We start from the raw sequence: 72,089 nt of genomic DNA on the forward strand, positions 1-72,089 counted from the left end.
TTTGGCCCCTAAATTATCTCAACCAACAGATGTATAGGTTTCAGCAATAATTTTTGCTAACTCTCGCTCTTGGTCTATTAATGGAACCTGCGTGAAGCATTACCAACTGCCATTGCTGCTGCTTCCCCTTTAATATTTCCTCAATATATTGAAGATACTGTGGCAAAGTTGCCAATTAATTTCATCCCCAAGTCTAGGGCTGTGGCCACCCCATATTCATTTGGTATCTGTTACCATCTGGTAAAACAGCAAGAGACGGTGTACAATGGGTATGGTATAAATTGAGGAAAAAACGGTATCCCATGTGGCACAGTGGTCAATAGAGGGCACGATCCCAAGTGGCAAGCTCGTTGTGAGAATTCTATATATTCATCATGGGGTCCTTTATGGGAAAACACTGCTTCAAGCTGAAATTTTCTGAGCAATCCAGAATGGAATTTTCTCCTGTCTGGTGGTACTTTACCTATAATAGCATTATTGGCCACTGGGTTAATGCCATGCATAGCTAATTGTGGTTAGATAGCCTGAGCAGCCCTCGCTGGAGCAGTAGTTCCGGTGCACATAACAAACTGGGTTGAACACCTGTACAATTTAGCTAAATTATTGCATAAGGAGAGTAAATCACACATGGGTAAATTTTGTATTTTGATTATGGTGTGTAGACAGCTAAAACTGGTCATGTGGCCCCATCATTGCTGAGGGGACCCAATCTAACGTTGTCTACAACATGTGGTAGGGTGCCTCAGAAAAAATGTTGATGTTCCTTATATGTTAAGGGTATTTCTAGGCGTTGGTACAGTAGGTATGTATGGCATGTATTTGTATTTGCATTGTGTGCAGGAAAAGTGGCCCAGGAGTAAAATACTTCAGTTTTGTACAGAATGGACCTCATCATGACCCTGGCGGTCTTCTGACCACCAGGGTTAATGTGGCACTATTACCACCAACAGGCTGACGGTACATACCTCAACATTATGAGTGTGGTGGGTTGGCTGCAACCAACCCGCCACTTCTCCACTCAAACTGCCATGGTGGTATGAGCCGCTGGGCCAGAGATGTCAATCTCCGACCCGGCGGCCCACAGAATACCGCTGGCAGCATTATGAGCCAGCCTACCACCATGGTTTCTGTGGCGTTAATAACACCACGAAAACCCTGTAACTGGTAAGGTGATCCCCCACGCCGCCAACACTCACCTGACACCCCCAACCCCTCCATCCAAACTCCCCCCAGATTCAAATGCCCCCTCTGATACACGCATTCACCTCCCACAAACGCACACACTCGCAGACATACACACAGACATCCACACGCACCACGCACCACGCATATACCGATTCATGTACACTGGCATACAAGCATTCACCCATTCACTGGCACACATGCATTCATTCACATATGCATTTGTCCAGACATACTCACATACATTCTTACACACAGACACACTGACATGCAGACATGCACTCACTTCACCATTCTTATACACATTCACTCACACACATACAACCACGCATACAACACAGAGACGCATTCACACATGCACTCACACGCACTCACACACTCAGACACACACACACTACACCCCCCACCCTCCCCTGTCGGGCACCCATCTTACCTTGTCAGGCCAGGAGGTCGTCTGGCAGGGAACGGGAAGGGGCACCGCTACCGCCAGCAGCACCAAGCCAGCAGAACATCGCCAGGCTGTATTTCTGCTTAAAATACGGCTGGCAGCATTCTACTGGCGGGGCGGTGCTGGTGTTGGCGGTGCCAGGTCACCACGTCCGCCTGTATGAACACTGCCGGATTTCCACCCTTATTGTAGCGGAAGTCAAGCAGTGCTCATAATCTGGCGGATGGATGGTCGCCGCCGTGGTGGCATGTTGGAGGCCGTCACTGTGGCGGTAGGCGGTTATTACCGCCAAAGTTATAATTAGGCCCAATATGTGCCCTGGCCACAAAGGTAACATCTCCACCCCTATCAGATAGCCCATTTTGGAGTAAATGTTGTGTAACAGCATGTCTGCAGTTAGCAACAATATTAAATGGATTCGCCATTTTAGTAATGGAGTTCAGAAAAAAGGTTCAAGCTTGAACAACCTACAAACAAATGCAGGTGCTTCCTTTACTGCTGTGAAGGATTTGGGGCCAGATGTAGCAAAATGCAAAATTGCGACTTGCAATTTGCGAGTCCATCCGACTCGCAAATTGCAAGTCGCAATTTGCTATGCAGTACGGTGTCTCAGACACCGACTGCGACTTGCAATGGGGTCGCAATGACCCACCTCATCAATATTCATGAGGTGGGTCGCAAATTGCGGCCCCATTGCGAGTATAGGCACTCGCAAACATGGAGGCCTGCTGTAGTCAGCAGACCTCCGTGTTCGTGACTGCTTTAAATAAAGCAGTTTTTTTTTTTTTTAAGTGTAGCCCGTTTTCCTTAAAGGAAAACGAGCTGCACTTAAAAAAAAAAACGAAACCTTTAGTTTCGGTATTTTTTCAGGGCAGGGAGTGGTCCCTTGGACCACTCCCTGCCCTGAAAAAATATTTTTGGGTCCATTCACAAAGTGGAAGGGGTCCCATGGGGACCACTTCCAATTTGCGAGTGGGTTACCATCCACTTGAAGTGGATGGTAACTGCGAGTCCATTTACGACCGCGTACGCGGTCGCAAATGGAATTGCATCCCACTGCGAGTCGCAAATAGGAAGGGAACACCCGTTCCTATTTGCGAGTCGGAAATGCATTTTGCGAGTCGGAGCCGACTCGCAAAATGCATTTCTGAATAGCAAAGTGGCTTTTGCGCCTCGCAAACGGCGATTTTCGCCGTTTGCGAGGCGCAAACACTTTGCTACATCTGGCCCCTGAGCCCTAAAACCACAGACATCTCCTATTAAGGTGAGTAGGGCACCTTGAGCATACAAGAGAAAACTACTCAGGAGACCTGTTAAATAAGTACCTGACCTATAAACATTGGGTGCCATGTTATACAGTTCCTACTAAGACAATAGGACTGTGTATTAGGACATCAGAAATTCCGAATATGGGGGACTACATCTGTCCACACCATCAGCAACTGGTGGCCCAATTCCTGGCTAGCTCACAGTGCCTCAGCGGGTACCTGAACCTTGCTGGGTTGGAAGGTGAATATGGTAACCTGCACATGACACTCTGACTCCCAAGGAAGTCATGGAAACAGATCTCACCCTTTTGCTGTATTACTCATGCATGCCCAGGCGAAAACACAAGAGAGATTTGAGATAAGTTTTCAAAGCATTATTTGAAACAATCACAATCTTGTATAGAGAGAATGAGCTGGGACAATTCGGCAGCTGAAACAAAGCAAAGCTATCCTCATTATGCACATTGTAAGGATAATGAACAGTCCAATCAAGGTGAATACATTCTAGGAGTTCTAGAGGTCGTAGTGGTTCCTACCTAACCCTAAAACTACACTGAGAACATAGTGGGTGCACTCTTCTGTCTTTGCCTGATCTAAAGGATTAGCCTTAGCCCCCATACCTGTAAACTGCATCTGGAGTCATCCTGTAGTGTAGAAGGCAATCCTTTCTGGAAGCTGGGAGATTAACACCAGCAGAGCTGCATGTCGAACACAGCATTCGTCCCAGGATGGTCGGACCTGGAATGCCCCTCTACTCCTTTCAGATCAGTGCATTTTTTAAATAATAAAAACACACTGTGTTACAAGCACAGCTTTCATGCAATGCTATGTCTAGATGTTAGAAGCTGTCTCCTGATTGGGAACCGAAGCACTAGGATATCATGTACTGTGTTCCTAGCCTTAATCAGGATGTACGGATTACATGGCGAAAAAAGGTTGAGTAAAACAAGCAACTCGTACATTATTTTCCTAGAATAAAATCATGGGAAGCAGAGTTTGTAAGATGTCACTGCTAAAGGGGCAAACTAAAAGCAATGTAGATAAAATGTCTAAATGTAAAATGAAGCTAAAACTGAGAACAAATATAGGTTCAAAATGGTATCACTAAACTGGTAGACCTCAGAACTGGACCTGCTCCTTTCCCTACTGACCACGCTAGGAACCTAGGCATTCTGGACAACAAGCTTACCATGATGACTTAGGGCAACTCCGTCATCTCCTCCTGCTTCGTAAAATATTCAAACGACTACCCCAAAGCTCAAGATGCACCATCACCCAGGCCCTCATCTCCAGCTGACAGAATTGCAGCAACGCTCTCAACCCAGGGATCGCATCTCACCTCTTCCAGTGACTACAAACCATACAGAACGCCGCAGCCAGACTCGTCCTGGATCGCCCTAGACAAACCCACATCATCCTCTACCACAGGGAACTCCACTGGCTCCCGGTACAGAAAAGATGCCAGTTCAAGCTCCTGATCCACACATACAATGCCCTACACAACTGCGGACCCACCTGCTTGAGCCACCGCTTGCAATTCTATCAGCCCACGAGGCACCTCCGCTATGCTCCCCTTTCCCTAAACCTCACCCATGCATCCGTAGAAGATGTGGAAGTTGCTCCTACTACATAGCAGTGAAGTGAGACGGGTGTGCCTAGACATAGTTCCTGTGCTCCCCATGCCACAGGAGTCAAGCTTGCCTGGCAGATGAGGGGTGATACCCTGAAACCTGTCCCAGGAAGCTTGTTTTCAAACCAGGGAAGGCCTGGCTTTGCAGTCCAGGCTGGACTGTTCCCATGGGGAATAGGGTCAAGACTGATTTGCATATGGCTGGGTCCAAACTGGAATGGCATGGGTAGCCAAAAAATGATGGATTTAGGCCCAGATCTCTGTACTGGGGGTGAATGTTTGACATTGTTCCGCATTCTGTCCGTCATTTGTTCTTTTTACATTAGTAATCTAGGCATCATTCTGGACAACAAGCGTACCATGATGACTCAGGGCAACTCCGTCTCTTTCTACTGCTTCTTCTTTCTCCGCATACTTCATGAGATACTCAAATGGCTACGCCAAAGCTCAAGATCCACCATCACCCAGGCCCTCAACTCCAGCCGACTGTACTACAGCAATGCTCTCAATACAGGGATCACAGCTCACCTCCTCTGACGACTACAGATCATACAGAACACCGCAGCCAAACTCGTCCTGGATCTCCCTAGATGCAAGAAAAATGCAAGAAATGCAAGAAAAAAACCTGCATATGTGCCCCCCGTTTGTTCAGCTACCATAAATAGAGTCTTGGTCCCAAGAGTAGTGCCAGCTTAGCAAGATACTAGTGCCTGCGTTCGCAACTGTAAGCAATTTTAATAACTAAGAATAAGGTGGTTGTAAGAAGAAAGGCTTATGCCTGCTCTTAGAGGATCAAATCACTGGCCTGGTATATAACTTTCTACTGAATATTCTTTCAATTAAACATTCTCTGCAAAATCAAAGCTAAACTGTTCTAAGAATTAAAGCTGGAAATCATGGGTATAATGGGAGATTCAGTAAACTTTTCTGAAGAAATAGTAATTTTCATGCTTAATATTTTGGAAGCCTGGATAAAACTTTGTAAGTCTAAATACATGATTGTAATTTGTGAAATAAAGATGTTCCAATGCCAAAAAATGTGATCTGAGTAGTTAAGCGAGTTGCTATTTTGATTCCTTCTGCTTTTTTTGCTTGTAACAAAACCAAATGCTGAGGGCCGAACAGGATTTGAAGGAAGCACAATATCCGTTTCAGAAAGTGGGCAAAATATTAATATCTCTCCCTCTCTCCCTCTCTCTGAGAGTTTCTTACTTCCACACTCCTACTTTTGTCTATTTTGGACATGTTTTGCACCACAAAATTTCACAATTGGACCTACCAGAGAAGTTGGTTATGATTGTGGCAACTGTAATGTTCATATCACCTCCTCACACACAACACTGTGGGGTTCCTCAGGGGTCCGTCATATCTCCTCTATTATGTAACAACTATCTAACCCCCTAAACAAATCTGATTAAATCATACAACCTCACCTGTTACAACTTCACAGAAAATGGAATAGCCACAAAGACCTGTACTTTTAAGAACTCAATGACTGCTTTCATGCCACAAACACATGGATGATGAATATCCATCTAAAGATCAATGCCGCAAAGGTATTGATTCTGACATGCAGAAAGTAGCAAAACTACCAGCCTACCAATGTATGGCATAAGGAACTTCAAGCCCCTCCAAGAACATCAAGAGAAGTTAGAAACCTAGGAATAACCATGGATTCAGACCTATCATTGATACTGCATGTTAGCAACGTCATGAAGAGTGCCTTCTACACAAAGAAAACACAATGTTACATCTTCCCATACCCTGCATGAGAACGTAAAATGAAAGCCATCCTCATACCTGTCATCTCCAAACTTGACTAGTGCAAACAGTCTATATATTGGTACATTTGCATTCATTATACATTATGCATTCATTATACACAAAATGCACTCATCCAAAATAATTCTGCAACGCTGGAGGATTTTATTATAGTCCATTCACTGTTGGTACCATATGTCTATATTATCCAATTGTTTCTTTACATTCCACTGAGACACCACATATGCAATGATAATAAAATGTCCATACCGTCAGATCACTTCACTTCTCTCTCTCTCCATCTATGCTAGCTCAGAACCACAACTGTACACAAAATCTCAGATTGGACAACCCAGTGCAGTAACCTACTAAACAACCTATATCATATGAAATACCATAAAGGGACCTTCAGATAAGTTCATAGCTACCACCATACTGAAACCATAAAGCTGTGCATCTGCCTCTTACACTTTAAATCCAACACACTGCTACACACTGCTTCCCATAATACTGTGACTGCACCTTGTTGGTCATTATACCTGACATGAAAACACTTCCCACATAGAATCAAAACACAGAAAACATCCTTCCAACCACACACCCTACATGGTGAAGGGTAGTAAGCACTATAAAAATGCTGCAATACAACACAATAGAATGTTGTCCCGAGCTCATGCCCTAGTCTACTGACAGTGGGCAGCAATAATGCACAGACTCCGGAACTATGACTCACCGTTTCCGTGAAGACAAAGCATATCCCTGGGTCAGCCCATTTATTGAGTAACATTACCAGACATCATCTATATGTATTTATTAATGAGGGCGACCAAATGTGACGAACTTGACTACTCGTGTCATGCAAGCGCGACAGCTCAGTAATAAAGGGTACAGCTGGAGCATTTCTGCAATGTGCTTTATAATGAATTTTGAAAAGTAAAGAACTATACTACTTTGTTTTCAATGTGATGATTCGCTTCATAGTTTCGCTTTATTTAAGGGAAATCCATGATATTGGTGCCATCTAGTGGTGAAAGTGTAGAATCAACCCGTGCAATCGAAAGAGTTCTTCAGCTAAAAGTGTTCTTCACCACATCCGTGATAGAATCCCGGCAGGTCCTTCCAATCTCTCATCCCCGCCAGCTTGTAAAAACAAGCATTTGCAATGCAATAGGGTCTCGCATTCCTCCGAGTGAGAGCTATTAGCAGTTGTTAACTCCTAACCGGATTTTTCTTGCCGCATTAAATGGAAAAAAAACGCGCGATCGAGTTGCTTACAGTTCACTCGTAGTGAAACCTATATCGGCAAAAGTGCAATTATCTAGGTAACCATCAAAAGTGCAATTAACTATGTAACAGGGTCGATGTTATGCAAAGTGCTGGACTTATGCCAAGCGAGATCACGCTGCGAAAAAAAGGTAAAAAGTAGTCCATAAACCTGACGGGAAACAGCAAGCCTCGCATGTTTTCAGTACTTGGTTGCTGCGCTCTAGGAGGGCTAACCACCAGAAAAGGCATGACATATGCGTGCCTTCCACTAATGAAAGCAAGCAGATTTTAACAGGCAAGCCCACGAACCAATGAAAGACACTGACGTGACAAGGACGGGGCTCTGAGCCCTTTTCTAACTCCTAAATCGTCTCACAAGCGAAACGCATGCGTAAGCGCATGCGATGCAGGCTCGACCGTAACCAGGACACACGTCCTGAAACAAGCATTGATAAATGCAATAGGTTTCTCCTATGTCAATAATGATAAACTGTTGTATGCAGACAAGCAGTAGAGATGCGAAAATACAGACTTGTACATGAAATGCGCTTATGCATGCCAGTGCAAGAGACATCCTTATGCATGACAGTGCAGGAGATGTCAATTTGAGAGCAGGTGCAGCAGCTGTGCACATTGGAGCATGATGTTTGGGATTATTATACTGTAGATTCCCAACATAAAAAGTATGCAGATTTACTCCTACCATGGACATGAGTGAGTACTTGGGATTAAAGAGGAAATACCCCAAAATTGGTGTGTTTTTTGGAAAAGAAGTGTGTCAACGAGAAAATATATTTTCTATTGTCTGAACAAACAAAACAAAATGTTGCATTCCTGTTACATTTCCATATGGGTAAATGCTTACTCACGGTCATATTGGGAATCTGTGACAGCTAAAGAATCTGAGGAATGATCCTGCAATTGTTTAGAAATTCCTACAAAGTCTGAATTGTATTTCAAACAAAAGGCAAACCTATTAGGGTAAACTTTTTCAGTTGTTTCATTCAACTTTTCCAAATTTAGCACAGAGTTGTTAAACACCATATTGCATAAAAGAGCAATTGTACAATGCTGTCAATTCAGGCACACAACATCCACAACAAAACGCAAGTAAATGCGCTTGCACTCTGTGTGCAAATAATTGCTGGGACAGGATACTAAAGTGAATTGCCCTGAATTTACACAATGATCGTCTCCGTCATCATCGTCGACCAAACGCACTTGTTTTACACTACCAACCTGCAATCAATCCATTAGGGACCTGCAGGACATCCATACGGTTCTCTCCCTTGACAACACTTCCTCGCCCTCACTCAGCTTTAATGAATTACTGACTGAACTTAACATCGCACCTAACTTAGAAGTGGACAGTGGGCTCAAACCCAGTTCCACGTTTGTCCCCATTTTACCACCGGACAATCACATTGATGTCTTTTACAAAGCCATCAGTACAGAACTATACAACTTAGAGGACAAGACTAACACCTGTACCTACAGACCTAAAAGGAATCTCAACCCCAATGAACTCCAAGCACTACACAAACTATCCACTTATACAGATATAGTTATCAGGGAGGCAGACAAAGGAGGCAACGTTGTCATTATGAACAAAATTGATTACATCGCAGAAATCAACAGGCAACTCAGTGACACTCAGGCTTACTCTGTGGTCCCAATCAACCCTCTTCCTGACATCACCAACTTGATCAGAACCAAACTGACGTCCTTGAAAAATCGTTGTCTCCTGACCGATCTGGAATACAGATTCTTGCTCATTGAGGCGCCACGTGCCCCCTGCATATATATCCTACCCAAAGTCCATAAACCAGGAGGATTTCCTCCAGGTAGACCTATCATCTCAGGTATTGGTTCTCCCACGGAACACATTTCTGAGTACATTGACTCTTTCCTCCAACCTTTGGTACGTAACTTACCTTCGTACATACAGGACACTAGGGACCTTTTGTGTCAACTTGAAGACATCGAATGGACGGATGCCTGCATGTTTATTTGTCTTGACGTTAGCTCACTCTACACATCCATTCCCCTGGAAAGGGGTCTAGAAATGCTCCAACGTGCACTCAGTGCTCGGGACGCAACATTGTATGAACATACACACATGCTTCTTGAACTCACACGATTAGTGTTAGAGAACAATGTTTTTCTGCATGATGGCAGGTGGTTTCGACAGTGTCAGGGTGTAGCTATGGGAGCTAAGTTCTCCCCATCATATGCCAACCTATACATGGGTCAATTTGAGAAAATACATCTTTGGTCCAACTGTCCGACGCATCTCACCCAGCACATTCTGTACTGGGGCAGGTACATCGATGACATTCTTGCCATCTGGACTGGCAACATCCCTGACTTAAACACACTCATAGAACACCTCAACATTAATGACTTTAACTTAGCGTTTACTCATAAGGTTGACACTACTCGGATTGAATTTTTAGACCTACTGCTATATACTACCAACAACAAGATTATGTCTAGACTTTACAGAAAACCCACTGCCTGCAAATCTATCCTGCATGCACAAAGCGCTCATCCCATCACACAGATCAGGGCCATCCCTTACGGTGAAATGGTTAGGATTCGACGCAACTGCACTGACACTGAGGTTTTCAAACAAGAACTCGCAAACCTGACCCACCGTTTCCAATCTAGGGGTTACTCTAATAAACTTATCTCGGGAGCCACCAAACGCATTTCCAACAAAGAACAACACGAGCTACTAATCAAAAACCCTAAAAAACCTGGCAATAAGAATTCCACTAGCCAGAGACCGGTCTCGTTTATCACCCAGTACAGCCCAGCTAGCAAGGCGATACTACGCATTCTCAAGAAACATTGGCACTTGTTAATGCTGGACACATGTCTCAAAGACTCACTAGGCAGATCCCCTACCATCGTACATAGCAGGGGTCGGACTCTCAGGAACATTCTGTGCCCTAGCTTTCTCTGCCCCCCCTCTCCCATACGCCCTCTGGGGTGGATTCCAGAGAAACCCACTGGCTTCTATAAATGTGGCTGCTGCATATCCTGCCAACTAGCCCTCAACAAAACCATTTCCTTCTCGTATAACACCAGGACAACGTACCACATCAGGAGTTTCATTAATTGCAACACTAAATACACAGTGTATTGTTTGATATGTGTATGTGGTATGATCTACATTGGAAGCTCTATACGCCCACTGAAAGAACGCATTCAGGAACATATCAGGGCCATCAGAAATGTCAACATTAACTATCCCCTTGCCGTTCACTTCAACAATGCACACGGGGAAAGGGATCTACTTAGAATTAGATTCCATGGCATTACCCAGGTCTCCAACTCACCAAGATGGGGTGACAGAACCAGGGAACTGCGCAGATGCGAGGCCAAATGGATCGTTAAACTCCGCGCAGTTGAACTAGGCCTCAACACGGACCGCGAATTACACTTCTTTCTGACATAACCTTTTGTTCCTCCTGCCTGAGGTTCCCCATTTTTTCGTTGTATTGTATTCTCTCATGTACAATCCCTATGCGTGATCTTAACAATTGTACACAACTCTATCATTATTTTCCACCATTTTTGGATTTACTTCTGTGTTCTACTAATTAACGCATGTATTGTGTACAAGTTGTTGTATTGTATTTTCTCATGTACAATCCCTATGCGTGATTTTAACAATTGTACACAACTCTATCATTATTTTCCACCATGTTTGGATTTACTTCTGTGTTCTACTAATTCACGCATGTATTGTGAACAAGTTGTTACTCGTGAACTTTGTCAGTATATTCCATGTTTTCAACCCTACTATGCACCATGGCCTTGGTCATGCTAGGCATCCACATATTTCTTTTTTATAGAGATAATTGTTGTATCAGAGCATTACATCTCATGGTCTTGCCTGTCATATTCACCATTGCCTTCGGCTTACTGAACGTCCACTATTTCTACTTTTGTACTTATCTAACTATGTCCTTATCATGTTTCTTTTCACTACCTTCAAATTATCATCCTCCGGCATGTTGCCTACGTTCTCAACCCTCTCTTAATTTTACTTATATTCTCTCCTTATCTCATCCATATATCTTGCTCTTTTAATAGATTTTGGCCCTTTTTTCACTGTTGCCATAAGGGCTTCGCACCACCAATCACCGCATCACCAGGCCCATTACCTATTTTAGGGCTTGTCTCAATTTCATCATTCCATAGTTCGATTATTCGTTTCTAACTTGCTCCTCGCTAGCTCCTTATCTTCAATTGTGCTCCTATTAGTCCTTTCCTATCACACGGACTTTTATTTACACTTAAGATGGCCGCCACATTGTCCTCTTTAGCCTACAATTTGGTCCTTCTTCCATTTCCACAACTCCGTTACTTCCTGATCATCATAAGAGCGCGGGTCCGTTACGACCATCAGACGCTCCTTGGCTGCTTACCGCGCCTCTCCGGCCTGCCTCTACAAGGTATGTCCTCCAAACTCCCGAGTTTTGACGTACTCGGCTCCGATTCCTTTAAACAGGCATTTCCTTCACATTTGATTTATTTCAGTTTGTTTATATTAACGTATATGTTCCATCATTTACGAATTAGCAACAAGGTATGTCCTCCAACTCCCGAGTTTTGACGTACTCGGCTCCGATTCCTTTAAACAGGCATTTCCTTCACATTTGATTTATTTCAGTGTGTTTATATTAGCGTATATGTTCCATCATTTACGAATTAGCAACGCCTGACTTTTCTCACTATTTACTCCACATCCCTCGATCCCGTCCCATCCTCCAAAAACATGCTTTACCTTCTAACCTTTTTATTACCCTGTCTCGGCTTTTGTTCGCCTCTCACCCATCATTGTCGTACCATCACCGGGTTACCTACGCGCTACCTAACATATCTACAATACAAGGACGCTTTTCTTGTTCGGGCTCACTTTTGAGCAACGTTTAATGCCCTAACCTCACTACCCTGCTTTCTTAACTCATCTCGCACTGCCGCTTGGGTTCGCCTTTTTCACGTTTTTATATGAACCACGTACACCTTAAGATAGTATCTCTCATGCTTATACTATAGCTTATACTAGCCTGCGCTTTAGCACCTTATTCTGTGAACACTTAGCCCATGACATTTTGATTGACTTCGCTCTCCCTTGCTTCCCACACTACTTTTCCTGGACACATTTCTCATTTCACCAGCGCTCACCCTATAGCCCCATGGGACTTGACTCAATACCGGCTTCTCACCATAACACCATTACTACATTTCCCATTGGACATTTTCTTGCTTCTGTTCCCTCCACACCAATTCTCTCTATTTTTATCTTTCTTTTTTGACACCTTGTAGGTTTTGTCTCACGGCTTATCAGGGCCTGTTTATACCTGAACTTACCTACGTACCCAACACCTACTAACCCTGCTGCTCCTCGGGCAGCCATACTACTTTCAATTTACTAAACTATTAAGGTATGTACCTAGTGATTTTTTCTAACCTCTAGTTTATACTCTTACTACTATGACTTCTCCTCCAAATCATTCTTTCCTTTTTTATTTTTCTTACCTCGGTCCCACGGACACTCTATGATCTTGCTCCTCTACTGTCCATTTACAACCTACCGTATCGTGTTCACTATTATTATTTTTCTTTCCCTTTCCAGATCAATATCACCTATTCTAGCCCACATACCTAATTAACATTGAGCGTTCTAGCCTTACGGCCCAGGTATGAACTATTGCTCTCGGCTCCTATGGGCTCCCATTTCCTTCCTCTCTCTTAAACACTTACTTACTTTGCACCGCTCCGTTTCTTCCGATTTGGTGTTTTTATTCACACACATGTTTGGTCTCTCTCAAATCCTGCCCTACTCTTGTATGTACCATACTTCACCTCACAGTTTATATAAACGATTTCTCACATCCTAACAGTCTACTATCAGAGGCATATAGGTTCTTTATATTTACTGTATGGTCATTTGACTTACTTTATCTAATATATTTTTTTCTAATTGGTGTCCCTTTCACATATGTCTGCTTGTCATGTTCACTGAGATACACATTTTCTCAAACTCTTACACTAGTCACTGGTCTCTGGTTCTGGTATCTTCTCTACATGTTCACCAATGAGTTCATTACTGATTCCGCAAACATGTATATACCAATTGTTGCTTTTTTCACTATCTTCTTGCAGCCTTGATGAAGTCACTTGTGTGACGAAACACGTGTTGGCTGTCTATCTATGATGTTACTATGGCTGTCTATCTATGATGTTGTTATGTTCTACAACACCCACGAATAAAGGCATCATCTACTAATGAGAGCCAGGACTTTTCTTCAACCTCATACTTACTCTGATTTTCATTACACTATCAGGGATCCTTATCCTTGCAGCACTATTGGACACTATATTCTGTGTGCTTTGGCCAATTCATTCTTGTTTTGAAATACGTTTGTGCGAGTACCGGACTGCTCACCGCTACGCTTCTTACTGGTCATTTTTCAGGCTTATCAGGGCCTTTCCAATCTTCATTACCAAACAAGCCTTTTACCTACGCACCTGCAGCTGCTTGGTGCAGCCATTCTAACTACAGCTCTGTACCATCCAACTCAGTCCAATTTAGTGATTACAGAGATACTTCGCCACTATACGCCACCACTTACTCACTGAAACCAGCGGCCCCAGCCTTGATGAAGTCACCTGTGTGACGAAACACGTGTTGGCTGTATCTCCATGATGATCTAATGCTTTCTAAGCATCTACAAATAAAGACACCATCTACAAACCGGATTTGAGACTCATTTCAACACAATTCTTCTCCCAACCTACGGAACCACACCAACATTATCTTTGCTTGTTTCATTGTTGGACATTACTCTCTGTGTGCTGTGGCCACTTTGTCCTGTTTTGAAATGTACATCACCTTAGCTGCATGCAACATGGTATAGCGCTATGTACAAACAATCCACTGTAGGGAACTGCAAGGCATCTATGAAATACGGTTTGGTCAGTGGACTGTAAACACTGTAAATATAATGGTAACTTTTTACAGAAAGATAACAGTGGGAGTGACAGTGAAAATGACATGCTGATATGCACTAAACCGTGTAAAAAATTGAAGTTAAGGACCAGGATACATAATGAATCCAAATGTTTTTATGAATGAGGGATGTCTCTCTGGCGGCACCACTGCGGCAAAACCTGGGGGCGGGCCTCAGAATCAGGCACAGAGTTATTAAACACAGTATTGTGTAAAAGGGAAATGAGTGAAACAAATAGTAATTTTGCAATGCTGTCAATTCGAGAATACAATGTCCACAACAAAAGGCTAGTAAATGTGCTTGCACACAGTGTGCTGGCACGAAGGATGCTTTAAATGCATTTAGTTATCCATCAAAGCAAAGAACATGTTATTTAAAACCACACTTTACATTCATTCAGCCAGGAATTTGTTCAGCCATGGGAAGATAATAAAAGTTTAACAATAAATGCTGTGCAGCAATCAAACTAAAGAAGTTCCACCATCAAAGCGGCAAGAGGTGATTGAGAATGAGTACTTGGGCCATGGGAGCCTGATAAGAGAAAAGTACACAAGGCACACAGGGAAAGAACGCCTACATCCAATAGAAAGGAGGGAAAGAAAATTGACAAGCACTGGGACCAATAAGAAGGGAAGGCAGGATGTAAGCCCATTTTAACATATATTATTACAATAGATTTCACAAGCACAGCACAAGAGCTGTGCAAGCAAACCTAAAACAGCATTGGAGAGACTAAAGAAGTATGAAAGGGACAACTTAAAATGAATTTTAGAGCTGAGTAACAATACACATCTGTTCTGGCATCAAGAGGCGTCATGGGTTGAATGGGCACTTTTCAAAGTATGCTGTAATGTTATATGCTCAACAGTGGCAATCTTCTGCTGTCAGAGACAGTGGGTTTGGTGTCTCTGGCTAAATGTGAAAGGTGTCGGCGAAGTGTCCTGGCCACTATCTCTGTCCATATATAACCCACAGCAGCACTCTCCTCCACCAGGAATGTATGCAGATTACGGTCCATCCCGAGGCTCCTGGGGGTCACATTCTAAGATTGCTGAACGTACAGGCCTTGAAGGGGATTTGTAACCAAACGTGCAGAGTGTACCGTGGCATGTTTTGTGGTCTCCAAGTCCACACTGCAAGGCCTCAGAGGAGAGAGGTGTTAGAAGTGAAACTATACTATGACATGTTGTAATTACATTTTTAATTAGGTGTTTGAAATGAATGGGCACCACATTAAAGGGACTACCAGTGGAAAAGAACAGTTATCTTTACCCAGTACTGCAGCGGTCTTCAAACTGTGAGTCTCTTTCCATCTCTTTGAGAGCATGGAGGGATTTTCAAAGTAAGGATGCATTTTAAGAACCACTACAATACTGTGACCAACGTTTGAAAATGCCCCACTGTTTCATAATTTATATCTGACAGTTAATGCTTTTTAATACATTTCACTGTTTACTTTCTCTAATGACTTTCAGAGAGTAACCGGGGATATAAAGTGAGAAATACCAACCCCCAGCGACATAAAATGTACCTTTTAGTTTTCTTTGCCCATATTTTTTGTAGATGTCCACCACACCTGCAGAGGACAAGTTTAGAGGGAAAGGCATGGCCAGAGAATCTGCCCTCCAATCTGAGGAATTAATTCCGTTCTCTTGCCAGATCTGTAAATGGCAGCACCATGGAGTTTTCCAGACAGATGCTGATGGTCATACCAGTAGGGGAAGCACGAGAAATAGATGGTCCTATCAGGGTGCTCCTGTCATTAGGTCGAGTGTGCAAGCGCTTTGACCTGTTGTAATCTATCTATGGGCTTTTAACCACGCCTACCACATGCCCATCACTATTACTCGTTCATGGGTTTCCCTTTCAAATATCCTTTGTTATCATTGGAAAATGCTTTACGTTTGTCCCTCCTTGGGGCGGTTTTGTTACACCCTTGGAAACTGACCCTGTTACATGAATAATTGCACATTTGCCAATATGTTTGACTGTGAGCGAGCTACTTTTTCCTTTTGGGTCTCTTCTTCATGCTCATGCTCATGGTACCCATGGCGCTTTGCATCATTTTTACTTTTCGTTTTGAATTTATGTAGCAAGAAAAGTCCAGTTAGGAATTTACAACGCTAGCTCTAACACGAGCAAACGTGAGAATCATTGCATTGCAAATGCTTGTTTTTACTAACTGGACTTACTGCACATAGGTTAGGGTGAGTCCAAGAGGAGCATATAGTTCTGTATTTTAGAAATTAGGGGGTCAAAGGTGTAGGAATGTACCCTCTTTGTGCCATGGTTACCCCCATTTTCTGCCAGATCTCAGTGTGCTTAACTATGTTCACTGCTAACCAGGATCTGAGTGATTATGCTCTTTCTCCTCAATTTGTTTATTTCACTCAAACTTTGCATACTGGTTCCCCCTTACAAGGCCCTTGAATATGGTACCTAGGTACCCAGGGGATTGGGGCTCCAGAGGATCCCTATGGGCTGCAGCATTTCTTTTACCACCCATAGGGAGCCCAGTCAAAGGCTTCTGCAGGACTGCCATTGCAGCCTGCGTGAAAAGGTGCATGCACCCATTCACTGCCATTTACACTGCACCAGGTAACTTATAAGGCACCCCTATAGCAGGGCCTGCAGCCCTGAGGACATGGTGCAGAGTACCTCTGTGTGAGGGCACCCCTACACTAGCAGAGGTGCCCCCACGACCTCCAGGACCATTTTCCCGGCATTCGTGAGTGCGGGGATGCCATTTTACACGTGTACTGGACATAGGTCACTACCTATGTCCAGCTACATAATGGTAACTCCGAACCTAGGCATGTTTGATATCAGTGCTTTTTCCAGCATTGATTGTATGATTCCATGCACTCTGGGGTCTCCTTAGAGAACCCCCAGCATTGCCATTCCAGCCTTCTAAGGTTTTCCAGGCAGCCCCAGATGCTGCCACCGCTCAGACAGGTTTCTGCCTTCCTGTTGCTTGAGCAGTTCAAGCCCAGGAAGGCAGAACAAAGGATTACACCCTCTCCCTTTGGAAATAAGTGTTACAGGATTGGGAGAGGTAGCCTCCCCAGGCCACTAGAAATGCTTTGAAGGGCACATTTGGTGCCCTTCTTGCATAATCTAGTCTACAGCCATTCAGGGACCCCCAGTCCCTGATCTGGTGCAAAACTGGACAGAGGAAAGGGGGGTGACCACTCCCCTGACCATCACCACCCCAGGGTGGTGCTCAGAGCTCCTCCAGAGGGTCCCTGGCTTTTGCCATCTTGGAATTCAAGTTGGTGGGGAACTCTGGGAGCATGTGAGGGGCCAGTGCCAGCAGGTGACGCCAGAGCCCTCCCCTGCTAGGTGCTTACCGGTTTAGCTGACCAAACTCTCTTTCAGGCCTATTTAGAGTCTCTCTCTTGGGTGGTTCTTCAGATTTGGATCGCAAGACTCCAGAAGGAATCCTCTACATCCTTTACTTTACCTTCTCATCCGAAGAAACTGTATCTGGACCCTCCAGGAACTCTACAAACTGCAACAAAGAAGAAAAGATGACTTCTGCAACATTGTATTTTCAGCTCTTGCCAGCAATTGCAACTGTTTACTCGTTGTGCATTCACAAAGGACAGCCTGTCTTCAGCCTGCACCAGAAGAACAAAGGAATCTCCCTTGGAGTAAAGGAGTCACTCCCCTCTTTCAGCAGGCACCTCTCTGCAACAACGACTGGCTGTGTGAATCATGTGTGAATTAGAGCTAGCAACTCTGATGAGTTGCCAGGATCCTGCATCATGGGTGGTGGACTGAAGTGGTCCTGATGGTCCTGACGTCCTACTGCCCAACTTTGGTGGAGGTAAGAGCTTGCCTCCCTACGCAAGACAGTACCCCCCGTGCACCGCATGCTTTGCAGTTGCCAAGGCTTGTTGGCATCCTTCCATAAAGTTCTTCGTGCACCATGCAGCTCCATCCCCCAGCACTCCTTCTTGCAATGCATAGATTCCTGAGTGGTTATCCGGTGGCCTGGAATCCTTTGTTGTAGTGCTGCATGGACCCAGTTTTGCACCTCCTTTGTCCATGTGCTGTGGGACTCCTGTGCATGCTGCCTGGTCTTCTGTGGGCTCTCTGAGTTGCTGAGAGCCTCCTCTGACTCCCTGGTAGGTAGAGTCCACCAGGTCCCTCCTGGTCCCAGGCAGTGCCATTTTCTGCCAACTGTGAGCTTTGCATGTGCCAAGGCTTGTTGGTGGAATCCAGAGATGCAAACCAGAATGCAACCTTCCATCCGGTGTGCGACATCATCTGCACCAACCAGGAAACCGCATCCATTTTCTTGGGTGCAGTACTGACTGTTGTTCTTCACCGGTGGTTCTTCTCCTGCACCTTCATCCGGGTTAGCAGGGGCTTCTGTTCTCCCTGGACTCTTCTGTTCTGTTCTTCTTGGACTTGGTTCCCTTCTTCCACAGGTCTTCAGATCCAGGAATCAACTGTTAGGGGGTGATTCTGACCGCGGCGGACGGCGGTCGCCGCCCGCCAAGCGGTTCCCGCCGAAAGACCGCTCCGCGGTCAAAAGACCGCGGCGGTCATTCTGGCTTTCCCACTGGGCCGACGGGCGACCGCCGAAAGTCCGCCCGCCAGCCCAGCGGGAAACACCCTTCCCACGAGGACGCCGGCTCAGAATGGAGCCGGCGGAGTGGGAAGGTGCGACGGGTGCAGTTGCACCCGTCGCGAATTTCAGTGCCTGCAAAGCAGACACTGAAATTCTTCGTGGGGCCCTCTTACGGGGGCCCCTGCAGTGCCCATGCCATTGGCATGGGCACTGCAGGGGCCCCCAGGGGCCCCGCGGCACCCCCTACCGCCATCCTGTTCCTGGCGGGAGAACCGCCAGGAACCGGATGGCGGTAGGGGTTGTTAGAATCCCCATGGCGGCGGAGCGCACTCCGCCGCCATGGAGGATTCTCAAGGGCAGCGGGAAGTCGGCGGTACACCGCCGACTTTCCGTTTCTGGCCGCGGCTGAACCGCCGTGGTCAGAATGCCCAGCGGTGCACCGCCAGCCTGTTGGCGGTGCTACCGCCGACCTCCGCCATGGCGGTAATTACCGCCAGGGTCAGAATGACCCCCTTAGTGTCTTGCAGTCTCTTCTGGTTTTTGCATAATCTTCTTTCTTGTGTGTTCTAGGAATGTTACTGTGATGTACTCCTGCTTTCCTGAGCTCTGGGGTTGGTTCTATTTCTTACCGTTGGTGTTTTCTAATACTCCCTGCGCCCTTCTACACACTACACTTATCTAGGTGGGAAATCGACTTTTGCATTCCACTTTCTTAGTATATGGTTTGTGTTCCCCCAGGCCCATTCTAACTATTGTGGTTTTCACTAATTGCACTGTTTTCTAACTGTTTTTATTGCTATTTCTACATACAAGTGTATATAATTTGTCCATTACTTACCTCCTAAGGGAGTATAGTTGCTATGGTATTTGTGGCATTTGTGTCATTAAATGAAAGTTCCTTTATGTTTGTAACACTGAGTATAGTACCTTTATTTTTGTAACACTGAGTATTTTCTTTCATGTGTGTGAGTACTATGTGATAAAGTGGTATTGCATGAGCTTTGCATGTCTCCTAGATAAGCCTTGGCTGATCAGCTACCACTACCTCTAGAGAGCCTGGCTTCTAGACACTACCTACATTTCACTAATGAGGGATAACTGGACCTGGTATGAGGTATAATTATCATAGGTACCCACTACAAATCCGACAAACCTCCTACATTGGTGGTGCAGTGGTGGGATAAGTACTTGCAATTGCCCTATCAAACTGTCACCTGGTGCTTTCCACAGGAAAGATTACTCTGTACCTAGAGCTATACATAGATACCTAGTAAAAGGGCCTAGTCTCTTTCCAGGAGACTAGAGGTTAGATAGGTTAGGTTTTCTAACTGACGTGAAGTTGGAGGCCCATGCTGTTGTGTAGGGCATTCCTGGGCATATCTTTGCTTTAACCAGGGCTCAGGCCAAGAGGCAAAGAGGACAGGGAAACATGGATCCTGGAACAATGGACCCAGAGCTTCCCAAAAGTAGGGGTAGAAAGGGTAGAAAGTCATCCACTATCCCTCCCTCAAATGATGATTCCCATTTTGGCATAGCTGAGCTTTTAGGTGCAGGGGGGCCTGCCAGAGAGGAGTTAAGTGTGGTACAGCAAACCTACCTCACACTTAAAGGTTTAAGAGAGCAAGCTGTCAAGGAACAGGCAGCTGATGTCAGTGGCACCCACAGGCTGCACTGGGAAAACAACTGCCGGTATTCAGAAGCAAGGGAACCCAAACCTGGTGCCACCAGGAGATTGGTCATCCCTCTGCAATACAGATAGTTTTTGTTGACTTTGGCACATGATATTCCCCTTGCTGGACATCTGGGGCAAAGTAGGACCTGGGACAGACTGGTCCCTCACTTTCACTGGCCTAACATGTCCGAAGACAGCCAGGAGTTTTGTTGCTCCTGTTTCACTTGCCAAGCCAGTGGTAAGACAGGTGGCACCCCAAAGGGCCATGCCACTAGATATCCAGAAGCTATACCTCTGAGGACAACTACAGCTCCTGCAGAGGCCAGAGCCCTCCTGGGAATCGTTTTCCAGGGTAGGTTTCCCAAAAGAGGTAGTGTCAGACAGAGGTAGTAACTTCATGTCTGCATACCTAAAAGCAATGTGGAAAGAGTGTGGGGTAACTTATAAGTTCACCACACCTTACCATCCCCAGACAGATGGGTTGGTTGAGCGTTTTAACAAAACACTCAAAGGCATGCCTACGGGACTCTCTGAACAACTCAGGAGGAGATGAGATGTCCTGTTCCCATGCCTCCTTTTTGCCTACAGGGAGGTACCCCAAAAAGGAGTGGGTTACAGCCCCTTTGAACTCCTCTTTGGTGACCCTGTTAGGGCTCCTTTAGCTCTTGTGAAAGAGGGGTGGGAGCCACCCTTGAAGCCCCCTAAACAAGATATAGTGGATTATGTGCTTGGCCTAAGATCTAGAATGGCTGAATACATGAAAAAGGCCACTAAGAACCTTCAGGCAAGCCAGAAATTGCAGAATCAATGGCATGACCAGAAGGCTGTCCTGACAGTGTACCAACCGGGACAGAAGGTGTGGGTCCTGGAGCCTGTGGCACCCAGAGCACTCCAAGATAAATGGAGTGGTCCACACATCATAGTGGAGAAGAAGGGTGAGGTCACTTATTTAACCTAGGCACACCTAGAAGTCCTCTTAGAGTACTTCATGCGAACCGCCTGAAGCCCTACTATGATAGGGCTGACTTAACCCTGCTCATGGCCACTGATGAGGGACAGGAAGAAGAGGGTGACCCTCTCCCTGATCTCTTCTCTAACACTGCAGCTGATGGTTTAATGGTTGGGGTTGTCCTAGCAGACTGCCTTACTGAGTCTCAGAAGGAGGACTGCAGGAACCTCTTAGGTCAATTTTCTGAAATTTTCTCTCTGATACCTGGTCAGACTACATGGTGTGAGCACACCATTGATAAAGGGGACAGTTTAACAGTCAAGAGTAAGATTTATAGGCAGCCTGACCATGTCAGAAATTGCATTAAAGCTGAGGTTCAGAAAATGCTTGACATAGGAGTGATTGAGCACATGGATAGCCCATGGGCTAGCCCAGTGGTGCTTGTACCCAAACCTCACTCTCAAAATAGGAAAAGAGAAATGAGGTTCTGTGTAGATTACAGAGGGCTCAACACAGTCACCAATACTGATGCTCACCCTATACCCAGGGTAGATGAGCTAATAAATACACTGGTATCTTCCAGGTATATAAGCACTTTTGATTTGACTGTAGGGTATTTGCAGATCAAACTATCAGAAGATGCTGAACCAAAGACAGCTTTCTCAAACATTGGAGGGCATTATCAGTTCACAGTTATGTGCTTTGGTTTGAAGAATGCAACTGCAAGTTTTCAGAGGTTGGTTAATAGTCCTTCAAGGTCTGGAAGCTTTCAGTGCAGCATATCTTGATGATATTGCTGTCTTTAGATCCACCTGCGGTGACAACCTGGTTCACCTTTGGAAAGTTTTGGACGATCTGCAAAAGTCAGGCCTCACTATCGAGGCTTAAAATGCCAGATAGGGCAGGGGAAGGTGGTTTATCTGGGACACCTGGTTGGTGGAGAACAGATTGAACCACTACAGGGGAAGATCCAGACTATTTTAGACTGGGCTCCCCTTACAACACAGACCCAGGTCAGAGCCGTTCTTGGTCTCATTGGATATTACAGGAGGATCATCAGGAACTATTGCCCTCATTACAACCTTGGCGGTCGGTGATAAAGCTGCGGTAACACCACCAACAGGCCGGCGGTAAAAAAAATGGAATCATGACCACGGCGGAAACCGCCAACACAGACCGCCACTTTAACACACCGACCTAAACGGCGGTAGCAACAATCACCACGGCGGCAACCGCCAACAGCCAGGCGGAAGACAATGTACCACCCACTGCATTACAACAGTCCTATCCGCCACCTTTTCCGAGGCGGTATCAACACTATCAAAAGCACGGTGGAAACAGTACTCTGAAGGGAAACGACTCACCTCTCGACAGTCAAGGAAGAACCACAACGCCATTGAACCCGAGCTGCACTTTTTTCCATTGCTGGTGTACCTTCTCATACACCAGGAACACGAACGGCATAAAAGACGACAATGGTGAGTACTGCACCTAGCACACCAGGGAGGGGGGGAGGAAAAAGAGAGTGACACACACACGCAACATGCAACACCTCCACCCCTAACACCATACACACAAGCAGATGCAACAACATTACATATACACGCTGTAACGCTCAGGAATAACGCAAGGACAAAAGGAATGGAATAAAATGAGTGTAATAGTACAGTTTTAGATATATACGTCCTTAAACAATAAACGGTATGTATAAGATATACAATATATACAAAAGGGGTCAATGCCTGTCCAAAATGTCCGTGGCCCACGGGGCCATAACACAGAGGCCAAGGCCACACTTGACTCCTGCTTCAATACGGAGAGAACACTGCAGCGGCATCACGTCGAAAAAAAACACAGGCACCTCAGGGGGACGGGGAATGGGGGGCACCTCAGCCGGAAGATGGTACAACGCCACTGGCCTGTAGGGGGCTCCATGCCCACTGCTTGGTCCTGGGGAGTGCAAAGCCACAGTCTCTCTAGCGGGTGGTTTTCCCACTGCTTGGTCCTGGGGAGTGCAAAGCCACAGACTCTCTAGTGGATGACCTCTCCACTGGTTCTGGAGTGGGCTTTGTGCCCAGTGTGCTTCATCCTGCCAAAGAGGGGGTGAGTGGATGCCTTCTTCTACTGATTCTGGAGGGGGCCTTGTACCCAGTGTGCTTCATCCTGCCAAGGAGGGGCTGAGTGGATGCCTTCTTCCACTGGTTCTGGAGGGGGTTGTGTCCACTGTGCTTCATCCTGAATGGGGCAAGGTCACAGTCTCTCACCTCAGTGTCACACCGACAGGTGTTGCAGGGGCCAGGACGCGCTGCAGCCCATGTGGTCACTACTACACACTGCTCACCGGCGGTGACAGCTGCTCAGTCGATGTCAGTTGCGCTGCAGGTGGCGGTGCTGTCAGTGGTGGTGGTATCCTCCAGGCCTTCACCTGCAGCCTTGGGCGGCTGCCCACTGGGGCTGCTGCTATTGGCAGTGGTGCTGCTGGCAGCGGGGCAGGTGGCGGTGCTGGCCGCAATGGTGGTAGCCTCCAGGCCTTTACCTGCAGCATCGGATGGCTGCCCACTGGGGCTGCTGCTGCTGGCAGTGGTGCTGCTTGTGGCTGGGCAGGTGGCGGTGCTGGCTGTGGTGCAGGTGGCAGTGCTGGCCGCAGTGGTGGTAGCCTCCAAGCCTTCACCTGCAGCCTCGGATGGCTGAAGTGCCATGGCTGGTGTAGTGTGTCCCTTCCTGACCTTGGCAGATGGTGGTGCCTCCTTGCTTCTGCCAGCTGGTGTCTTCTTCTTGCCCTTGCTGGCTGGTGGTGTATCCTTCCCCTTGCTGGCTGGTGGTGCCTCCTTCCCCTTGCTGGCTGGTGTCCCCTTCTTGCCCTTTCTAGGTGGCAGACCCTTCTTGGCCTTAGCAGGTGGTGCTGGCACACTGGCTGGGTTGACAGGTGCCTCCTTGGAGCCTCTCACACCTGCAGTTGCAGCAGAAACCACAGTGGCCGTGGACTGGGTGGCTGAGGTGCTGGGCTGGGTTTTGGCCACCCTTGCCCGAGGTGAAGGACAGGGGGAGGGGTAGGGAATAGGTCAATGTTGGTGAGGAAAAGCTTCTTAGGGACACTGAGGTGGGAAGAGGGTGAAGGTTTGGGTGTGGAGGAAGAGGGAGAAGTTGTAGGAGGTGTCAGTCTGCTGTGTTTGGGTGCAGGTGCATGGGCTGGATGCTGTTGTGAGGAGGATGGCTGTTGGGTGTCTGAGTGCTTTCGTTTGTGTACTTTGGGAGGCGGGTCAGAGAGAGGACACAGGGGACGTGTGCAGGGATGAGGGGGTGGTGACTGCCAGTGAGGGGCGTGTAGTGATAGGCGTGCTGGTGAAGGAAGTAGTGGATGAGGATGTAGTGCATGCAGGTGTGAGTGTAAATGCTACTGGGAGGGAGGTGGACAAGGAGGAGGAGGGAGACACAGTGGAGGCAATGGATGTTGGTGTGTCTGCATGTGGATGGTGCTTGTGTGAGTGCCTGTGAGATGAAGTGTGGTGCTTGTGTTTGCCTGAGCCACTTCTGTGTGTTGATTTGGGTGATTGCTGGTCTGAAGGTGTTCTCTGGATAGGCTGGGGTTGAGGGGATTGGGACTGGGCAGAGGAAGTTGGAGGTGGGAGGCTGGAGACAAGGACAATGACTCAGTGAGTTGGTCAGAGCCTGGAATGCTCTCTGTTGGGCCGCCACGCCAGAGTGAATGCCCTCCAGGTATGCATTTGTTTGTTGCAAATGCTCTGCAAGGCCCTGGGTGGCATTCAGTATGGTTGACTGCCTAACAGACAGGAATCTCAGAAGGTCAATAGCCTCCTCACTGAGGGCAGCAGGACTGACTGGGGCAGGGCCTGAGGTGCCTGAGGTGCCTGAGGAGAAGGTGATGCCCACCGTCCAGGGTGAGCGGGCACGGGAAACACACTGGGAGGGTGGTGCTGGTACAGGGGTGGCGGCTGTACCTGTAGTTGGGGTAGGCACAGAGGTGTCTGCCACCGCCAGGGAGCTTCCATCGGAGGAGGTGTTGCTGTTGGTACTGTCCCCTCCTGTCTCTGTTGTGGTGCTCCCCTCGCCCTCCGTCTCACTGGTGCCCTCACTGTTGGTGGATTCGGCCTCCAGGCCCATGTGGGATGCAGCTCCCTCCGTCGCCGGTGCCTCTGCTCCTCCGCCAGATAATGCTAATGCACACAAGGACAGGGTGACAAAACAAAAAGGGGGGGAGACATAGAGGATACACTTGGTCAATGCCAGCAACAACACTACCGTTGGCGTACACAACTCACAGGGAACAGCCCTATGCTCTAGGCCATGCACTACCAGTTACAATGCTAGTCACCGGGCTATGGGGTACAATACCTAACGCCATTAGCTGCACACCTGAAACCCACAGGACCCTGCCCAGTAGTAGATGCCCACTAACATATTTGGGGTTGGAGTGCATCTGAGCTTGCCCATCATTGAACCTACCCTGCCATGTTCGCCCTGGCCTAGGTGCACCCACAGCCCACATCCCCCACCCAGGGAACACCTTAACATGCGCAAAGTCATGATTTTGAATCTGTATTCACCCCCTTGTGGCTGCTCTGATGCCATCAAGCACCCGTCCAACTCCGTATAGGGCACCGCCAGGATGCGGAACATCAGGGGGGTCAGGGTACAATGGGCACCCCTTCCTCATTGGGAAGCCAGCCCCAGCTGGGCCTCCGCCGTCTTCCTTGCCCAGCGGCACGGGTCCTCCCACCGTTTGCCACAGTGGGTGCTCCACCTGTCAAAGACCCCCAGGGTCCACACCTCCTTGGCGATGGCACGCCAAATACCCTTTTTCTGATGGGCGCTGACCTGTAGAAAAAATACAGCAGAAAAGGCATTAGTCATACCGTCCTGAGTGTTATAATGCCCATCATATCCCCCATCCCCTTACGCACATACATTGACCACCATACATACAGCACTCTGCACAGGGCCTCTCAGACCCCCCACACAAGACTTACACACACAGCAATCCATACATTCATGGCCCACGCATCATGCTCACAGTGTACTCACCTGTTTGTCTGAAGGACCATAGAGTAAAGGGTACTGGGGTAGGACCCCATCCACCAGTCTCTCCAACTCCTCCGAAGTGAAGGCAGGGGCCCTTTCCCCAGACACTCGAGCCACTGTCACTTCCAGACACAGGTCACAGCAGCACTTGCAGTGTACGTCCTCTCCTGTTGAAGGTCAGGTAGCAAGTGAGTGAACAGTTAGAAAATGGTGGTCACGTCCGCGGCAGTGTGTACCATCAACCCCCGGCGTACATCGCCATTGACTCCTGGGACCCATAGGTCCCAATGATAACCAATGCAGTGTTGCACGGCGGTCATCAAGCGCCGACCACAACGGTGCACAACGCCAGCGGAATTACCTCATTTCCACTTGTCCCTCCTCAGAGGTCAGGCAGCCGCCATTTCATGGGGGCACAGTCCATGGCACCTAACTACATCACAGCAGACATTGGGACATCAACTGACTTACCAGTTCACATGCTGTTTCTGTTACGCAAAAATTGCAAATTAATCTGAGAAAATGTTTGAATATGACCTTCTGCTCACCGTTTTTCACCCTAGAGTTCAAACACTAAGGATGAATAGGAGATAGAGACATCCCCCTGTGTACAGACCCCTGGTGGACCTGGTGACAATGGAGGACAGGCACATTATCCTAACCTACAGACTTGATAGGGCCACAATCCAAGAACTGTGTGCCTAATTGGAGCCAGACCTGATTTCAGCTATCTGCCACCCCACAGGTATCCCCCTTCTAGTGCAGGTCCTGTCTTTGCTCCATTTCCTGGCAAGTGGTTCCTTCCAAGCGACAGTGGCCATGGCATCAGGGATGTCACAGCCTATGTTCTCAAAAGTGCTGACCAGAGTGTTGTCTGCCCTGATGAAGCACATTTGCAGCTACATCGTTTTCCCCCAGGTGGAGGTTTTGGCCACAGTGAAGGCTGACTTCTATGCACTGGGACATATCCCCAACATCATTGGTGCCGTTGATGGTACACATATTGCATTTGTACACCCCCCCCCCCCGGAGAAATGAACAGGTGTTCAGAAATAGAAAAAGATTTCACTCTCTGAATGTGCAGATGGTGTGTTTGGCGGACCAGTACATCTCCCATATCAATGCTAAGTATCCTGGGTCTGTGCATGATGCCTATATCCTGAGGAATAGCAGCATCCCATATGTGATGGCACACCTCCAGAGGCACAGGGTGTGGCTAATAGGTGAGCCCATGGTCCCCACACAGTGTATGTTGCTAAATGTGTGTGGGGTTGGCCCTAAGGGTGAATGTGTGGCTAACAGGTATCCCTTGATATTTGCAGGTGACTCTGGTTACTCCATCCTCTCATGGCTACTGACCCCAGTGAGGAATGCCAGAACCAGAGTAGAGGAACATTACAATGAAGCACATAGGCGAACAAGGAGGATCATTGAGCGAACCTTTGGCCTCCTGAAGGCCAGATTGTGGTGCCTTCATCTGACAGGGGGATCCCTGTACTACTCCCCCAAGAAGGTGTGCCAGATCATTGTTGTATGTTGTATGTTGCACAACCTGGCCTTGAGATGCCAGGTGCCTAGTCTACAGAAGGATGAGCCTGGGGATGGTTGTGTGGCAGCAGTGGAGCCTGTGGACAGTGACGAAGAGGAGGCAGAGGAAGAGGATGTGGACAACAGAACTACACTAATTCAACAGTACTTCCAGTGACACACAGGTAAGACACTGTAACTTCACCTTCCATTGCAGTTTTGTGTTGGACATTGAACATGGCAGCCTGGTTTTCCTATTTCTATGGCCACTTACTGTACCCTCTGGCATCTCTATTTTCAGATCTCTGTGCCTCACTCTGGCTCCTGGTGTGTTTACTGATGCCCACTACAGGCCATACCTATGTAAATATTATGGTACATTTGGTTGCACTGTTTACAGTTTGTTGAAATAATACATATTTCAAATAGTTGACAGACTCCATACTTGTAATAGTTCCAAGGGTGTTTGTTTCAGGGCTGAAAAGTAAATGGGGATGTGCAATGGGCTGGGTTGATGATGGAGGAAAGTCCAGGATAGAGTCCAGTTTATTTGTATTACAGGTACATTGTCCAAGGGGCCATAGGAAGTTGAGCAATGGCAGTTCAAAGTGGACAAGGTGACAGAGTGGGATACAAGGGTGACAATCAGGAGAGTCCTATTTCCTGGCGGGGGGTCTTGGCAATGTTCTCTGGCTTCTGCCTGGATCGCAGGGACCATTTGCAGGGTGGTTCTCCATCTGCAGGTGCTGGGGTGCTGGTGGCCTGTTGTTTCTGTGGTGGGGCCTCCTGTCCACTAGCGTCGGCGGTGATGGAGGGCTGTTCTTTGGTGTGGCTAGTGTCAGGGGCCGGTTGGTGTGCCACTGCCTCCGTCATGGTGTTGCCCATGTCTGCCAGCACCCCTGCAATGTTGACCAGGGTGGTGTGGATGTTCCTCAGGTCTTCCCTGATCCCCAGGTATTGTCCCTCCTGCAGCCACTGGGTCTCCTGCAACTTGGCCAGTATCTGGCCCATGGTCTCCTGGGAATGGGGGTATGCTCCCTGGATGTTGGTGAGTGCCTCGTGGAGAGTTGGTTCCCTGGGCCTGTCCTCCCCGTCGCATAGCAGTCCTCCCAGCTTCCCTGTTGTCCTGTGCCTCTGTCCCCTTAACCGTGTGCCCACTGCCACTGACCCCAGGTCCCTGATCATCCTGTGTTTGTGGGGTTGCCTGGTTAACCGACTGTCCAGAAGTTCCTGATGGGCCAGGTTGATCATCCTGATCCGGGTGTGAAGAACTACTGTCATCACTGTGGGCTTCTTCTAGGGGGGGACGACTAGATGTGGCTGTCACCTCCTCTCCGGTGACGTTGAGTGAGGGTCCTGTGGGGATGTAAATGCAGTGATATTTTTCTGCATGTGCCAACTTGTGCATGGGTATGTTTCCCTCTATGGTTGTTATTACCAAGGCAGCTTTGGCTTGTGTGAGTTGTAATTCAGTTGGCTAAGTGATTGTCACTAGTGTGCATGCTGTGGTGATGGGTGTCCATGCAGGTGGGGGATAAAGTAGTAAAGATTTGAGTTACCAGAGTCCAGTCCTCCTGCTACTCCTGACAGGCCCTCAGGATGCATGATCGCCAAGACTTGCTCCTCCCATGTTGATAGTTGTGGGGGAGGAGGTGGAGGTCCACCACCTGTCCTCTGTACAGCTATCTGGTGTCTTGCAACCACGGAATGCACCTTCCCCCATAGATCGTTACACCTCTTCCTGATGTCATCCCTTGTTCTGGGGTGCTGTCCCACGGCGTTGACCCTGTCCACGACTCTCCACCATAGCTCCATCTTCCTTGCAATGGACGTCTGCTGTACTTATGATCCGAATAGCTGTGGCTCTACCCGGATGATTTCCTCCTCCATGAACATTAGCTCCTCCTCAGAGAACCTGGGGTGTCTTTGTGTTGCCATGGGTGTAGTGTGAGTAGTGTGTGTGAGGGTGTGTGGGGTGATGTGTTGGGTGTGTGCTGTGAGGTGCGTGCATGGTATATGGGGGACGGTGTTTTGTGGCTCAGATTCTGTGGGTGCGCCTGGCTTGTCTCTCTCTCAATTGCTAAAATCTTTGGGTCGTAAAGGGTTGTGGGTAGTGTGTGTGTGTGTTTTATAGTAGTGTGGGTGTATTGGTGTGGTGTGTGTATGTGTGTCAGGTGTGTGTATTTTGAATTGTCCAATGTGGTGTAGTTTTGTTAGTGTGTGTGTATTTTGAGCGTGGCGGTATGTACCGCCAATGGTTTACCACGGTTGAATGACCGCCACAGTGATTCATGGGTCATGATGCTGTGGGCATATTTCTGTTGGCGTAACGGTGTGGGTTTTGGTGCTGCCATTTTATCACTGACCTTTGGGTTGGAGGACTTGTGTGTGTGTCTGTATAGTGGTGGATTTCTATGTGTGGGTCATAATACCCGTAGAGGTATACCGTCGCGGTATGTTGGCGGCAGTCAGCATGGCGGTAAACTGCACTTACCGCCAATGTCATGGTGAGGGCCTATGTCTCCATCGTAGACCCTCTTAATGACCTCCCCTCAAAGAAGATGCCCAAAAAGGTATTATGGATAGGTAGCTGTCAGAAAGCTTTTGAGGAGCTAAAGCAGGCCATGTGCACTGCACCTATCTTAAGAAGCCCAAACTACTCCAAGAAGTTCATAGTTCAGACTGATGTTTCAGATGTAGGGGTTATGGCAGTTTTATCACAACTCAATACAGAGGGCCAGGATCAACCAGTAGCTTTCATCACCAAAAGGTTGACCCCTAGAGAAAAGCGTTGGTCAGCCATTGAGAGGGAGGCTTTTGCTTTGGTCTGAGCCTTGAAGAAGTTGAGACCATACCTCTTTGGTACTCACTTCATTGTTCAAACAGGCCACAAACCTCTTTTATGGCTATAGCAAATGAAAGGAGAATACCCACAATTGTTGAGGTGGTTCATTTCCTTACAGGGGATGTACTTTACAGTGGAATATAGACCTGGGAGTAACTACTCCAACGCAGACGGACTCTCCAGATATTTCCACTTCAACAATAAAGACTCATCTGGGCAAGGTTAGCCTTATTGTCCCTCGTTTGGGGGGAGGTTGTGTAGGAAAGTGCCCTCTTTGTGCCGTTGTGCCATGGTTACCCCAATTTTCTGCCTGATGTCGGTGGGCTTGACTGTGTTCACTGGGATTCTGCTAACCAGGACCCCAGTGATTATGTTCTCTCTCTTCTAAATTTTGTTGTTGCATATTGGTAACCTAGCAGTTCACCCACAATTAGCATACTGGCGCCCCCTTTTAAGTCCTTAGTATGTTTTACCGAGGTACCCAGGGCATTGGGGTTCCAGGGAATTTCTATGGGCTGCAGCATTTCTTTTGTCACCCATAGGGAGCCCAAGGAAAGGCTTCTGCAAGACTGCCTTTGCAGCCTGCGTGAAAAGGTGCATTTCACTGCCATTTACACTGCACCAGATCACTTATAAGTCACCCCTATAGCAGACCCTCCAGCCCTGAGGGCAGGGTGCACAGTACCTGTGTGTGAGGGCACCCCTACTCTAGCAGAGGTGCTCCCACGAGCTCCAGAACCATTTTCCCAGACTTCATGAATGCAGGAACACCATTTTACGCGTTTACCGGCCATAGGTCGCTACCTATGTCCAGCTACATAATGGTAACTTTTGCAAGCATTGGTTGCATGATTCCATGCACTCTGGGGGCTCCTTAGAGGATGCCCAGTATTGCCATTCCAGCCTTCTGAGGTTTTCCAGGCAGCCCCAGCTCCTGCCACCTCTCAGACAGATTTCTGCCCTCCTATTGCTTGAGCAGCTCAAGCCCAGGAAGGCAGAACATAGGATTTCCTTTGGGAGAGGGGAGTTACACCCTCTCCCCTTGGAAATAGGTGTTACAGGCATGGGAGGGGTAGCCTCTGGAAATGCTTTGAAAGGCACAGATGGTCCCTCCTTGCATAATCCAGTCTACACTGCTTCAGGGACCCCCAGTTCCTGTTCCTGCCTGTTTCAAAACTAGACAAAGGAAAGTGGAGTGACCACTCCCCTGTCCATCACCACCCCAGGGGTGGTGCTCAGAGCTCATCCAGAGGGTCCCTGGGTTTTGCCATCTTGGATTCCAAGTTGGCAGGGAACTCTGGGAGTATCTGAGTGGCCAGTGCCAAAAGTTGTCAGAGCCTTCCCCTGATAGGTGCTTAACTGTTTAGCTGACTGATCTCTATTTCAGGGCTATTAAGGGTCTCTCTCTTGGGTGGTTCTTCAGATTCTGATTGCAAGACTCCAGCAGGAATCCTCTGCATCCTTTACTTTATCTTCTCACCTGAGAAACTGCATCTTTACCCTACAGGAACTGTATGAACTGCAACAAAGAAGCAAAGACAACTTCTGCAACATTGTATCTTCAGCTCCTGCCAGCAACTGCAACTGTTCAGAGCACAATCTCCCTTGGAGTGAAGGAGTCACTACCTGGCTTCAGCAGGAACCTCTCTGCAACGACGACCGGCTGTGTGGATCACCTCTCCTGACGAATTGCATGGATCCTGCGTCACAGGTGGTGGACTGATGTGGTCCTGATGGTCCTGACTTCCTACTTTACAACTTTAGTGGAGGTAAGAGCTTGTCTCCCCATGCAAGACAGTACTCCCATGCACTGCATGTTTTGCATTTGCCAAGGCTTGTTAGCATCCTTCCATGAAGTTCTTCATGCACCGTGCAGCTCCAACCCCCAGCACTCCTTCCTGCGATGCACAGCTTCCTGAGTGGTTCTCTGGTGGCGTGGGATCCTTTGTTATAGTGATGCACTGGTCCCCTATTGCACCTCCTCTGTCCCCGTGCTATGGGACTCCTGTGCGTTCCGCTTGGTCTTCTGTGGGTTCTCTGAGTTGCTGAAAACCCCCTCTGACTCCCTCTCATGGGTAGAGTCCTCCAGGTCCCTCCTTGTCCTGGGCAGTGGCATTTTCTGCTAGCCGTGAGCTTTGCGTGTGCCAAGGCTCGTTGGTGGAATCCATCAATATAAACCAGACTGCAATCTTCCATCCGACGTGGGACATCATCTGTACCAACCAAGAACCTGCACCCATCTCCTTGGGTGCAGTACTGACAGTTGTTCTTCACCGGTGGTTCTTCTTTTGCACCTTTATCAGGGTTAGCAGGAGCTCCTGTTCTCCCAAGACTCTTCTGTGCTTCTTGGACTTTGTCCCCTTCTGCCACAGGTCTTCAGGTCCAGGAATCCATTGATGGTGTCTTGCCATCTTTTCTGGTTCTTTCATAATCTTCTTTCTCTTGGTCTTGTGTGTTCTAGGAACATTACTTTGATTTACTCCTGCTTTCCTGGGCTCTGGGTTGGGTTCTATTACTTACCTTTGGTGTTTTCTAATACTCCCAGCGCCCCTCTACACACTACACTTACCAGGTGGGAAACCGACTTTCACATCCAACTTTCTTAGTATATGGTTTGTGTTCCTCCTTGGCCCATTTCTAACTATTGTGATTTGCACTAATTACACTGTTTTCTAACTGTTTTTATTGCTATATATGCAAACTAGTGTATATAATTTGTGTATTACTTACCTCCTAAGGGAGTCTAGTCGCTATGATATCTTTGGCATTTGTGTGACTAAAATAAAGTATCTTTATTTTTGTAACACTGAGTATTTTCATTCATATGTGTGGGTACTGTGTGACTACAGTGGTATTGCATGAGCTTTGCATGTGTCCTAGATAAGCCTTGGCTGCTCAGCTACAGATACCTCTAGAGAGCCTAGCTTCTAGACACAGCCTACATTTCAGTAATAAGGGATAACTGGACCTGGTATAAGGTGTAAGTACCATAGGTACCCACTACAAACCAGGCCAGCCTCCTACAAAAGGTGTCTCTGGATCCTTTGCTGTGCGTAGCTTTAAATAAAGCTTTGTTATCTTCAGCTCTGCTTTGGGAAGTATCAGACGGCATTAGTGGGGCCACAGTGAAGAAAGGCATTAGTGGGACCCAACTGTGGTGTTTGAGGTCATTTATTCATGGTGTCCTTGTGTCCGTCCTACTATGTCATTAAATGTGAGACTCCCAGTTCTAAGGTATTTATTTTTTTAACACTGCCATCTGTATTTATCCGTATTTATTTTTTGTCCCTCTTATTGGTACTTATCCATATTTATTTTGTGTTTTGAGAATAAATGGAGTTCTAAAATGATACAGTTCCACACTTATTTAACTCTTCGACATGCACTCAAACAGGAAGGGATGTCGTGTTTTAGAAAATTATTCAGCCACATACAGAAAAACACTACACCCAAAGGTGCATATTAGCATTATACTACAAATACATTTTAACATATACCTGGATTTAAAGAAATCTGATCCTGTTTTGTAATTCCCCAATGTGTCTATCTGCTCAGCTTTTGTTTGGAATTCATGAAAGACAGCATGGAGCGTCTTTTGCAAAAGCACAATTGTCAGTATTTTTCCGCTTTTAAAAATAAGTACACATTGTTTTCTGTCTGTATTTACCTGTAGAAATCAGTACAAATGGAAAACTGGGAGCCTTAATTATATGCCATAGTAAGACAGACAGCAGGGTCACATATATCAACCAACAGACACAGTACCTCAATGGCCAGTCCTGTGCTTGCCTTTTGGAAAAGATAAGTGCTTTTAATCACACATTAATACTAAATACTACAAACTTCATTGGAAGCATTCTGGGTAATACTCATGTTCATTATTCCCATGTGAACAATATATCCCTCACCCCATTCATACTCTGACCCACCAGGGTAGACCCTATCTCAGGCAGACGCCCCTGGAGTGGGTTGCAGCAGGAATTAGGTACATGCAGACGTGGTTGTCCACAAGTTCAGTTGTGCACCCAGTTATTCATTTGTTCTTACTCCCACTGTTACAGTGGTTACACAAGAGTTATGTCCTTACATATGAGCTTTGTGGTCTTCATGTGCTGTTTGGGTGGTGGTCGTAGTGAAGGTCGGGTGCAGCCCATGCTTTGGCAGGCCCAGCCTCTTGAGGAAGCAGACAAGTGCCACCCAGTGAACCTCTGGAGCCCTCAGCAATAATGGCCTGCTTCTGCGCTGTCACTAATAAACGTCAGCACAGTAGATGTAGCCCAACAAGACCCGTTGCAGGATTCATGCAGCATAGCAGTTGCAGCCTTGCAAAGGCCAGCGTGGTTCTTAAAGGGAACCATAGAGAGACTGTGAGTTTCTTTGCAATTATGTGTGGCTTCTTGCTTCACTCCCTTAGCTCTCTCCGGAAGCTGACTTTTTCTGGTTGACCCTCAACCAGAACCACATCTGACCTCTCCTCCATGAAAGTTTCTCCTCTGGCAGTACCAGGTAGACGTCTTACCGCTCTCAGCAGGCATGCAGGCTCCTAATGGCTAGGCAGGCACTCAGCTCCTTCAGCAGCACATGCAGACTGCAGGTGAAGTCCACTCACCTCTGGAAAACTGGCCACCGGGCAGACATCAGACCTGGCCACATAGCAGTCATTTGAGTATACTCTTTGGAGCTTTTCCTTCTTTGGTCATGAAGACTGTGAAATTTGGAACTGAGTCAATGTGGGATGGTTTGTATCCATCATACTTTTAAATTGTTTCCAACTTTGAAACTGGTATGGGGTGACAATTCTTGAAGTGCTCTTTTCAGGCTGCTCTGCAGATATAGCAATTGTGTAAAGTGATGCTTCTCACAGCTGTTAGCACTGTAGCTATGTCTAAGCTGGAGCACCCATGACAGGGACCCAATGAAAAGTGAGGTTTCTGGATCTGGTAGTCATCTAGAGCATGGGCAGACAAAAGGCAGGAATTACCTATAAGATTCCTCATTTTACACAACCAAATTTGCAGTCCCACCATTTGCCACTATCATCAACCAAATGGCAGTGTGCAGGAAGACCTAATCAGCAGCTGTAGGAAGCTGGTCTGGTTTGTAGTGGGTACCTTTGGTACTTACACCTTATACCAGGTCCAGTTGTCCCTTATTAGTGTAGTATAGGCAGTGTCTAGAAGTTAGGCTCTCTAGAGGTAGCTGTGAATGAGCAGCCAAGGCTCATGCAATACCACTGTAGTCACATAGTACTCACATACATGAAATAAAATGCTTAGTGTTACAAAAATAAATAAATACCATAGAGACTATACTCCCTTAGGAGGCAAATAATACACAAATTATATACACTAGTATGCAGAAATAGGCATAGAACCGTTAGAAAAAAGTGTAATTTGTGAAAATCACAATATTTAGAAATGAGCCTAGGAGGAACACAAACCATATACTAAGAAAGTGGAATGTGAATGTTACCTGGAGCAGTGTAATTGGCAGTGAAAGGGTGCTTGCACCGTTTCACACAGGCTGCAATGGCAGTTTTGCAGAAGCCTTTGCATGGGCTCCCTATGGGTGGCAAAATATATGCTGCAGCCCATACGTATCCCGTGGAACCCCAATGCCCTGGGTGTATAGGTACCATATACTAGGGACCTATAAGATGGCACCAGTATGCCAATTGTGGATGAAGTACTGCGTTAACAGTATCCAACAACCATTTTAGAGGGAGAGAGCATAACTACATGGGGTCCTGATTAGCAGGATCCCAGTAGACACAGTCAAGCACACTGATGTCAGGCAGAAAATGGGGGTAACCATGCCAAGAAAGAGGGTACTTTCCTACACAACACCCCCAACCGAGGGACAATAAGGCTAACCTTGCCCAGATGAGTCTTCATTGTCTAAGTGCAAATATCTGTAGAGTCCATCTGCATTGAAGCGGTTACTCCCAGGTCTATGTTCCACTGTAAAGTTCATACCCTGTAGGGAAATGAGCCACCTCAACAATTTTGGGTTTTCTCCTTTCCTCTGTTTAAGCCACAGGAGAGGTTTGTAGTCTGTCTGAACAATGAAGTGAGTACCAAAGAGGTATGGTCGCAACTTCTTCAAGGACCAGACCACAGCAAAGCCCTCCCTCTCTATGGCTGACCAATGCTTTTACCTGGGGTCAACCTTCTGCTGATAAAAGCAACTGGTTGGTCCTGGCCCTCTGTATTAAGCTGTGGGAGAACTGCCCCCACCCCTACATCTGAAGCATCAGTTTGAACTATAAAGTTCTTGGAGTACTTTGGGCTTTTTAGGACAGGTGCAGAGCACATGGCCTGTTTTAGCCCCTCAAAAGCTTTTTAACAGCTGGCTGCCCATAATACCTTTTTAGGCATCTTCTTGGATGTGAGGTCATTAAGAGGGGCAACAATGGGGCCATAATTCTTGAGGAACCTCCTGTAGTACCCAGTGAGACCTAGAAAGGCTCTGACCTGGGTCTGTGTTGTAGGGGGAGTCCAATCTAAAATATTCTGGATCTTCCGCTGCAGTGGCGGAATCTGTTCCCCACCTACTAGGTGTCCCAGATAAACAGCCTTCCCCTGCCCTATATGGCATTTTGAAGAATTGATAATAAGACCTGCTTTTTGCTGAGCCTCCAAAACGTTTCATAGGTGGACAAGGTGATCCTTCCAGGTGGAGCTAAAGACAGCTAAATCATCCAGATATGCTGCACTAAAGGCTTCCAGACGTTGGAGGACTCACCCCTACTGGGTATATGGTGAGCATTTGTCTTAGTGACTGTGTTGAGCCCTCTAAAATCTACACAGAACTGCATCTCTCTTTTCCCATTTTGGGAGTGAGGTTTTTGTACCAGCACCACGGGCTAGCCCAGGGGCTGTCATAGTGCTCAATCACTACTAGGTCAAGCATCTTCTGCACTTCAGCCTTGATGCAATCCCTAACATGATCAGGTTGCCTATAAATTTTACTTTTAACAGGTAAACTATCTCCTGTGTCAATGGTGTGTTCACACCATGTAGTCTGACCAGGTGTTAGAGAACTGCCCTAGGAGGTTCCTGGAGTCCTCCTTCTGAGATTCAGTAAGGCAGTCTGCTAGGACCACTCCATCTAATTAGCCATCAGCTGCAGAGAAGAGATCAGGGAGACGGTCGCACTCTTCCTCCTGTTCCTCAACAGTGGCCATAGGTTAAGTCAGCCCTGTCATAGTAAGGCTATAGGCAGTTCACATGATGTACCCTGAGAGGACTTCTTGAAGTGCCAAGGTCAAGTAAGTAAGTGACCTCATCCTTTTTCTCCACTATAATGTGTGGTCTACTCCATTTATCTTAGAGTGCCCTTGGTGCCACAGGCTGCAGGACTCACACTTTCTGACCTGGTTGGTACACTGTCAGGACAGCCTTCTGGTTATGCCATTGCTTTCACAATTCTTTGTTTGCCTGAAGTTTCTTAGTGGCCTTCTTCATGTACTCAGCCATTCTTGATCTTAAGCAAAGTACATAGTCCCCTATATCTTGTTAGAAAACCTTCAGGGGTTGCACCCAACCATCCTTGACTAGAGCTAATAGACCCCTAACAGGGTGACCAAAGAGGAGTTTAAAGGGGCTGTAGCCCACTCCTTTTTTGGGTACCTCCCTGTAGGAAAAGAGGAGGCATGGTAACAGGACATCCCATCTCCTCCTGGGTTTTTTCAGAGAGGCCCATTATCATGCCTTTGAGTGTTTTTTTAAAACACTCAACCAACCCATTTGTCTGGGGATCGTAAGGTGTGGTGAATTTATAGGTTACACCACACTCTTTCCACATAGCTTTCAAGTATGGAGACATGAAGTTGCTACCCCTGTTTGATATTGCCACCTCTTTTGGGAAACCCACCCTGGAAAAAAATCCCAGGGTGGCTTTGACCACTGCAGAAGCTGTAGCGGTCCTGAGAGGTATGGCTTCTGGATACCTGGTGGCATGGCCACCACCACCAGAGTAACTCTGTTTCTAGAAGTTGTGGGAGGGTCAAGGGGGTCAACAATATCAACCCCTACCCTTTCAAATGGTATCTCAACCACTGTCAGTGGGATTAAGGGGGCCTTTGGGGTGGCACCTGTCTTGCCACTGGCTTGACAAGTGACACAGGAGCGACAAAACTCCTTGATATCTTCAGGCATGTGAGGCCAGTGAAAGTGAGAGACCAGTCTGTCCCATGTCTTACTTTGCCCCAGATGTCCAGCAAGGGAAATATCATGTGCCAAAGTTAACACAAATTCTCTGTATTGCAAGGGAATGACCAGTCTCCTGCTGGTACCAGGTTTGTGGCCCCTTGCCTCAGAATACAAGATATTGTTCTCCCAGTACACCCTGTGGGTGCCACTGATATCCCCTCCCCTTCTGTGAAAGCTTGCTGTCTCAAACCCTCAAGCGTGGGACAAGTCTGTTGAGCCACACTTAACTCTTCCCTGGCAGGCCACCCTGCACCTAAGAGTTCAGCTGTGTCAGCTTGAAGTTCTTCGGGTGTAGGTTCTGTCCAGTGAGTTTACTCCTCCTCCTCAAAGAGGAAATCATCATTGGAGGGAGGGATAGTGGATAACTTTTTACCCTTTCTACCCCTGCTTTTGGGAAGCTCTTGGTCCATATTTTCAGGATCCAAGTTTCCCTGTCCTCTTTGCTTCTTGGCCTGAGCCCTGGTGAAAGCAAAGATATGCCCAGGAATGCCCAGTATGGCTCCATAGGCCTCCAACTGCACTTCAGCCCAAGCTGAAGTCTCCAAGTCATTTCCTAGTAGACACTCTACAGGTAGGCCTGTGGATATCACAACTTTTTTAGGACCAGTAACCCCCCACCAACTGAGATCAACAACTGCCATGGGGTGGCTTATAGTGTTGTTATGGTCATCAGTCACTTGGTACGGATGACCAAGTAGGTGTTGCTCAGGGGCCACCAGTTTTTCAGTCACCATTGTGACACTGGCACCTGTGTCCCTGTAGGCATCAACCTGAACACCATTTATTTGGGGATGTTGCTTATCCATGTTAAGGGAACAAGCAAACGGGTGGCAATGCCACCATCAGAGACTAAAACAACCTCTGTGGTTTCCCTAACTTAACTAATCCCCACTACATTTCCCAGAGTGAGCCCTGCTACACCCTTGAACTGCCTATTTGTAGTGTTAATTTTCCCACCACTTGGAGGCTTGGTGCTTTTCTTAGGGCAAGAGCTGTCTCCTACCCTATGGCCTTTGTTCCTACAATTATAGCACCAAGGCTTTATTATTCTGATGGTTGTGTGAAGAGGATTTAGACCCATCCCCAGAAGAGTTTTGTGGGCCTGATGAGGACTCTATGTTTTTTATCTTTGTTCCTACCTTTGTCATGTGACTTGCCACCCTTCTTCTTGTTCATGTCACCCCCCGCATGAGCTTTTCTGCTCACCCTTGTTCTGACTCATTTGTCTCCCTTCTTTCCCAATTCTGGGGGAGAGGTCAGATCTGAGTCTACCAAGTATTGGGGCAACAAGTCAGGCACACAGTTATTCAAAATATGCTCTCTCAACCACAGATTATACAAGCTCTCATAGTCTGACACTTTGGTGCCATGTAACCAGCCTTCTAAAGCTTTGACAGAACAGTCCACAAAGTCAACCCAATCCTGTGAGGCCTCTTTCCTGGTCTCCCTGAACTTGATCCTATATTGTTCAAGGGTGAGACCAAAACCTTCCAAATGAGCTGTTTTTAAAATACTGTAGTTGTCTGCATCCTCTTCTTTGACAGTGAGAAGTCTACGCCCCCCGGTCAGAGAAGGACAACCAAAGAATAGCAGCCCACAGCCTTTGAGCAACCCTCTGAACTTTACAGGCCCTCTCAAGTGCTGCAAACCATGTGTATATGTCATTCCCATCTTGTATGAGGGGACACCTTTATGCAAGTTTCTGGAATCAATGGAATATTCCCTGACTCTATAATCCCTGAAACTATTGCTGCTGCCACAATGGGGTGCTAACCCCAACCCCTGCATTTCCCTCTCTACTTCCAAGGCCTCCCTATTTAGGGCTAATTGTTGCTGCTGCAGCCTCAGCCTGACCGCCTCCAGTCTCAGCTCTCTGAGCTCTCTATCTGTGGAGCCACCTCCTGGAGTTGTGCAGTGTGACCCCTAAGACACTGAGGTGATGTGGGAATGGGCAGAGGTAGATCTTTCCCTAGTATTTGTGACCCTAGCTATCTGTCCTCTGGGTGTAAAGAGAGCCCTACCTGAGTGACTTCCCCTCCCACTACGAGGTACACTAGTTGGTCTACTAGGTACCAGATCTTTGGAAGAACCCTCCCCTGAACCTGGAAGACTTTCTTCTAACTCAAGGGGGGTACGAGTCTTCCTCCTCCTCTTCCTGGCTACCAGCATGCTCCTGGTTATCCTGAAGAAGGAGGCTCAAAAGGAATTTCTTATTGGGATTCTTCCCCATGTCTAATTTTCCTGTCTGAACAATGCCCATTCAATTTCTTGAAGGTCATGCCCTCATAGGGAGAGCCCATGACCTCAGAGCTAGGTCCAGCTGGAGACATGGTGTGTGAGTTAGGTGGTATAGGGTGTGTCTAACCTACCTAACTTCTAGTCTCTCAGAAAATAAATTAAGAGACTAGATTCCTGTACTAGGTATAATGTATTGTCTCTAGGTATAGAGTAGTCTTTCCTGTGGAAAGCACCAGGTGACAGAGTGATAAGGCAAATGCAAGTTCTTATCCCACCACTCCACCACCAATGTAGGAGGCTGGCCTGGTTTGTAGTGGGTACTATGGTACTTACACCTTATACCAGGTATCCCTTTTTAGTGTAATGTAGGCAGTGTCTAGAAGCCAGGCTCTCTAGAGGTAGCTTTGGATGAACAGCAAAGGCTCATATGGCATATAGGAGACAAGCAAAGCTCCTGCAATACTACTGTAATCACACAGTAGTCACACACATGAAAGAAAAAACTAATTGTTACAAAAATAAAGGTACTTTACTTTGGTGACACAAATATAAAAAAATGCCATAGAGACTATACTCCCTTAGGAGGTAAGTAATACACAAATTATACACACTAGTATGCAGAAATAGGCATAAAACAGTGAGAAAACAGGGCAATTAGGGAAAATCACAATAGTTGGAAATGGGCCTAGAGGGAACACAAACCATATACTAAGAAAGTGAATGTAAATATTGGTTGCCCACCTAGGCAAGTGTAGTGTGTAGAGGGGAGCTGGGAGTACTAGAAAACCCCAGTACAAGAACCCGCCCCAGTGCCCAGGAAAGCAGGAGTAAAACCCAGTAACTTTCCCAGAACACACACAGAAACGAAAAGAAGGATTATGGAAGAACCAGAAGAGACTGCAAGACACCAACAGTGGATTCCTGGGCCTGAGGACTTGTGGATGAAGGGGACTAGGTCCAAGAAGCACAGAAGAGTCCAGGAAGAACAGGAGCCCCTGCCAACCCGGATGAAGGTGCAAAAGAAGAACCCAAGAAGACAGAGTCGGGTTCCTGGTTGGTGCAAGTGATGTCCCATGCCGGATGGAGGATTGCAGTCTAGTTTGCGTCGCTGGAGTCTGCCAACAATCCTTTACACACACAAAGATTGTGGTTTGAGGAAAATGGCACTGCTGGGAACAGGAAGGACCAGGTGGGCTCTTCTCAGGAGGGGGAGTTGAAGGAGGCTCTCAGCAACTCAGAGAGCCAACAGAAGACCAGGCAGCGTGCACAGGAGTCCCACAGCACGGGGACAAAGGAAGGTGCAAAAGAGGCCCATGCAGCACTACAACAAAGGCTCCCACGCCACTGGAGAACCACTCAGGAAGCTGTGCGTCGCAGGATAGAGTGCTGGGGCTTGGAGCTGCAAGATGCATGAAGAAGTTTGTGGAAGGATGCTAACAAGCCTTGGCAACTGCAAAACATGCGGTGCGCAGGGGTACTGTCTTGCGTGGAGAGGCAAGCTCTTATCCCCACCAAAGTTGGACAGTAGGACATCAGGACCGTTGGAACCACTTCAGTCCACCACCTGTGATGCAGGATCTACACAGCCCAGCAGGAGATGAGATCCACGCAGCTGGTCATCATTGCAGTAGGTGCCTGCTTTCACCCCAAGGAAGATTCCTTCGCTCTTCTGGTGCAGACTGAAGATCAGCTGTCCTCAGAGGATGCACAGCCAGGAAACAGTTGCAGTTGCTGGTAGAAGCTGAAGATATAATGTTGCAGAAGGCATATTGCCTCTATGTTGCAGTTAGTAGAGTTCCTGGAGGGTCCATATGCAGTTTCTTCAGTGAGAAGTTGAAGTGGAGAATGCAGAGGATTCCTGCTGGAGTCTTGCAATCCGAATCTGAAGAACAACCCAAAGGAGAGATCCTAAATAGCCCTGAAATGGGGATTGGTCAGCTAGCCTGGTAAGCACCTATCAGAGGAGGGCTCTGATGTCACCTGCTGGCACTGGCGACTCAGATGCTCCCAGAGTTCCCTGCTAACTTGGCATCCAAGATGGCAAATCCCAGGGACCCTCTGGAGGAGCTCTGAGCACCACCCTGGGGTGGTGATGGACAGGGGAGTGGTCACTCCCATTTCCTTTGTCCAGTTTCACACCAGAACCAAACAAAATGTACTAGCGGAGCACAACAATTTTTTTCTTTTCTTTCTTTTTTCTAAAGAATTGATAATCAAAAAGTCAAAAAGTCAAATATGACTATATAATTAGTAAATTGTGATAGACTGTCCACAATCCATATACATTCATATATTATTAACCTCAAACAATGTAGGTTCTCATAATTTTATATAATGAAAATATTTATTTCAAAAATTGGTGACAATGATAAATAACATACAACACTAACCCCTACAGTAGAAAACCAACCAACATAAAAGACACAATGTAAATAGATGCAATAAAAGTCCATAATCTAACACAGAAATGAACTGTGAGTCAAAGGACCGAATGATATTTTGTCGAATCCACATGTAACATCAGCTGACACGTGTTTCGTCCAACATTGGACTACTTCAAGGCTGATAAATCATAATTCAACAAGAACAACAATGCATGGGAATGAATGGGCCTCATGGCCAGAGTAGGGAGGGGGCCACTCACAATGACGGTGCAGTTGGTAATGACTGTTCCTTTCCCCTTGTGCATGTCATGTAGGTCAGCGCCCACCAGAAGAGGGACATTTGGCGTGCCATCGCCAAGGAGGTCCGGACCCTGGGGGCCCACCAGAGACGGGGCACCCACTGCCGTAAGAGATGGGAGGACATTCGCTGCTGCAGCAAGAAGACGGCAAAGGCTCAGCTGGGGATGGCCTCCCAACGTGGGAGGGGTGCCCGTCGCACCATGACCCCCCTGATGTTCCAGATCCTGGCTGTGGCCTACCCGTAGTTGGATGGGCGCTTGAGGGCATCACAGCAGACACAAGGGGGTGAGTACAACCGCATTCTGCTGACTTTGCGTGCAGTGGAGGTGTCTGGGTGGGGGAGGTGGGCTGTGGGTGTCCCTAGGCCAGGGCGATTTAGGTAGGCAAGGCCCCTCCGTAATGTGGCACTCTACCCCACCTCAGCAGAGTGCCAAGTCGAGGTACAGTTGTCCCTGTGGCATACATGAGCGCAGATATCCACCATTGCCATGTAGGCCGTATCCCAGAAATTGCATGTGCAGAGGGCAGGAGCACGACGTAATGCAGGGGGCTGCTGCGTCTGTCTTGTCCGCCAACGGTAGCGGTAATCCATGCACTAAAACTCTCTTTCTTCTGTCTCCCCCCCCTTTTTCTGCTCTCCCTGTCTTTTTGTACATCTGCATCAACAGGCGGAGGTACAGTGGCACCGGAGCACGAGGGAGCTGCATCCCACATGGCCATGGAGGGCCACACCACGGACTCTGAATGCACCAGTGGGACGGAGGGCGAGGGAAGCTTCACGTCGGCCACCGAATCACCAAGCAGCGACACTGACTCATTTGCCAATGGGGGCTCCCTTCTGGTGGCGGCACCATCTGTGCCCCCCACCTCTACAGGTACAGCCGCCACCTCCCCTACCAGCCCCGCCCTCCCAGCAGCCCCTCAGTATTTGCCTCGTGCCCGCTCACCCAGGAGGGTGGGCATCACCTTAGCCCCAGGCACCTCAGGCTCTGCCCCAGTCACCCCTGCTGCCCTCAGTGAGGAGGCCATTGACCTCCTCAGGTCACTCACTGTTGGGCAGTCTACCATTGTGAATGCCATCCAGGGTGTAGAACGGGAGTTGCAACACGGTAATGCATTCCTGGAGGGCATTCATTCTGGTCAGGCTGTCCTTCAGCGAACCCTGCAATCTCTGGCCTCAGCACTGATGGCAGCCATTGTCCCTGTGTCTAGCCTCCCCCCTCCAACTTCCTCCACCCAGCCCCAATCTCCTGTACCCCAGCCCATCCCAAGCACACCTACAGACCAGCGTGCACACAAGTCAACACACACAAGTAGCTCAAGCAAACATAGGCATCACACACACCACAGGCACTCATGCAAGCCTCACCCACGTACAGACACAGCAACATCCACTGCCTCCACTGTGTCCCCCTCCTCCTCTTCTCCCTCCTCCCTCCCAGTCTCGTCTACACACACACCTGCATGCACCACATCTACAGGCACCATGAGTCGCACAAGGAGACCCAGCACCACAAGCCGCTCACTTGCACTCACCACCTCCACTGCCATTTACACGTCCCCTGTGTCCTCTCCCAGTGTGTCTGTGACGCCCCCTGCCAAAGTACACAAACGCCGGCAATCACTCACCCAACATCCATCCACCTCACGACAGCCTCCAGTACCTGCACCTGCACCCAAAACAGCTAAAGTGACACCTCCGACAACCACCTCCTCCTCCTCCACTCCCAGACCCCCTCCAGCTACCCATCCCAGTGTTCGTCAGAAACTGTCCCTCTGTAAAGTTGACCTTTTTGCCCCCACCCCACCACCTCCAATTCATCAGTCCCGTCGTAGCGCCTCAGCCAAAAAGCCTCCAATACCACTGGTGCCTGTTCATGGTTTGTGGAGTGCACCGGCCACCAGGGCAGGCAGTATGACCCGGAGCCAAGGCACTGGCAGCCCACCCCCTGTAAAGGCTCTAAAATTGGAGAGTGGACGACGGGACCATGTTAAGACTCCTGGTGGAAAAACAACTGACATGGGTTCCAAGGGGATTGAAGAGTCAGCTGTGACTCCACCAAAGGTGGGGAAGGGCCAGAGGATATCTGCCCAGCCTGTTGTGAGTGTCACAGCGGAGAAGTGCGCCATCATTTCCGGCGGTCGACACACAACCGCCAGCACCGTCGTCACTGGTCCAGAGACCACCGCCGGAGTCACAGCCCAGGAGGGCACAAGTATCGTCACTGGTCCAGAGACCACCGCCAGAGGTACAGCCCAGGAGGGCACAAGTATCATCACTGGTCCAGAGACCACTTCCAGAGTCACAGCCCAGGAGGGCACAAGTATTGTCACTGGTCCAGAGACCACCGCCAGAGTCACAACCCAGGAGGGCACAAGTATCGTCACTGGTCCAGAGACCACTGCCATAATCACAGCCCAGGAGGGCACAAGTATCGTCACTGGTCCAGAGACCACCGCCAGAGTCACAGCCCAGGAGGGCCCAAGTATCGTCACTGGTCAGAAGACCACCGCCGGAGTCAGTGCCCTGGAGGGCCCAAGTATCGTCACTGGTCAGGAGACCACCGCCGTAGTCAGTGCCCAGGAGGGCCCCGGATGCCACAGCCCCGCTGGGCAATGATGGAACGTCATGCCACACACCAATGTCCAGTGTGGAGAACGTCATGCCACACACCAATGCCCAGTGTAGAGAACGTCCTGCCACACACCAATGTCCGTATCAGAACCGCCATGTCAAAGCACTGCTGAACAGGGCAAAGACCGCCATGTCAAAGCACCGCTGAACAGGGCAAAGACCGCCATGGCAAAGCACCGCTGAACAGTCCTGAACCTCCAAGTCAAAGCACCGCTGAACTGGGCAAAGACCGCCATGGCAAAGCACCGCTGAACAGTCCTGAACCTCCATGTCAAAGCACCGCTGAACAGGGCAAAGACCGCCATGTCAAAGCACCACTGAACAGGGCAAAGACCGCCATGGCAAAGCACCGCTGAACAGTCCTGAACCTCCATGTCAAAGCACCGCTGAACAGGGCAAAGACCGCCATGGCAAAGCACCGCTGAACAGGGCAAAGACCGCCATGTCAAAGCACCGCTGAACAGGGCAAAGACCGCCATGGCAAAGCACCGCTGAACAGTCCTGAACCTCCATGTCAAAGCACCGCTGAACAGGGCAAAGACCGCCATGTCAAAGCATCGCTGAAAAGGGCAAAGACCGCCATGTCAAAGCACCGCTGAACAGGCCAAAGACCGCCATGGCAAAGCACCGCTGAACAAGGCAAGCACCGGGTAGGAATGAATGGACCGCCACATCGGGCATCCTTATCCCATGTGCAGCTGGGACAGTGACAGGACAGGAACTTTCACGGGGAGACTCATCCAGTCAGGGCATCAGTCCCCCCCAGTACCAGTAGAGACCTGCATCTACTTGAGAGACTGTGGCTTTGCACTCCCCAGGATGGTTCATTGGGCAACCCACCCACTGTAGAGACTTGAGAGACTGTGACTTTGCACTCCCCAGGATGGTACAGTGGGCACCCCACCCACTGTAGAGACTTGAGAGACTGTGGCTTTGCACTCGCCAGGATACAGCAGTGGCCAAGCCACCCAGTGTACAGACTTGAGAGACTGTGGCTTTGCACTCCCCAGGATGGTACAGTGGGCAAACCACCCACTGTAGAGACTTGAGAGACTGTGGCTTTGCACTCCCCAGGATACAGCAGTGGGCAAGCCACCCAGTGTAGAGACTTGAGAGACTGTGGCTTTGCACTCCCCAGGATGGTACAGTGGGCAAACCACCCACTGTAGAGACTTGAGAGACTGTGGCTTTGCACTCCCCAGGATACATCAATGGGCATGGAGCCCCGTCGTGGATCTGGCTTTGCAGTCATCCGGCTGAGGTGCCCCCCTTTCCCTTCCCCCTGAGGTGCCTGTAGTATTTCTATCTGATGCCCCGGCAGTGTTCTCTCCGATTGTGGTCAGGTATCCTTTGTGGGCCTCGCCCATGCATTTTCAGACTGTTGGTGCACGGACGTTGTTATGTACATATCTGCACTACTTCTCGTATTGTATATAATTATGACTGATTTTCAAATACATATCTGTATATTTTTGTATGACATGTATATTGCCACATTACAATTTTTGACTGAATTTCGCATTGTCTTTTCATTCTTCCGGGGGGATTGTGGGTTGTTACTGTGATTTTTGTGAATGCATTGGTGTGTATGTTGTAATATGCAAGGGTGGGGGTGTTTCGTGGGTGTCCCCCTAACTTTTGCCTCCCCCATGTCGTAGGTGCAGTACTCACCGTTGTCTTCGGCGCCTACGTAGCTGTTGGTCGTAGAGGGCAGAAACACAAGGGCAGGGAGTATTTGGAGTTCCGGCTCCATGGAGTCCTCGTTCCTCGTGGGATGTGTTCAGGTGAGCATTTTCCCATTGCAAAAGCTGTTTCCGCCGTGTTTTTATCCACAGTGAATCCGCCCCGGAAAAGGTGGCGGATTGGCGGGTTGTAATACTGTGGGCGGTACATTGTTTTCCGCCTGCCTGTTGGCGGTGACCGCCGCGCTGCTTGTTTGCACGCCGTGGCGGGCGGTGTGTTAAAGTGTCTGTCTTTGTTGGCGGTTTCCGCCAGGGTCATAATTCCCTTTTTTGGTCCGCCGGCCTGTTTGCGGTATTTCCGCAGCTTTAACACCGTCCGCCAGGGTTGTAATGACCACCATAGTGTGGACAACAGGAATGATCTGGGTTACACTAGATGTTACCTCACTATATTCTTGTATACCTAAGGATAACGGATTGCAAGCAGTACGTCATTTCCTATCAGGAAGATCAGCATCAAACTATGAACATACAGAGATGCTATTACATATGATAGAGTTCACACTAGACAATAATGTCTTCATACATGAAGGACAGTGGTTCAAACAAGCGCAAGGAGTTGCTATGGGGTCTAGATTTTCTCCATCGTATGCAAACTCTTATATGGGTTGGTTTGAACAAATCCATATTTGGAAGAACGGTGCCCCACATCTGACGGAAAATATCTTTTTTTGGGGAGGTATAATGATGATGTTATCATGATTTGGACTGGATCGGAACAACAACTAGTGGAATTTTGAAATCATTTGAATTTGAATATATACAATATACAAATGACTTATGAATATAGTAAGGAAAATATATGTTTCCTGGATTTGAACATATTCATTAAAGACAACATGATCCACACCAAAATTTACTGCAAACCAACAGCTTGTAATGCAATACTGCATGCGGAGAGTGCTCATCCCAAAACTCAGATCTCAGCTATTCCTCTTGGGGAAATGACTAGACTGAAGAGGAACTGTAGTGAGCCAAATACATGCATTATGGAATTAGACATTTTGGAAAAAAGATTCCTACAAAGGGGATATTCCAAACAAACTATTGATGTAGCAAGAAACAAAATCAATAGGACATGTAGGACAAACTTGCTGAATAGGCATAGCACATCTCCGAAAAGGTCCCAGGGCACAATGGTGAGTTTCTGTGCGGAGTATAGTCAGAATAGCCGCAATATACATCGTATTCTACAAATAAATTGGAACATATTACAAATGGACAATACATTAGCAAAAATATTACCTAAAAGACCGAAAATGATTCACAAAAGGGGCAAAACAATTAGAAATGTAATATGTAAAAGTTCTTTGCCACCGTTAAGGGACGAAACACCGACATGGTTACCAGGTAAAATCAATGGTTTTTACAAATGTGGTCATTGTAATATGTGTGGTTTCACAATGCATAAAACCCTGGAATTTCAGTACAATGGAAGCGGGCCACATAAAATTACCACCTTTATAAATTGTAACACTAAATTCAGTGTGTATTTTGGAATGCGAATGTGGCCAGATATACGTGGGAAGTACTATCAGGCCCTTGAAAGAACACATTCAGGAACACATCCGTGCCCTGAGAAACAATGACACAATCTCACCAGTAGTCCGGCACATGAACATCAAACATCCAGGGAGAGAAATTCCTTCGATTAAATACATTGGAATTTATCATACCCCTGTTAACCCTAGAGGAGGTAATAGAACATTGGAGCTAAGAAAAAATGAGGCGAAATGGATTATCAGGTTAAGAACTATAGAAATGGGGATGAACATTGATGATGAACCATATCATTTTTTGCAATAATGTATACATGATTGTGGATTATAAGATATGTCTTCTCTTTATTACCAATACATCGCTTTACAGGCTGATAATACATTGGGATCAGTGGTTTGTTGTGCCCATATGTTTAACTGATGTATACTCACATACCATGGTGATGGATGCCTCTCTTTGAGCGATATTGGGTATTTCATGTCTGTACAATCACTGTTTATCATAAATAATTTTCTATGATAATGTGCACATTTTGGACTAATATGTATAGGTTCTTTCTTCCAGTTCCTCCTTTCTCCTTCCTATCATTTGGAGTCTCGTTGGGTACCTTATTCTGTCCATACATTGAGGATAGTTTATTACCTATACAGAAGATTTTTCAATTTATGTTTATTTTTTTAAATCTAAAGATCAGAGTATTTGATAAGAGCTTCACTCGTTGGCCCAATATACTTATATATATTCTGCCTGATGATTAGTATTTATCAATTAGGTTCTCTGACAATAGGACAACAGGTCTGAGTAATAAGAAAACAAACTATTCTAAGATGGCCGCCATGTTCGCGATGTTTGTAGTGGGCCCTTTTCTCTTTCTACTATAAAAATATTCTAATTGTGGGTTTGAAACTCAGGGTCAGTATTGGCTAAATTGCCGACACCAACCAGATTTAAGGAGACATCCGTGCTCTCTTCAATGCACACACCTTCGTTGTTATTGCAACGAGGCAACACGGGACGCGGTTTGCTAATATGCGGATGTTACGAGGACACAAGTTCGTTTTGAAGGCGGTACAGCTAGCTTGTCTTGGGGGTGCCCCATTGATTTTTATTACTCATTGGCCATAGAGTTATGTGGGACATTCCTGTTTATACTATCATGGACAAGACATATTTATTTGGATATGGTTTTCCGACTTTATTATACCTGTTTTATATTGATTCAGGTTTGAATATTCTCTCTCATTTCATGACTTTATTTAATATCGGTGATACATTTTCTTATGTGACTTTCTATTTGTGGCCTGACATTTGTATAGCCAAGCACTTTGAACAACATATAGAGGTTAGTTTCATTTGTGACGTGATGTATCTATATGGAGTTAAATTGCACTTTGTATGGAACCAGGTTTCATGTTACCGTGACGGTTTAGATATTTTGCTTAGATTGGATTACGGTTCCTTTGATAAGAAGGATATGATAAATAAAGGCCATAATATGGCCTGTATCAGCTACTAATATGTGCATACATGTTCTTTTTCATTTATTTGTAGGACCAACTACAGTTGATGAACTAAAATTATATTATCAAAAAAATGAAAACCAGTTGCGTTTTTTTTGTACAATGAACAAGCTTAGTGCGGAAAATACCAAGGTTAGTGGGGTACCAGATTTTGAATATAGGTAACACATATGGTCTACATTGTGACAGTTGATGATTGGATCTCTTCCCCTGTTTCTCTGTTATTTAGAGATTTGAATATCATTTGGAGATACAAGTGGTAAATGGAGAGATTAAGGTACTTTCCCTTCAAAACTCTTTTTGGGGGTTACATAGGTCTCTCTTTCATACTTAAAAATAGTGACTCACCTTCACATTCATATCAAATTTCATCCCTATCACTCATATCTAGTATATCATTTTTAATCTCAAAGACTAATTTGGGATATAGGTTCTCTATGGCACGTTTTCTATTTCCAACACACTCTTGGTGCAGGTTGACTAACTGTGATCCATTTTTAAATTATTAATGTAATGTTTTTTTAATTATGATTTATCAGCCTTGAAGAAGTCCAATGTGTGGACGAAACACGTGTCGGCTGATGTTACATGTGGATTCGACAAAATATCATCCGGTCCTTTGACTCACAGTTCATTTCTGTGTTAGATTATGGACTTTTATTGCATCTATTTACATTATGGCCCTCATTCTGACCTTGGCGGGCGGCGGAGGCCGCCCGCCAAAGTCCCGCCGTCAGGTTACCGTTCCGCGGTCGAAAGACCGCGGCGGTAATTCTGACTTTCCCGCTGGGCTGGCGGGCGGTCGCCTTCAGACCGCCAGCCAGCCCAGCGGGAAAGAGGCTTCCACGATGAAGCCGGCTCGGAATCGAGCCGGCGGAGTGGAAGCTGTGCGACGGGTGCAGTTGCACCCGTCGCGTATTTCACTGTCTGCGCAGCAGACAGTGAAATACATGTAGGGGCCCTCTTACGGGGGCCCCTGCAATGCCCATGCCAGTGGCATGGGCACTGCAGGGGCCCCCAGGGGCCCCGCGACCCCCCCTACCGCCATCCGGATCTCGGCGGTCCGACCGCCGGGATCTGGATGGCGGTAGGGGGGGTCGGAATCCCCGCGGCGGTGCAGCAAGCTGCGCCGCCGCGGAGGATTCAATGGGGCCGCGGGACCCCGCCAGTGGTGCCGGTCCGACCGCGGCTTTACCGCTGCGGTCGGAATCCCCATTGGAGCACCGCCGGCCTGTCGGCGGTGCTCCCGCGGTCCTCCGCCCTGGCGGTCAAAGACCGCCAGGGTCAGAATGACCACCTATGTCTTTTATGTTGGTTGGTTTTCTACTGTAGGGGTTAGTGTTGTATGTTATTTATCATTGTCACCAATTTTTGAAATAAATATTTTCATTATATAAAATTATGAGAACCTACATTGTTTGAGGTTAATAATATATGAATGTATATGGATTGTGGACAGTCTATCACAATTTACTAATTATATAGTCATATTTGACTTTTTGACTTTTTGATTATCAATACTTTAGAAAAAAGAAAGAAAAGAAAAAAAGTGTTGTGCTCCGCTAGTACATTTTGTTTGGTTCTATTGTTACGGTCTTTTCTTTGAAAAACCGGAAAACACATCAGGGCAACGATGTGCATTAGTGTATGAGCACTACCTAACAGCATTTATACTTGGGTAAATTAGGAAATGTGCATTGATACTGTTGCTTAGTGTTGCCTAATCAGTTTCACACCAGAGCAGGGACTGGGGGTCCCTAAACCAGTGTAGACTGGATTATGCAAGGAGGGCACCAACTGTGCCCTTCAAAGCATTTCCAGTGGCTTGGGGAAGCCACCCCTCCGAAGCCTGTAACACCTATTCCCAAAGGGAGAGGGTGTAACACCCCTCTCCCAAAGGAAATTCTTTGTTCTGCCTTCCTGGGCTTGAGATTTTCCAGCAACAGGAGGGCAGAAACGTGTCTGTGAGGTGGCAGCAGCTGGGGCTGTCTGAAAAACCTCAGAAAGCTGTAATGGCAGTTGTGGGGGTCATCTAAGGAGCCCCCAGAGTGCATGGGATCATACAGCCTATGCTTGCAAAAGCATGGGGGTATGATTACTACATGTTTGATACCAAACATGCCTATGTTCAGAGTTACCATTATGTAGCTGGACATAAGTAGTGACCCAAGTTCAGTACAAGCGTAAAATGGTGTCCCCACACTCACAAAGTCTGGGAAAATGGTCTTGGAGGTTGTGAGGGCACCTCTGCTAGTGCACGTGTGCCCTTGCATGCAGGTACTTTGTACCCTGCCCTCAGGACTGGAGGGCCTGTATAGGGATGACTTATAAGTTACCTGGTACAGTGTAAATGTCAGTGAAAGGGTGCTTGCACCTTTTCACACAGGCTGCAATGGCAGTCCTGCAGAAGCCTTTGCATGGACTCCCTATGAAATATATCCTGCAGCCCATAGGGATCCCCTGGAACCCCAATGCCCTGGGTACCTAGGTGCCATATACTAGAGACTTATAAGGGGGCACCAGTATGCCAATTGTGGATCAAATACTGTGTTAACTGTATCGAACAACCTTTTTAAAGGGAGAGAGCATAACTACTGGAGTCCTGATTAGCAGTCAAGCACACTGACATCAGGCAGAAAATGGGGGTAACCATGCCAAGAAAGAGGGTACTTTCCTACAGCAGTTCCTTGCTTTCAAACATTTTCATGGAATTTCTAAGGGCAGCCTTGTCTCCATCCTCCTTCCACAATTTAGGAAGTCTGTTCTCATTCTCTATTTTGCACTATTGTTAACCAGTGACTTCTGAAATAGATCCGGCTGGCTTCAGTCCTCAGGGTTGCACACAGAGTCCTTCTAGCACAAATGAATTACATTCGCACTCCACGGGCACGTGAACTCATCATATACACACAATGTCAGCACATAGTTCACTTAACAGTGGACACACTTTACACTTTACGCTCACTGATTCAGCAAAAAGGTCTGGTCATATTAGAAATCACAAAATAGGGTATGCTGCCAGGAGCACTTCCTATGCTGTTACCCAAGACAGAGACAGTAGTAGTCTGTCTGCTATGGTTATACTGGGTGCACTCTCTAGGTCATAGGACTGGTACAGGACCTTACATTATCTGGGACAGGCTTAGGACTCTGCACACACACAGGGTGAGGCTAGAGCTAAAAGTAAATGTGAGGATGCCAGATACACATGTAGTCTGATACTCAGAGATGAGAAATATGCCAGTATTCCATGCAGGGGACATTCTCAGAAAGGCAGGAGATCAGTGACCAGAATGAAGAATCAGTTCTGCAAAGTGACCCATGTAAGGAGTTGGGACATCTGAAAAAATGGTTTTGCAAGGGGAAAAACCCATGTAAGGAGTTGGGACGTCTGAAAAAAGGGCTTTGCAGGGGGAAAACAAGGGTGAAGAAAGACATACACAAAGGATTAAGGGTGGCAACACACTTAAAAGAAAGGGGTTGATAGTGGAGGCGTAGGGGGAGGTTCATCAATGTCTGACTTTGAAGAGGGAAGAGTCACTGGTACACAGCAGAGGACTGAGGTTTGAAGAGAGGGAGAAGAAACCTATATGTGATGCTATGAGGGCGAAGATGACTATTGTGAGCCAATAGTTTTTTGTTGGATACCACTGTGGGCACAGAGGAAGAGGGCATCATCACACGAAGGATACTAGTACTGATGCACAGGAGGAGGACACTGGTATGAGACAAATGTTGTGGATGAGAAAGGTCTAAGATGTAGCCTGGAAAAATGAGTACCAGCATGAGAGGGGAGCAAAATGGCATCATGAAGGGGGAGTCACCATGTGACAAAGTTTATGGGAATGATATATTAGTCTAGCTGGGTTGTTACCAGCATGTAGGCAGAGAATGTGTACCTTGAAGACCTCAATAAAATGTCAACTGTTGCCTCGTCTTTCTTTCCTACAAATTGACATTGCCTTACCCTTCATTCTGTGCAAGTCTCTTCTCTGTGAGTACAGTCTCCTGCAAATTGCATGCCTGTCTGTCTAAATCCTATTATTTTATTTCTCCAAATTTCCCTCCCACATCTCATTTCACAGATCACCAACTTTCCTTCTTTAAAACCATATCCCGGCAAGCTAACAATGCCTAATGTCTACTAGACAATCTATTCATCTCACCAACCATTTGCATAAACTCACTTAGTCATGACTGATGAGCACACTTAACTCCTATTAATTTAATCTAGCTACCCCAAAGACAATGAAACAAATATATCAAATGATTACCTGAGACCCTAAAGCTAATCTCTTTAACAGCTAAATTAACGATAAGCATTGGGATCTGCATGCTACTAGCCATAGTAGGCATCAATGCCTCATCAGGAGGAGTAAGCACTATGGGCCACATGTATGAAAATATTTTGCACTTGCAAACGGTGCGAATCGGTAAATTCAGCCGTTTGCGAGTGCAAAATAGTGGTCTGCAATGCATGAAAGGCATTCGCAGACCACAAAGTAGAAATTGCTCAAATTACGATTTCTAGCGTTGCGACCTGGATTTTGCGAATCGCAATTTGTGATTCGCAAAATCCAGGTCGCAAGGCAATGCTGCAAAAAATCGCAAATTGCGATTTTTCGCAGAATGGCATTTTGCACATGCAAAATACCATGATCTGCAACCAGGTGGTAACCTGGTGCAAAATTTAAAAATGCAGTTAAACTGCATTTTTAAATTGAACATGTAAAGCACAGATGCCCTTTTGGCATGTGTGTACCTTACATGTTGCAAAAAATTATTTTGGGGCGCAGCAGAGGGGGCCTTAGGCCCCCAGCACCCTAGCCTTTAGCATTTCCAAAATTGCGATTTCTGGTTCAGAAATCGCAATTTTGGAAATGCAAAAAATTTGCTGCTATGGGCCAACAGGCCCATAGCTGCGAATGGGGCCGGTATCGCAATTTGCGATTCAGTAATAGCATTTGCGATTTTTAAGAAATCGCTCTACCGAATCGCAAATGTGATACATGGCACTTTGCGAGTCGGTAATAGCGATTTCTTAAAAATCGCTATTACCGAATCGCAAAGGGCCGGGATGATACATCTGGCCCCAAGTTCATGCAATTACAAGACAATAAAACAAAGTCAATTATTCCAAGCGTGATCACTCTCCATTAGTGAAGAAAGGGCAAAAATGTTCTCTAAACCTGAAAGATCTCACAAAAGCAACAAAGAAGGAAACACTAGTGTTTACATGTTTTAATGTAATAGAAACCAATTAACTTTACCAAAACTATTGTTCCCTCCCTTTTCTCAACTTTTGACATTGACAAATATTTTGAGACTATTCAGATATGGTAATCAGTGTCAAGCAGAGGGAAGGGGGAACAGAATGAGACGCCTGGCCCTAGCCTGTTGGCAGCCTATAGAAGGGGAACCAATCAGTCCACGAGTTAATGCAACTATCCACTCATTTCCTCATCTCGACATTCATTTTCATATTCCTCCATTTGCAAAACATACACACACATTAGTAAATTAGCAAAGAAATCAGCAAAGAAATACTTTAACATACAAAATATACCAGACCAAATAGTTTAGCACCTATTAGGAGTTGAGAATTAATTGTTGTCACCTGTGAGTGGAGAAAAGCACCTGACAGTACTTAGAAACTACAGTACACATAACATATGCAATTACGATCTGCTTCCATTATTCCTTATTTTTAGGTCAAGCTTTCAACCTCTTTTATATATTTTAGTATATACTTCTGTGTGGGCTTGAACTCCACCCACTGCTTTTCATTTGTTTGTTTCAGTACCCTGCAAAAATCCTCGGTTGCTAATAGTCAGTCCTGCCTCTTTGTCCTGCCTTTGAGTGTATTTTTCACTTTCATGGGTACTGCCCCTGTTAAATGTACCCCTTCTCTTTTGTTTATTTATGGTTTGTTCGGCACACTCTTTTTTTTGTTTGAATTGGTCCCACGCCATAGACAGCAGGCATGGGTGGTGTGCAGGGGAGAGCGGACAGCTTTGCCAGCATGCACCGGTCGGCCTCGGGTAGGGTGACCACCCGTCTGTAATTTTCACGGACTGCCCGTAATTTCGCCCTGCCGTCCGTTGTCTGTAATGAAAGCCTTAACGGACGGCATTTGTCCGTAATTTTAGCCTTTCACTAAAAGGACTATGGAGGCCAGGGCGAAATTAGGGGCAGGTCAGTTTCCCCAGCTGGATTGAAAAGCAGGGGGTCTTCGTGTGCTCTGAGGGAGGGAGGGGCAGACAGGCCAGGGTGGCTCCTTCCCTAAAGAAATGCAAATGTGGGCAACTAGTAAATCTGCAAATGCAAAGGGGCTTAAAAACCTGCATTGACTTTAACCAAAGGCGTTACTTGAAGCTTTCTGATGGCAAAGATATTTTCTTTTAGAGAGGTACTATAATGGTGTACCAAGGTGAGCTGTGGAGTGTGTGGTTTTAATGGAGTGTTATTAAAAATGTTAGTACTAGGTATAAACTGTATTTTATTCAAATCTGTATTTGAGAAGCACTTTTTAAATTTAATGTATTTGCGCATTTTGTAGCAGGATATATTATGATGTAATTGTAGTTATATAGCGCTTACTACCTCCCTGACGAGACACTGAATACCGTATTTATAGGCGTATAACACGCACCGGCGTATAACACGCACCTCATTTTAAAAGGAAATTTCAGAAAAAAAAAACATTACATTTTATTGGCGTATAACACGCACACATCATTTGCCCCCTATTTTCAGGGAGAAAAAGTGCGTGTTATACGCCGATAAATACGGTACATGTTTAAAATAAGGACTTATACATTCACAGTTCATTCAGTGACCTCAGCACCTCATAGAACTAACAAGCATGGGCAAAACCAATAGGTCTCGTCTACGCAAGAGTTATTGGCTTGGCTAATGTGTTTTAGCCATGTTATACGCCAGAGGGGCTGCTGTTCAGCATGGCTAAAAGTTAGTGGCATAGTGGTGCAGAGTTGAGAAGAGTGGAATTAGAGCAGTGGCGTAGAGCCCAGAGGTGCAGAGTGCAGTGCAGTGGAGTACAGTGCAGTTGCTTAGAGTGCATTGGCGTAAAGTGCAAAGGTTTAGAATGCAGTGTCGTGGAGTGGCGTGGGACAGAGTAGAGTGGCATAGAGTGCAAAGGAGTAGAGTGGCATATAATAGAGTGGCAGAGAGTGCAGCAGTGTAGAGTGGTGCAGTGGCATAGAGTGCAGAGTAGACTTGCATGGCAGAGAGTGCAGTGGCGTAGTGTAGAGTGGTGCATTGCGTAGTAGAGTATTGTGCTGTAGAGTGCAGTCGCTTAGAGTGCAGTGATGTAGAGTAGAGTTGCATAGAGTGCAGTGGCATAGAGTGCAGTGGCGCAGAGTAGAGTGTCAGTGCAGTGATGTAGAGTGGAGCAGAGTGTCACAGAGAGCAGTGGCGTAGAGTACAGTGGTGCAAAGTAGAGGGCAATGGCGTACAGTGCAGTTGTTTAGAATGCATTGGTGCAGAGTGCAGTGGCATGGGATAGAGTAGCATAGAGTGCAGTGGAGTAGAGTGACATACAATAGAGTCACAGAGAGTGCAGTAATGCAGAGTGGTGCAGTGTCAGAGTGCAGAGCAGACTCATGTGGCATAGAGTGCTGTGGTGTAGAGTGGTGCAGAGTGGAGTATTGTAGAATGGTGCAGTGCAGAGTAGAATATAGTGCCTAGAGTGCAGTGGCATAGAATGCAGTAGTACAGAGTAGAGTGGTGTACAGTGCAGTGTTGCAGAGTAGAGTGTCAGTGCAGTGGTGTAGAGTCGTACATAGAACAATGGCATAGAGTGCAGTGGTGCAGAGTAAAGGGCAGTGGCATACAGTGCACTTGTTTAGAGTCCACTGGTTTAGAGTGCAGTGGCACAGAGTGGCACGGGGCAGAGTAGAGTGGCATGGAGTGCAGTGGAATAGAGTGTATTGGTGCAGAATGTAGTAGTACAGAGTACAGTGGTGTAGAGTAGAGTGGTGTAGAGTATAGTGGCGGCCAGTGCAGTGTTTCAGAGTAGAGTGTAGCGTGCAGTGGTGTAGACTGCATTGAACCAGAGTGCAGTGGTCAGAGTGGCATAGAGTGCAGTGGCATAGAATAGATCGTTTCATAGTAGAGCGCAGTTTCATAGAGTGGAGAGGTGCAAGGTAGAGTGTAGTGTCATAGAATGCAGTGGCACAGAGTGCTGTGGCATAAAGTAGATTGTTTCACAGTAGAGTGAAGTGGCTTAGAGTGGAGAGGTGCAGGGTAGAGCTGAGTTGCATAGAGTGGCATAGAGTGTGATGGCATAGAGAAAAGTGATGTAGAGTGCTGTGGCATAGAGTGCAGAGGTGCAGAGTAGATTAGAGTGACGTATAGTGTATTGATGTAGAGTGCAGGGGCATAGAGTTGAGTGTTACAGAGTAAAGTGCATTAGCTTAGAGTGTATTAGTTTAGAGTGCAGTGGCGTACAGTGCAGTGTTGCAGAGTGGCATAGTGTGGAGATGTGCGGACTAGATTGGTGTTGCCAATACTGGAGTGTTATAGCGTGTATAGGAGGAGAGCGCAGTGGTGTAGAGAGGCGTAAAGTGCATTGGCATAGAGTAGAGTGGTACAGAGTAGAGTAGAGAGGCATAGTGTGAAGTAGCATAGAGTGCAGTGGCATAATGTGGAGTGGTTCAGAATGGAGAACAGTGCAGTGCAGTGGCGTGGAGTGACCTAAAGTGGAGTGATACAGAGTAGGGTGCAGTGGTGTGGAGTGGTGCAGAGCAGAGTGGACTGGAGTATGCATGGTGTGGTAACACACTGCCATTCAGGACAACACATTTTATTATTGAAATGACCATTACATTTGCACAGATATACAGTTTTTGAAACCAAACTATGCTGTGTGCAGTCGATGATGTGTGGCAATTGCATCACTTAATGCAATGATTTGCTTTAATCATATAAAGGTACTTCTTTCCAGTACAGTTCAGAATTAACAAAAATATGCTTCATTTGTACTCCTAATTCTGATATATTCTGAAGTTTATTTAAATGTTGTCATGTGATAGAAAAAACTCTTTCCTAACCCCAGTATGGAGCAAGATTGTCGCATAAATCCTCTCACTTTGAAGTCAGAGAATGAAAAGTAAACAGTAAGGCCCTCATTATGAACATGGCTGTCCATTCCGCACCGCCGGCGGTGGCGGCAGAAATCGCCAACAGAGGAGTGGGCCGGACCACCAAATAATGAACCAAACAAAACTCTTGCATCCCACGCACCACCCACTGCCAGGAAAGTAGTCCCGCTGATGACGGCAGAGTCTGCCCACAGGCCGTCAGAAAGGCTCAACCCGCCCATCAAATTATGAACACCATTCCACCGCCAGTTCTGGGGCGGGAACCACCGCCACACAAAGCCAGGCGGAAATGAAACAAATAGAAGGAAACACTCTCCGGAGTACCACAAAACGTGCAGCGGCAGCCATGGACAGAGAGCTGCAGATCATGCCAGCCTTGCTCCTTGCCATATATCTACACGACCGAGACCGCTGGCGAAGACAACGACGGTAAGTACCGCAACCTAAAACACAATGGAGGAAAGGGCAAACTTACATACCCACCCACTACACCCACCCCGCAAAGCCCCCCACCCATTCCCAGCAGCACTAGTCAGACACCCCACACCAAGAGGGACGTACCCGACCGGAGGCCACTGCAACGTGGCCATGGGACATACAACAGCCCCATACAATCAGTCAATCAATCACTGCATTTCTAAAGCGCGCTACATACCCGTGAGGGTCTCAAGGTGCTGGGGGGGGGGCGCTACTGATCGAAGAGCCAGGTCTTGAGAAGTCTTCTGAAGGCCAGCAGGTCCTAAGTCTGTTGTAGGTTGGTAGAGAGAGTGTTCCAGGTCTTGGCGGCGAGGTAGGAGAAGGATCTGCCGCCGGTGGGGATTTCCAGATATGGGCAATTGGGGCGAGGGCGAGGTTGGCTGAGCGGAGGCTTCAGGTGGGGGTGTGGAAGCTGAGTCGGTTGTTGAGGTATGTAGGTCCGGTGTTGTGTAGTGCTTTGTGTACGTGGGTGAGGAGTTTGAAGGTGATCCTCTTGTCGACGGGGAGCCAGTGCAGGCCTCCTAGGTGGGGTGTGATGTGGCTGCGTCAGGGGATGTTGAGGATTAGTCGTGCTGAGGCGTTCTGGATTTGTTGTAGTCGTCTCAGGAGCTTGGTTGTTGTTCCTGAGTAGAGGGCGTTCCCGTAGTCGAGTCTGCTGGTGATGAGGGCCTGGGTGACGGTTTTCCTTGTGTCAGAGGGAATCCATTTGAAGATCCTGTGGAGCATCCACAGGGTGTTGAAGCAGGACGCAGAGACAGCGTTGACTTGCCTGGTCATGGAGAGGGTGGAATTGAGGATGACCCCTAGGTTGCCAGCGTGGTCTGTGGGTTCCTGGGCTGTGCCTAGCGATGTGGGCCACCAAGACTCGTCCCAGGCTGATGGGGTGGGTCCGAGAATGAGGTCCTCCATATTGACTGAATTCAGCTTCAGTCTGCTGTCCTTCATCCAGTCGGCTACGGCCTTCATTCCTCTGTGGAGGTTGGCTTTGGCGGTGTGGGGGTCTTCGGTGAGGGATATGATCAGTTGGGTGTCGTCGGCGTAGGAGATGATGTTGAGGTTATGTTGTCGTGCGATGTGGGCGAGCGGTGCCATGTAGATATTGAACAGTGTCGGGCTGAGGGAGGATCCCTGTGGGATGCCGCAGATGATCTTGGTGGTTTTTGAGCAGAAGGGTGGGAGGCGGACGCTCTGGGTTCTGCCGGAGACGAAGGATGTGGTCCAGGCCAGGGCCTTCTCTTGAATTCCGGCGTCATGGAGGCGTGCAGATAGGGTGCGGTGGCAGACTGTGTCAAAGGCTGCTGATAGGTCCAGGAGGATGAAGGTGGCTGTTTCTCCTTTGTCCATCAGGATCCTGATGTCGTCAGTGGCAGCGATGAGGGCAGTCTTGGTGCTGTGGTTGCTGCGAAAGCCGGATTGGGAAGGGTCCAGGATGTTGTTGTCTTCAAGGTAGCGGGTTAGCTGTTTGTTGACAATCTTCTCTGTCACTTTTGCCGGGAACGGGAGCAGGGAGATGGGCCGGAAGTTCTTGAGGTCTTTGGGGTCTGCCTTGGGCTTCTTCAGAAGGGCGTTGATCTCGGCGTGCTTCCAGCTTTCCGGGAAGGTTACTGTCTCGAAGGAACTGTTGATTGTTTTCCGGAGGTGGGGCGCGATGGTTGTACTGGCTTTGTTGAAGACGTGGTGAGGGCAGGGGTCGGATGGGGATCCGGAGTGGATGGAGTTCATGGTTTTGATGGTGTCTTCGTCGCTGACGTAGGACCAGGCGGTCAGGCGGTCAGGCGGCTGGTGCGGGTGGTGGTCGCAGGGGTGGTGGTCTCGGTGGTGGGTGCGGGGTGTCGGAGTTGAAGCTGTTGTGGATGTCGGTGATCTTGCAGTGAAAGAAGGTGGCCAGGGAGTCGCACAGGTCTCCCTGTCTCCCGGGTGGGATGTCGTTGGTGTTGGAGCTGGGTTTGGAGAGTTCTTTCAGGATGCTGAAGAGCTCTTTTGTGTTGTGTGCGTTGTTGTCTAAGCGGTCCTTGAAGGCGGTCCTCTTGGCGGTCCTGATGAGTTGGTGGCGTCTGCGGGTGGCGCTCTTGTGGGCTGTGTGGCTGTCTGGTGTTCCGTCGTGGAGCCATTTCTTCTCCAGTTTCCGACAGGTGCGCTTGGAGATCCGGAGGTCTTCGGTGAACTAGGCGGCTTTCTTGTTGGTGTGATTGGTTGTGGAGGTCTTGAGAGGAGCGAGGGTGTCAGCGCAGTCGTTGATCCACTGTTTGAGGTTAGTCGCGGCGGTGTCTGGGTAGGTGGGGTCGGCGGGTAGTCTCAGGGCAAGGGTGGTAGTCAGTTGGTCTTTGGTGATCTTGCCCCAGCAGCGGCGTGGTAGCTGTTGGGTGCAGTGGTGTGTGGTGAAGTGGACGCATCTGTGGTCGGTCCAGTGGGGTTCGGTGGTGTGGCTGAAGGACACATAGGGGCTTGTGGAGAAGATGGGGTCCAGCGTGTCTCCAGCGGCGTGGGTGGGTGTTGTCACGAGCTGTTTGAGTCCGAGGATGGCGAGGTTGGCGATCAGGGCGGTAGAGTTGGCCTCGTTGTTGTTCTCGAGGTGGAAGTTCAGGTCCCCGAGGAGGATGTAGTCCGTGGAGGCGAGGGCGTGGGTGCTGACGAGGTCGGCGATGGTGTCGCTGAACTGTAGTCGTGGTCCGGGTGGTCTGTAGATGAGTGTTCCTCTGAGGGTGGTGTTGGGGTTGGTGTGGATCTGGAAGTGCATGTGCTCGGCGGTGGAGGTGGTTGGGTTCTCTGGTTGGGCTGGATGCTGGTGAATCTGCAGTTCCAGCAGGCGAAGGGCCCTTGGGTGCGCTTCGGGGTGGCCCGGTAGCAGGGGTGGTCTCGTCTAGTGTTGAGTGCGTGGAGGGTGGTGGAGTCGTAGTGTAGTCTGGCGTTGCGGGGGGGTGGGGTCCAGGGGTCCAGGGGTCCTGGCGATGGGCGCGGTCCAGACGCGGATGGGCGCAGACGGGCTTGCCTTTTGCGCGCCCGCTGCGTGCTTCCGCGCGGCGACCTCCATAAGAGGCGAAGTGGAGGGAGGAGCAGCTGGGAGGCGGAAGCGGGGTGGCCAATGGGCGAGGGCACGGGAGACAGAAGGTAAAATGGGGCGGGGGGCACAGAGGGCAGTGACGCAAAGGGAGCGCCTAGCAGAGAGACTAAAATGGGAGACAAAAAGAAAAAACACAATGCCAAAATATAAACAACAAGTTGCAAGACAATTTGGGAGAAAAAAAGATTAGCAGTACAACCAACAGTCACCAGGGGCGGTGAACCCTCGGCAGCAGCGGGAGTGAGACACGGGGACCCAGGAGGAGCCGTCCGGCGTGGGGAGGGACCCGAGCACAGGTCGCACTCACTGCCGCGTGGCGACCTCCATACGAGGCGAAGTGGGAGGGAGGAGCAGGTGGGAGGCAGGAGCGGGGTGGCCAATGGGTGAGGGCACAGGAGACAGAAGGTAAAAGGGGGCGGGCCACAGGGGAGCAGCGGCGGGAAGTGGGGGGTGGGGGAGGCACAGAGGGCAGTGGCGTAAAGGGAGCACCTAGCAGAGAGACAAAAATGAGAGACAAAAAGCCAAAGCAGAATGCCAAAATATAAACAACTAGTTACAAGACAATTTGGGAGAAAAAAAGATAAGCAGTACTACAACCAGATGCGGCGAACCCTCGGCAGCACCAGGAGTGAGACACGAGCACCCAGGAGGAGCCATGCGGCGTGGGGAGCGACCCGAGGTCACATAAATCATTTAAACAAACACCAGGGTGGAACTGCGTGCTGCCCAAGCACAGGCCACACAGAAACTTTATTAACTTGCTCAGTGAGCTTGATGAAGCAAACAGGGCCAATGGCCAGTCCAACAAGATTCAATTGTCCCTGGCCACAACTGGCCACACCTGACTCCCACAAGTGCTGGGTACTCCACAAAATGGTGCACCATAGGGGATCCAGGCACCTCACGGAATTGGGGTGGAGGGGTGGCGGTAAGGATTTATGACGGGGTGGGACTTAGACTTGCGGGAGGAGGTTGGAGGGGGGTGGGCTTCTCCTTTGAAGGGGTGGGTGCTTTTTGGCTCGGGTGGAGCTGGATGCTTTGGGCTCCGAGCTGGCCTTTTTCTTCAGTGGAGAAGGGGCACGAGAATGGGAAGGTTGGACTGGGGTGGGCTGCGATGTGGAAGGTGCGGAAAGGGCAAGGAGGTGGGCAAGTTTCGGGACAAGACGGGGTGGGCCAGTGGGTTCGAACAGGTCTACACGGGAGAGGAAAAGTTTCTTGGGAGCAAGTGGGGTGGGCGTGGATTAGGGCTTGGGAGTGGAGGCAGAGGGAGTTGATGTATGGGGTGTAGGTGTGCGTGTAGTGGGTGTCGGTGACTGCTCAGTATGCTGTGGTGTGGTGGATGTCTGATGGGTGGATTGCTGGCTGCGTTTGAGTGTTTTGGGAGGTGGGGGGTGGACACAGTGGGAGAAGACAGCTAGTGTGGGTGTATGTTGGGTGTGTGTCTGCAAGTCGAGTGAGTGTGCGGCATGTGTCAACTACAGTGGAGGTGGTGAGTGCAGGTGTGGTGTATGGGGTGCATGTATAGCTGTTGTGGTGAGTGCAGGAAGAGGAGCAGTAATAGTGAGTGACGGTGCAGTGCATAGGGTGTGCATGGAGAGGGGACAGACAGGGAGGTGGAAGAGGTGGGCACACTGGGGGAAGTGGACGTTGTTGTGTGTGCAGGTGTATGTTGGCTGTGTAAATGCTTGTGGTGGGAGGTGTGGTGCTTGTGTTTGGAAGTGTGTTTTTTGTATATTGAAGTGCTTGACTGCGTGTCTGAATGTGTACCTTGGATGTGTGAAGGGAGTGGGGTGCTGGAAGGGGTAGAGGAGGTTGGAGGGGGGACGGAATGGCCAGGAAAACTAGCTGCCGTCCATGAGGAGGCCAGAGCCTGAAAAGATCTCTGTAGGGCAGACATGGCACTGTGAATGCCATCCAGATAGGTATGGGTGGTGGCGGAAGATGTCACGTCGTGATTTGTCCACTAGTGTCCGCCACTGCCGGAAGACCCCCATCGGAGGAGGTTTCAGAGTCACTACCACCGGTGGTAGTAGCCTCCCCCATGGAAGTCATCTCGCCCTCCCACCCACTGGTCGCCTGGGCGTCCGTTGTCTCTGCCTCGAATGATCCGTGGGCCACTGTCTCCCTACTAGCCGGTGCCTCAGCTCCCTCGCCTGATGTTGATGCTGTACCAGACACACAAAAGAGAACAGGGATGGGGAGACAAAACATGAGAGACACTAGTAAGTAGCTGAATGCTGATACACAATGGTCAGACATACACCTACCCAGCAGACACACCCAACAGGCTGCACCATGGACTAGGCCCATGACCATGGCCCTGACTACTGAGCAGTATAGTGACCTATACCCATATCCTGTCATTGCATTGAAGCTGAGGTAGGTGAAACCTGACAGGGACACCCCTACACCCTTTGGGGAGCAGACAGTAGCTGGACACCAGTCAAAACCCTGCTCTAAGCCCCATGACCCTATCGCACACACACTCATCCTTCCAGGCTGAAGTATGCGCTGTGAGTACTCACCCCCTTGTGACTGCTGTGCAGCCTTTAAGCACCCATATAGGTCTGGGTACGCCACCACCAGGATCCTTCGCATTAAGGGGGGTCAGTGCCCGACGGGCACCCCTACCACGTTGGGAGGACTTCCCCAGCTGGGCCTCACTGATCTTCCGCGCCCAGCGCCGCAGGTCCTCCCACCTCTTGCGACAGTGGGTGTCCGCCGGTTGTAGACCTCCAGGATCCGTACCTCCTTGGCGATGGCATGCCAATGTGCCCTCTTCTGGTGGGCGCTGACCTAGTAGGGAGACACAGAAGAAACACAGAGGTCAGGCACCTGCACGATGGCAATAGCTGGCTGATTGTTAGACATAGGACAGACAGTACTCCCAGACATGCAGGACAGTGGACGCAGCATTCCATGCACCAAACCCCATCCTGGCTCACAGGAACGCACATCAGAGCCATCCACTCCATCCATTACACACACAGTGCCCCCCAAACGCGGACTCACCTGTACCTCTGGCCGGCTGTAGAGTCTGCCGTACAGGGGCAGGACCCCTTCCACCAGTTTCTCCAGTTCTTCCTGGGTGAAGGCCGGGGCCCTTTCCTCTGCACCACGTGGAACATCCATAGCCAGAGGCAGGTCACAGCAGTATACAGAGTGGAGTACTTCTCCACACAAGATCAGGGAGTCAAGTGAGCACACGATGAACGTGATCATGATACGCCAAAATTCCCCATTGGCATCCATGTTATCCAATGAGGGTGCGAACAGCGGTAAACACCGCCAAACGATGTGACGTCAACTGCTAGCGGTCTTAGGTCACTTCCACAATGAAGGGGCAGAACTGCAGTGGGCAGACATTTTGCCATCACCTACGCATCTTGAAATTCAATTTAGTCACAATGCTGGGCCTACTAGCCAAATGATTCACATATGTCTCTATCCATTGAGTATATTATCACACATGATTTACTCTGTTCCCTCGCAGTGGTGACAATGTACCTCTGTCAGGTTGTAGTTGCTGTACAGACACTACTATGAAGAATTCAGTGAATGTGTTTAGCAAATATGCCTGTGTATGTGTGCACATGACTCCTTGTTCTTACCCCTCACAGGTACAGACCGTTGTGGCGAGGAAGGGCACCTTCTGTGTACAGACCACTTGTGGATATGGGGACCATGGAGGAGCGTCAGATCATTATCACTTACAGACTCACATGTGCAACTATTCAGGACCTATGTGCATTACTGGATCCTGCACTGACTCCCAGAAATCGCAATCAGCATGCCATTCCAACTGAGGTGCAGGTGCTCTCCGCACTCCATTTCCTGGCCACAGGCTCCTTTCAAGTGACAGTGGGCATGGGTGCAGGTTTCTCACAGCCAGTGTTCAGCCAGGTACTTACAAGATTTCTAAATGCATTTGAACAGCATCTGCAGTCCTATGTGCGATTCCCCCAAAGTGATGAGCTCCCTGCCATCAAGTCAGACTTCCATGCCTTTGAAAACATTCCCCATGTTATTGGTGCCATCGATGGAACCCACATACCCATCATCCCCCCAAGATTGAGTGAACAGGTGTACAGGAAGAACTTTCACTCCATGAACATCCGATTGGTTTGTACAGCAGACCATTACATATCCCATGTGAATGCCATGTTTCCTGATTCAGTCCATGATTCATTTGTTTTGAGGAACAGTAATGTGCCACAAAAGATGGAACAACTCCAAGAGGACAGAGGGTGGACCATAGGTAAGTGTGCCTGTCACTAATGGACACATTGCTGAAAAACAGCCTGTCAGACTAAGGGCATTCCAATGACGACTCTGTATTGACCATTTCTCTAGTTGATTCTGTCTATCCAAACTTGCGTTGGCTCCTGACACCAGTGAGGAATCCCAGGACGGATGCAGAGAGGAAATACAATGAGGCCAATGGACGTACTAGGAGGGTGATAGAGGGTACTATAGGTCTCCTGAAGGCTAGATTTCGGTGCCTACATATCTCTGGGTTCCCTGGCCTATGGGCCTGATAAGGTGTGTAGGATAGTGGTGGCCTGCTGCATGCTGCACAACGTGGCAGTGAGACATTCAATCCCCCTTTTAGAGGCAGAGGGTGCTATTGGTCCTGATCTGTTACCTCAGAGAGGTGAGGAGAGTGATGGTGAGGATGAGGAAGGGGAAGATGTCAATTCCAGAAACCAACTGATACAACTCTACTTCCAATAACTGTCTGGGACTTCAGCCTGTATATGTGGTTAGTGACTGATACTGTAAGTGTGCCATATCAACTAGGGGGAATTGGTCATGATATGCGAGTCATGGACCTCTTCAGTATGGTACAGACAGACAACATAAGCATTCCCTTCTTGACTTTATAGAAACACACTGTACCAGCAGCATGCACAATTTGACAATAAAGTTTATCCCTGCCTGTTGCATCATTACTCCACTTTGTTCAACATTGAAGACAGTGGACAGTGTTACAGATGAGATATGTTGTTTACTGGTGAAATACAGTGAAATGTGTTATGTACAGTGATGGAAGTCGTTATGGTTGGTTGTCCTCAAAACGTACTTGGTGGCAGGCCTGTTTGATTTCATAGGTGGGTCCTATTTGTAGTTCTGTTCATCATTTAGCCCTCAGCTAAGTGCAGTTTGTGAATGGGTGTGTTGGTTGCTTGACAGTAGCAGCAGTGTCAATTGTTGGTATGGGGCTTGTTCTTGGCTGGGTTTCCAGTGCCATATCCTGGTCTGAGGCTATGTTTGAGCGCCTGCTGTGGAGCTACTTGGGGTGACATGGTCGGCCCTTGTGATTCCTGGGAGGGTTTTTCCTGTGCAGTTTCAGCTGCTTGGGACAACTGTTGCTGGTTGTCCAGGGCTGTTGTGGGGCCTCTTGTCCGGTGTGGGTGTCTGAGGGTTTGTTGACCAACTGCAGCAGTGCTCCAGCACTGGTGGCCATTGTGGCATTGTGTTCTTTCCACTGCTCCATGGCCTGTTGGTGGTGTTCCAGCTGCATCCTCTGACTTTGCGCCAGGGTGGTTACAATCTGTGCCAACCTGTCTTGGGTATGTTGGTAGGCCCCCAATACCTCTGCAATGACGTCCTGGGCTGCTGCATCAATCAGGTGCCTTACCCCCTGACCCACTGGGGCACTTGACCTTGCCCTGGCCCCCTGTGCCTGTGTCCCCACAGCAGGTCTGGACGTGCCACTAGTACTGGGGCCCTCGTCTTACTGCATGTTGGGGGTGGGATACTGTGGCCTCTGTTGCTGTGTTCCACCTGTTTGTGCCCTGGGTCCACTGGTGTGGGCACGCCTCCCCTGGCCTGCTGGTCTTGACTGGGTGTTAGGGGTGACAGTGTTTTCCTGGGTTGGGCTGCTGCATGGTGGGGCTGTGTGAAGGGCCTGTCTGCTCATCAGTGTCCAGGGATCCTTCAGCAGTGTCCTGTGATGTGCCACTGTCTCCCTGGAATGCTGTCGCACTCCTTGTCCCCTCCATTAGAGTTGCATGGGTGGTGGTGCCTGTTGGGGGACATAGAATTGTTTGTTACATATGCAGGAGGGTCTGAAGTGGGCAGTACTGTACAATTTAGTGCTGGTGTGCCTTTCAGTGGCCTTCAGGGGTGCCTTTGTGAGTTGGACATAGCATCTAGTGGCAGTGGTGGCGTTACATTGTGGTGGGGGTTATTATTCCATTGTGGGAACATGCAGGGGTGGGTGGCTGTGCACAACGGGAGTGATGTGGACCTGGTAGTGAGTTGTGGGTGATGCAGGGTGGTGGATGTGGTGGGTAATGGCTGGGAGGGGTGTGGGTCTAGGTGGGTGTGGGTGGGGTGGGGTGTTGCATGCATTACAGGTATGTGTATATGGGGTAAATGTAGACGACTTACCCGAGTCCACTCCTCCAGTGAGTCCAGTGAGTCCCTCTGGGTGCAGGATGGCGAGTACCTTCTCCTCCCAGTCGGTGTAGTCGGGTGGTGTTGGTGGCGGCCCTCCCCCAGTCTTCTGCACTGCGATGTGGTACCTGGATGCCATGGCCCGGACCTTCCCCCGCAGGTCGTTCCATCTCTTGTGGATGTCGTCCCTGGTGCGTGGATAGTATCCCACTGCATTCACCCTGTTGACGATGGTCTGCCACTGTTCCATTTTCCAGGCGATGGGTGTGTGCTGCACTTTGGAGCCGAATATTTGTGGCTCCACTTTTAGGATCTCGTCCACCATGGTCCTTAGCTCCCTTTCGGTGAAGCGTGGATTTTTTGGGGGGGACATGGTGAGGGTGGTGGATGGCGTTGGGACTGGAGACGGTGTTTGGGTGCTCCTGTGTGGGTCGATGTGCGTGTCCTGTCCGCTGTCGTTCTCTGTCTGGCTCTGGTGCTCTCCGTCTTCTGGTCCTGGTTTCATTGCAAGGGATTGTGGGGTGTGTCTGGGGGTGTTTTATGGTGTTCTGGATGTGTGTCAGGTGTGTGGGTGCCAAGCCTAGCCAATATGTGCAGTGGTTGCTGTTGGGTCCACTTGCCAACAGTGGCGGTCGCAGCCGCCAATGGTCGTCCCGCCTCCACTGTCCGCCCAAGTGATTTGTGCATCTTTCTTTGGAGGGTGGGATGTGGGTGTGCTTGTCGGTGGCGGGGTGGGGTGGGTCGTGATTCCCGCCGACAGGGTCCTGGCGGGGAGTGGTGGTGTGGGAATGTTTGGCGGTGTTGGTTTTTTTGTTCATTATATAGCGGGTTTTCATTCGCCGCCGCCAGCGGGATTCTGTTCACCGCCGCCACGGCGAGATTTCCATCCTGCAAATCAGTGGGAGAATGGTAGATATTAATTGCTAGGTATCAAAAGGTAACTGGTTCCCAGTTCAATCTGAGATCTAATTGTATATAAAGGGGAAAACTGTGTCATATGTTAAAGAAACACTAATTACATTTTAAAATGTTTACATTTTGTTTGTGCAATTTACATCCCAAATATTTTGACGATTGTATGTGTACTTGACACTTATCGATAACCCAGATCACTAGTTTGGCTTTTGCTCAATTTCAAAACCATTTAAAGACATAGACAAAGCAGGCAATTGCCTTGCACAACCTTGCAAGGGGTCTGGCCTCTGCTCACCCTTCACAAGCACAAACAGCGGGCCAGAAGAGTTTGCCAAGGTGGATGGGGGTTGCTTGTTTAACCACTTGACAGAGCCTCTTCTGTTTC

Source organism: Pleurodeles waltl, chromosome 7 (assembly GCF_031143425.1).
Source record: "Pleurodeles waltl isolate 20211129_DDA chromosome 7, aPleWal1.hap1.20221129, whole genome shotgun sequence".
Classification (NCBI taxonomy): Eukaryota; Metazoa; Chordata; class Amphibia; order Caudata; family Salamandridae; genus Pleurodeles; species Pleurodeles waltl.